The sequence below is a fragment of the Halichoerus grypus genome, chromosome 8, assembly GCF_964656455.1.
Source record: "Halichoerus grypus chromosome 8, mHalGry1.hap1.1, whole genome shotgun sequence".
Classification (NCBI taxonomy): Eukaryota; Metazoa; Chordata; class Mammalia; order Carnivora; family Phocidae; genus Halichoerus; species Halichoerus grypus.
This window is the reverse complement of record NC_135719.1, coordinates 125,860,167-125,931,042: the sequence shown is the minus strand read 5'-3', so window position 1 is coordinate 125,931,042 and position 70,876 is coordinate 125,860,167. Positions and strand designations below refer to the sequence as shown.

General features: G+C 50.0%; 1 protein-coding gene across 3 annotated transcripts; it reads right to left on the bottom strand.

The window, feature by feature from the left end:
* Positions 1–32,195: 32,195 nt before the first annotated feature.
* JDP2 (Jun dimerization protein 2) lies at positions 32,196–70,311 on the bottom strand. Of its 3 annotated transcripts, none has more exons than XM_078053978.1 (4): positions 70,170–70,311; positions 60,523–60,746; positions 40,331–40,435; positions 32,196–33,379 (listed from the first exon to the last, which is right to left on the bottom strand). In XM_078053978.1, exons 2-4 carry the CDS (start codon positions 60,721–60,723, stop codon positions 33,194–33,196), a joined length of 492 nt encoding a protein of 163 aa, XP_077910104.1. In that variant the 5' UTR covers positions 60,724–60,746; positions 70,170–70,311; the 3' UTR covers positions 32,196–33,193. The 3 variants fall into 3 exon arrangements, with proteins under 3 accessions (XP_077910104.1, XP_077910102.1, XP_077910103.1); XM_078053976.1 differs by lacking the exon at positions 70,170–70,311 and adding an exon at positions 69,822–69,965; XM_078053977.1 differs by lacking the exons at positions 60,523–60,746; positions 70,170–70,311 and adding an exon at positions 60,010–60,204.
* Between the last annotated feature and the right edge of the window lie 565 nt (positions 70,312–70,876).

Genomic DNA, 70,876 nt, shown 5'->3' with positions numbered 1-70,876 from the left:
CTGATTCTATTATATTCACCCTATTTCTGTATCTGAATCTAGTGTGTTTCTTATAGATAACATGTGATTGATTCTATATGTTTTAAATCCATTTTGCCAATCACTGCCTTTTGATTGGAGCGTTTAATGCATTCAAATTTCATGTAATTGCCAATAAGGTAAGATTGATGTCTGCCATTTTGCTTCTTGTTTTCTAAGTGCCTTATGCCTTTTTTGTGCCTCTATTTCTTCATTACTTCCTGCTTTTGTGTTAAGTAGATATTTTCTAGTGCACAATTTTAATGTCCTTATTTTCTTTTTACAATACCTTTTGAGTTATTTTCTTAGTGGCTCCCCTGGGGATTACAATTAACATCTTATAGCAATCTAGTTTGGGTTAATACAGATTTAATTGCAATAATATACAAATAAAAATTCTCCTATAAACTCCATTCCTCCTTACTTTGTGCTAATATTGTCATACAAATTACTACTTTATACATTCTATGCTTATCAACCCAGATTTATAATTATTGTTTTATGCAGTTATCTTTCAAATAAGATAGGAGACAGAAGTGTTATAAACAAAATATACATTTATATTGTCTTTTAATCACTATAGTTATCATTGCCAGTGCTCTTTATTTCTTCATACAGATTCAAGTTGCTGTCTATCATTCTTTCATTTCAACCTGAAGAACTCCCTTTAGTATTTCTTGTGGGGTAGGTCTGCTCGTAATAAATTTTCCCAGTTTTTGTTTACCTGGAAATATATTAAATTCCCCTTAATTTTTTAACAGCTTTTTAAGAAAAAAGTCAATGTCTCTTGTAGGTATGTAGTATGTAATAGTTTCGGTTCTCCAGAGAAACAGAATCAATAGATGTGTGTGTGTGTGTGTGTGTGTGTGTGTGTGTGTGTGTGTGTGTGGAGAGAGAGTGTGTGTTTGGTGAGAGAGGGAGAAAGAGGGGGAAATTTATTATAAAGAATTGGCTCAACAAGTTCCAAGATCTGCAGTCAGCTAGCTGGAGACCTAGGAGAGCTGATGTGTAGATCCAACCTAAGTTGGAAGGTCTGAGAAACAGGAGCAACAATAGTGTCATTCCAGTCCAAAGGCCAGTAGGCTTGAGATCCAGGAAGAATTGATATTTCAATTTGAGTCTGAAGGCAGGAAAAAACAATGTCCTAGCTTCTAGGTAGGAGGAATTCCCTCACATCTGGAGAGACTATTGGCCTTTTTGTTTTATTCAGGACTCCAACCGATTAGATGAAGCCTACCATATTAAGGAGGTGTTAGGACTTTGTAAAATTAACCTTTGTTAACTGAAACTTGGGGTTTGGAATGGTGAGCCTTAGTTCAACAAAAGGCCATAAGAGAAATTGAGAGGGAAACGTTTATTATTCACAGGTCCTGGAGGAAATACACAGTACACCTCAAGGAGTCACATTGGGAAGTCAGGGCACGGTATAAGCCGAGAGAGTGATAGGGCCTGTGGCATAGGCCTTTATTAGAGTCTGTGGGTAAAGTGCTTTGGGGTTCCCAGGAAGAAGCCAGATAGGTCAATTTAAACCAAGAAGGGCCGGGTTTTGGTAAGATCCATGGGGTTTTATCTAAGGGGTGCACAAGCGGAAGACCCTGGGAAGTAATTACGGGCCATTGTTGATCACAGCACTGTTGGGGGAGTCACATCAGGCTCTTACATTTGCTTGTGACTCTGTGGGCTGTCATCTAGGGCATGTGCTTGCATGAGGGGCTAGTGTTGGCTTTAAATCCCTACAGGCCACCTGGCCAAACAAAATGGATGCCAAGGCAGCAATACCATGAAGTAATTTAACTAAACTGTCAACGGGAGGGAATCTGCTTTATTAAATCTATCAATTTAAATGTTAAACTCATCCAGAAACACCCTCACAAAAACCCTCAGAATAATGTTTGACCAAATATCTGGGCTGCTCATGGCCTAATCAAGTTGATACACAAAATTAACCATCATAGCAACATGCAATAGAATAGTAAATAACTGAATAAAAAGACTATTCAAAGAGGCAAGGCCGCTGAGATTGAACTGCTGTCTGGCTGGGAGAACCACCAAATATCCCCGTCTTCCCCAGTCCCTATTGAAATGACAGCAAAGAAGTACAGTAAGGAGTAGACTCAGAGCAAAACCGATCATGGAAGGAGAGGACATTGGAGACCAGAGGCTCTGTTGTATTTCTAGAAGACTGAAAAAAATGTTGGAAATGTGCATTCTTTAGCAGATAAGCAAAAATCCAATTTAGCACATGAAAGGAGACTGACCAGAGAGACAATGTGTGTAAGACAGAACGCTGTGCCCCCGTGACAAATAATGTTACAGAAGAATATTTAATAAAAAAATTAATGATATACAAAGATGTTCAACATATTAAAATAAAAAGTGGGTTAAAAAAACACTATCTTTAACATGGTCCTGTTTTTCTTAAGAAAATACATTTATATATTTAATCAGGAGACTATACACTATCTGTTTACAATGTTAACAATGACCATCTCACTATTTTCTCTAGCAAATACATATCCCGTGATGATAATAAAAGTGACTTTCAACTATTACATACCTCCAAGAGACTGAAATTTTAGAACATCTCCATACATTTCTAAGACTGTGGCTGTTGTGGGAGCAAAGGTAATATATAGACAGGTGGGTGGTTTGTATAGTTCAATAAAATAGATGAACTCACACCCGATTGGCCACCCTCCTCTTTGTGAGTCTCGGGTATGCAGGTGTCAGGTTTCCCAATTCGAGTCACACAAAACTCTGTTGTCTCTCTGGTTCCTCAGCAACCAAAGTGTGGTTTGTCTTAACTTACAGAGTCTCCATGTTTGGATATACATGTTCCCATATTGCCCATGTTCCCTGTGATCTTCCAACTTTCTTTTAATCTAGTCTCTCCCACGGTAGAGGTAATCATCCTCAGAAACCTAGGTGACAAGACTAATGGCTAGGCCCATGTAACTTCTTACTAAGTGCCACATAGGGAAGGAAGGACTCGTTTTCCCTGCAAGCCATTCTTTTAAATAGAGAGGAATTCACATAAATGAGAAAACTCTCATGAATTTATTGTAAAGAAAATCTGAATTAACTGTGGAATTAATTTAGGAGATATTTGATTTATATTACCTCTCTGGAAGTAGGTGGGATAGAGTATATAACAGCCCCTGATTGCCCATTATCACCCTCAAGGTATGTCTAAGAAGATACAAAATTCTTATTCCTCTCTTTCTACTGGTCAGTGTAGCTTCCTTGGATCCATGAAGACATATGGTAAGATTAGGGTTAAGGGCTAGAAAACAGATGTACCAGTGGGTTTTCTAATTTTGTTATTATCTGAAGATTACTATTAAACTTTTTTTTTTTCTGGAGAGAGAGAGTGTGAGCAGGGGTGGGAGGAGCAGAGGGGGAGGGAGAGAATCTTAAGCAGACTCCATACTGAGGACAGAGCCCAACGCAGGGCTCAGTCTCAGAACCCTGAGATCATGACCTGAGCTGAAATCAAGAGTTGGACACTTAACCCACTGAGCCACCCAGGCACCCTAAGATTACTTTTATTTTATTTTATTTAAGATTTTATTTATTTATTTGAGAGAGAGAGAGAGAGACAGCATGAGCAGAGGGAGGTGCAGAAGGAGAGGGAGAAGCAGGCTCCCCGCCCAGCTTAAACAACCGAGCCACCCCTCAAGATTACTTTTAAAACTACATCAGACCTCTGGGTCAGGATGGACTGAGCCCGTGTGCCTGACAGGAAAATCCCATTGAGATGACTTGCAAATGACTTACACAGTGTGAGCAAGAGATACAGTGAAAAGGACTCTGCAGAAGGTGACAGACCAAGAAATACAGATTTCAGTAAAATGTCCAAAGTGATAAAGACTACTACTAATAGACCCAAAATTAAAATACAAGTAAAAACCTGGAGGTTGGGGGGGGCACCTGGGTGGCTCAGTCAGTTGGGCGTCTACCTTCAGCTCAGGTCATGATCCTGGGGTCCTGGGATTGAGTCCGCATCAGGCTGTCCGCTCAGCAGGGAGCCTGCTTCTCCCTCTGCCTGCCGCTCCCCCTGCTTGTGCGCTCTCTCTGTCAAATGAATGAATAAAATCTTTAAAAATAAAATTGGGAGGTGGGGAAAATGAGGTGAAATACAACCGAATTAAATTCCTCAGTATTCAGAGTAGGAGGGGGGGTCTTTAAATAATACCTAGAGGGGATAAGTTGGGGAAGAGAAGTACAAACATATTTTAGAATTCTGGATACAACCACCAGAAGCACAAAACCCAAATACGATTTTAAACATTGACTTCCAGAGAGTAGGTCTAGGAGTAAAGGCCTGGAGATGCAGAAAACTTTCACATTTTCTTTATCTTTTTTATAATTGTTTGAAATGTTATTACCACATCCATGAGTCATTTTTATAGTAGTTCAAACCAATAGCAACAGCAACAAGACTCCACTCTAGTGATCTTGTGGACAAAGTTTCTCCTTTTACCTCCATGCAACAGACGAACCGATCCTACGGCTTCTCCCCGTTCATTCCTGGGTGGAACGCACGCCAGGGAAGCACACCGTGACCAGGCTTACAAGGTGCCCTACGGTTTCATTTGTTAAAAATCTTAGATTTAACTTTTTTTATTTATTTAAGCAGAAAAGAGAATGGTGGTTGACAGGGAGTGGGAGGAGGGGAAAGAGGAGCCGGTTGTTCAGTGGGTATAAAGTTAACGGTTGTACAAGATGAATAAGTTCTAGAGATATGCTGTACCACATAGTGCCTATAATTAACGATATGGTGTTGTGCACTTAAAAACCTGTTGAGGAGCGGCTGGCTGGCTCAGTCAGTGGAGCGTGCGACTCTTGATCTCAGGGGTTGTGGGTTCGAGCCTCACACTGGATGTAGAGATTACTTAAAAATAAAATCTTAGGGTGCCTGGGTGGCGCAGATGGTTAAGCGTCTGCCTTCGGTTCAGGTCATGATCTCAGGGTCCTGGGATCGAGTCCCGCATCGGGTTCCCTGCTCAGTGCAGAGCCTGCTTCTCCCTCTCCCTCTGCCACTCCCTCTGCTTGTGCTCTTCTGTCTATCTCTCTGTCAAATAAATAAATAAAATCTTAAAAAAAAATAAAAAATAAAAAATAAAACAAAATCTTAAAAAAAAAGTTGTTGAGAGGCTATAGCTCCTGTTAACTGTTCTTAACACACACACACACACACACACACACACACACACACAGAGCAAAAGGACGCAAGGAGTCCTTTGGAGGTGCTAGATTTGTTTATTACCTTGATCGTGGTGATGATATCACGGGTAAATACATATGTGCAAACTCATCCAAATGTATACGTGAATTATGTGCATTTTTGTGTATCAATTATACCTCAACAAAGCAATGATTTTTAAAATTTTTTACCATTTAAAATATTTATTTATGTAACCATTTTATGCCCTACAGTTCTGAGTAAATACCATCAGGCCACCCTCTTTTCACTTGACTTGCTTTAGTCCTGGCTTGGTGAGCAGAACCTAAGAGGATAGCAGCTTGCAAAGGCACGGCGACAGAAGTTGGGGATCCAAAGTCCAGTCTTTGGAGCTATCTACTGTGGGGAGAGCTGCTGGGGCCTGGGATTGGGAATCCTGACTATCGGGGGTCTGCACTGCCTGGCTCCTAAGTGAGTAAGGCTCTCCCAGGCTCATTTCCTGTCTGGGGAGTGGGGATCCTCAGAGCAACACACCCCGCCCCCGTTGGGTTGCTGGGGGAGTTAGAGGAGAAAAGGACTATAAAGAATTTAGCACAGTGAGCCATTCCACTCATGTTGGTTGTGTTGGTGTCATTGTGCCATTGTTTAAAGCTTGGGGGTTGTCCTCTGCGAGCCCTCGTTAAGCATTTCATCTGGGAGGAGCTCAGCCCCAAGGACAAGAGGAGGCTCCAGTGCCTCAGAAAGTCCTGACTCGGGGCGCCTGGGTGGCTCGGTCATTAAGCGTCTTCCTTCAGCTCAGGTCATGATCCCAGAGTCCTGGGATCGAACCCCGCGTCAGCTCCTTCCTCAGTGGGGAGCCTGCTTCTCCCTCTCCCTCTGCCTGCCGCTCCCCCTGCTTGTGCTCTCTCTGTGTCAAATCAATCAATCAATCAATCAATCAATCTTAAAAAAAAAAAAAAGGAAAGAAAGTCCTGACTCTCAGGCCAGAGGCAAAGAAAAGGGAAGGTCGACAGGAAGAGAGCAGGCTTGGTGAATTCTACACTTTTCTGTTGACCGCCCTCAAGCCAAATTTCAGTTACCTTCTCAGAAAAAGAAAAAGCCCTGTCACAGGGGTATGCACATCCAGGAATTCAGACTGGGAATCACCAGGCACAGGGGTTTCTAGAAGTCTAGGCTGTTGCTCCTGATCTGAATCACCCAGCCCAGGGCCTATCAGCTGTTGCTGTGACTCAGGCCACAGCTACACATCTGGCTGATTCTGAGGAGGAGATGGTGCCCAGACTCTGCGGGGGCTCGGATCTCGTCTGCGGAGCAGTTCTCCACAGGGCACTGGGGGGCGGGGAGAATATTTTAGAATTTCTGTGTGTATTTTTATAAAAAAAAAAAGATAAGAAGGAAATGAAGAAGCTACAATCATATTTAACATATTAGTATAAGAACTGATATCTATTTTGTAAATAAATATACACATACTGCTTCGTAAACGCGTATGTTGCATATCTATGTTAATATACATAGACAATTTTTGCATGCTCAGGAAAATTGGATAGAGCGCACAAAGTGTTTGGAGACTCAGCTCTGCAGGTCTTCTGTCTGGCAAGCTTTCTGGCCAAAGCCTGGAGATGTCACGCTTCAGCAGCTTCGGTCACTCGTCCTTCTCGGAAGCCACCATTGGGTTTCTCGACACTGCTCTTCTATACTCACTGTTTCCTCTGGATTGTCCCTTACCCTCTCTGGTCTGGCCAACTCCTGCCTACCCCTTAGGCCTCCGCTCAGTCGTCATCCCCGCTAGGAAAGTGTCTGACCTACCAGGTTGGATGTTCTTCAGGGACCACCCTTACTTGTGCATTGCTTTATTGTGGCCTTTACATCTCATGGCTATGGAATTGTATCCCCATGTCCGTCTCGCTCACTAACTGGGAGCCAGGAAGGTCTTACTTCATCTTTGTTCTCCAGTACGTAACACAACGGCTCAAGTGACCACTGGGGCCCCTCCTCTCCCATTCATGGGGCTGTGAAGACCGCTGACTAAAAATCTTTGCCAAAAAAAAAAAAGGATTAACATCTTCTCTGAAGTCCCATTCCTTCTGGAGTCTGGGTCAAATTGCCATCACCAGGCCTAGGGCTCCCTTTCAGAAAGAGCAGAAAGTTCCCCCTCAACAACATGTCCCGTTTCCGGACTGTGGTTCCTCTAGCACAAAGTATAACCAAGGACTTCCCCTCGTGGCTCTGTCAAAGACCTGGCTGAGTGAGCTCCTTCTGCAGAAACTCGATAACATCAGACTATGGTAAGGGTTCCAGGCAACAGACTGTCCTTCTTGTGTGGCTGGAGGGGGTGCCTCCAAAAGAGGTAAAGGCCTCCTCTGGGCAGGGGCCTCTCCAGGGACAGGGCAGTTGGCTTCTCGGGGTTCCTCTCTGGGGTCTTGGGGTTTCTCCTTGCTACTTCCCCCTCCGCATCTGTTTCACCTCCCTCCTCTGCCCCGGCCTCCTCCATATGCCTGAAGATGGATGGTTCCCTGTACCTGAAAGAACCCCACCTCAAGTCATCAGAAATGGCTAAGGAGTCCCTCAAGTCACAGTTCCAAGTTGAGAGAGGGGCTCTCATGGGTCCAGTCTGAGTCAGGAGCCCACTCCTGGGCCACTCAGCCACTCATGGCGGGTCTGGGATTGGTCTTACAAGCATGGCTGCCAGCAGCTAGATCATTCCAGAGATTGTAGCTAAGCATACACTCTCAAAAGTACCAGCCACGGGAAGTAAAGAAGGAAGCAGAAAGGAAATAGGCTGATTTTCTGTTCGGTGCCAAGTGCGTCAGCAAATATCTTAAAACAAGGAGTCAGATCTGAGAGGCTGTGAGGAATCGAGTCTCGTCCAGTTCCCCAACTGTCCCTTTGTGCAAGCCCCATACCAGGAACTCTGAAATGGAGCAGAAAGTGGATTGTCCATTGAGGAGTTAATCACAAAGAAGCCTAAACTGGCCTCAGGAAGCCCGGCCCCCCTTCTAAGGCCACTCACAGCACCTCCATCCCTTCAGGCTCTGGTGACATTCCTCCTCCTCAGGGAGGCCTTCCCTCACCACACCTGCTTGGGTAACGTGGTCTGGCAGAGAGAGCCAAGAACTTTGAATCAGTCACCAGGGACCTGGTTCTGCCTCTGCCTGCCACCGACCACCTCTGTGACCTTGAGGGCACCATTCGTCCAGCCTCAGTTGCTTCATCTACGGGCTGAGGAAGCTTGAGTAAAATATAAAGTCTGTGTGACACAGCTGTTTCTCCCATTGTCTCGTTGTGAATTGTTTCAAGCTGAAAAATGTAATATGTACGTTGGTTAAGAGCATGGGCTCTGAGGCTGCAACTTGTCCATGCTCTGAGGTCTCTTCCCATTGCAGAATGATCCAGAATGGACTGACTGGCTGTTTCCTGTGGCATCACAGGCTTTGCAAAAGGAGAAGGCCTCCCACCCCCAGGGCTTTCTCACACCTGGGAACATATCAGCTCTGGATGATCCAAGTGACGTCTGTGTTTCCGAGCTACGCCTGGACCTCGACTGGCATTATAGCGCAAGCCCCTACAGTTCTGGAAGACGTAAGCCAGCACCCTCTACCAGGATGGTTGCCAAACTCGGAATTATAATGCTAAATAAATCCCATCAATGATATCGCATGTCTGTTTGGACCATAGTGGGACTGGAAATCTGCCAACTTCCATTACTTTAATGTATGAAGAAAGATGAGAACAGAGGCCCTAAGTATTTTCCAATGTCTTGATACTTCATACAAGAAGAGAAAGAGGAGGAATAGGGGAAGAGGTAAGTGAAGAAGGGGAAGAGGCAGGAGAAGGAGGAGATGAAACAGGCGAACAGGGAGATGGGGGCAGGTAACAAAGAAGAAAATGGCGTTGAAATGAGAGACAAAGAAGGAAAGCAATCACTAACGCCCCGGGCCGGGGCAGTGACTCTAATCCAGCCCCAAGACAACCTCCTGCACCTGGGTCTGTGAATACTGATGATGCCACTGCTTTCTGTGCCCCTAGATAAAATCTCAAGGTGTCAAATGTCACATGTCAGCAAACTGGAGGAGCCTTGAAAGTCTACTCAGAGGGGTACCACGAAAGGAAACCCTGCTACCTTGAGAGTTGAGCTATCTCATGTCCATCTATGCACAGACTTAATTTGAAATTGTGTTAAATGAAATCAAGAAAGTTTTACTATAACCCCCCCCCAAAAAAAGTTTGTGGGGGAGGATCTAGAGTCAGACGACTGAATGGAATCACAGCTGCACCACCTGCCAGCTCCGTGACTTGGCGCAAATGAGTTCATGCTTCAGCACCTTTGTCGTCCTCACCTGAAACATAAGGAGATTCCCAGTGGAGACATCAGGCAGCCGTTGGGAGGGTTCTGTGAGATTTTGCGTTCGGTGCACGCAGGGGACAGCTGCTACTGCCATCGTGAATACGACCACAGGCAGCATCCTGTCTCTCCTCTGGAGTTGACTGTGTGGCCCCAAGGGCAGGGCCCCATCATGGTCACTGAGGCGTTCAGGACACTGCCCAGGGCAGCCAGGCACAGAGCACCCATCTGGTGAACTGCACTGATGTGGCCCTGGAGGGGCCAAACTGCCCGCCCCTCGGAAGGCCTTCGCTGTAGAGTCCGAGGGGGTGAAGAGCTGTTACGACGTGGGACCAGTCCCAGGAGCACATGTCCAGTGAGCTCCCAGTTCCCTCCCCAGAGCCAAGAATAATTTACCTCCACGACTGGTCAGTTTTGCAGGCTGCATGGCACGGATGAGAGACAGGAGACCGGCTTTGTCTGGGTTGATCATCTTGAGCCTTAAATGCTATATCTATATGTGGTTTCCTTTTTTTCCATCAGCCTCCTGGATATGCCTATTACCCTATTCGCCTAGATAGCCGGGAAATGCAGCACAAACTCCTGGTGAGATTCTGGCTCACCAAAGCCACACTTGAAATCAGAAAGAGCCTCCAGCAGCCTGTGTTCCGACTGAGCCTCCCACCTACGCAGAGATGCACCCACTAGCACTTTCCCAACACCGTTCTCTGCAGTGTCAGAGGCAAGGCCCAGCCCTTGGATTTCCCTGCACCAACGACTAAAGATCACTTCTCCAAGAGCGCATAGGGACTGGGCAGCTGCCCTCAGATTCCCAGGAGCCTTTAATTGTCATTCCCAGATTATCCCAGGAACATGGAGAGGGGGTGGTAGAATCTGCATCTGAAGAAAGACAACCTCAGCATGCCCTGCTACCGTCCACTCATCCCCTCGGGCCGAAAAGGACTCAGTATAATGAGGCTCCCCCACCCCCAGCAAAATCTTCTCAGGTCAAAATGAGCATGAGCGCCCACTGGGTCCCCCAGGTGCAGAAGAGTGGGTACATGTCAATCTTTAAAGGCTAATCATAAAAGATATTTCACTGTGACCAGACTTCTTTGAAAATAAGTAGTTCCAATTTTCTTTATCACATACATATAAAAAGTTGAAAAATTCTAATAGTGCAGAAGTACTAGTATTAGTATTAGTATAATGAAGACGAAAGAGATGCTTCCAGAAATAATAATCTCAGCTACCGTTTGCTGAGCATGTACTATGTGCCATGCACTTTACGGTCGTGATCTCCTTCCAGGCTCACAGCCGTCTGTGCGGTGGGGGCTCTGAGAATCCTGTTGCACAGGTGAGGAAATTGGAGCTTGCCCAACATCACACAATGTTGAAGGAAGAAAAAGACAGTTAAGATCGTAAGTGCAGGAGAGCCGTGATCAAACACGAAGACTGGGATGGAAGAAGCCCAGAAAAAATGAAAACCATTGATTTGATGGGATGATAAGGTCACGGGGATTTTTTCTCTCCTTCGCCGACATCTCTGTTGTTTTCGTGCAGTGCCGTGCCATACCAGGGATGGAGAAGTCAATGTCAGCCGTCTCAGGGGTGACACAGGGAAGCCTGTGGGACGGGGTCGTGGACTGTCAGCCTGACGATGAAGGCCTCGGCTGCCCATTCCCCCCAGGCCACCTCCCCACACTTTCTCAGCATCTTTGTCGATAGCTGAGTGTGTGGAGGGACAGTTTAGGGGAAACCCCTTCTCCAGCTCAGATTGGCTTTGGTTCTTTTTTTAAACTTACTGCAAATTTGTTCCCTTGGAACCTGGAACCTAGGGGGGGTTTTCCCTTCCCTTTTATGAATCAGCACAGAATTGGCCTATGTGGGCCGGAGAAGTTTCTGGAATACAAATCTTGCTGAGGTCCTAGTGCTCCTCGGCCTACAGACTCTCCCTCTTGCCTTAGATTCACTGGCTGGGCTTCAGCCCAGGCTCCCAGCTGCCTCCTGTCCCCAGAATCCTGGGCCCAGAGACAAACTTCCAGTCCCCTGATCCCAGAAGCGACCTGTAGGGTCCCTGTAATCCACATGCCTTCTGAAGGGAGAAGGCCGCAGGGAAACTGTGGTCCCCCTCTCCCCAAAACTCAGCTTTCCCTGTGGTATCGTGAGACATACCCTGGCCTTCCCTCCAAGAAGAGCCCTGAGCCACACGACACCAAAATCCACCCCCTTCCCCCCCGCTCCCCCAGGCTCCGGTTTCCCCCCCACCAGTTGGTACTGAGAGCAGTAGCCTGATCCACTTGGCCTTGTCCACGTGTCTGATATAGCACGTTGTCCCTCTGAGGGCACTTTGTGTCATTGAACTCTCATACCCACCCGGGGTATCTGCTTTCAATGATCCCATTTCATAGATGAGCTGATGGAGGCTCGGAACCATAAAGTAACTTGTCAAGGCCACCAGCCAGAGGTGCCAGGCCGGGGTTCTTGCCCCATCACCGTGCTGGACCATCCCCCTCTGTCTTGTTAACTTGGGTTTTTTATATAAGGGCAGTTCTACTGGGACTGTGGTTTTTGTTCATGGATATTACCTTCTTTTTTTTTTTTAAGATTTTATTTATCTATTTGAGAGAGAGAGTGAGCACGAGCAGGGGGATGTGGGGGAGGGCCAGAGAGAGAGGGAGAAGCAGGCTCCCCACTGAGCAGGGAGCCGATGGGGACTCGATCCCAGGACCCTGGAGGCTTAACCCACTGAGCCACCCAGGTGCCCTGAAACTAACCTTCTTCTTAACATCAGGCTGTGGAAGGGGATTTGTAGCACAGGAAGATGAGCAGGGATGAGCCTGAGGTGTTGGAGCTGAAAAGGGTCTTGGAACCCCGGAAAGAGGGGCCATGAGTTAATCACAGTCCCTCCTCAATCCCAACCTCAGCTACGGGCCAGATGCCCAGGGACAGTGAGGGGGGAAAAGACACACACACAAAAAGACCAATGTAAAAAAACACTAAATATTGTCCCAAAATAAAGACTCGGCTTATAAGGAAAAAAACCCTTATCTTGTTATTTCCAGAGTCACCTGATTTTCAGGGATCTATTATCACCTGGACTGGTTTTTCTCTATGATTCAAGTTTTCTATGTATTCATTGTGTAAGCTACTGTGAAGTTTCTGGGGAAGTGGATAGGATATAAATCGTAAACAAATAAATGTGATGTATCATTTTTATTGTGATGGCCGTGGTTTGTTTCCTAAGTTCAAAACCAGGCCCCGTAGGGTACTTGTACAGGAACCAGCTGAGGGAAGAGACGTCTGTGCGGGGCCGTCCTCAGGGGCAGGTGCAGAGACACAGACAACCTGTGACCACACGCGGTGTCTCGGTTCCACTCTTAAAGAACAGACGCCCCAACCTCAACCTCAGAGGGCTTTCCAGCCCTGTTCCCATCCATGGTTCTGAAACTTACTGGTGACCACTCCCACCCACATCCTCTGCCTCCTCAGCCACTTGCCCCAGACGTCATCCATTCAACAACTATTGAGCGCCGGCTTTGTGCGAGGCTCCGTGTAAATGCTGGGAATTCAGCTCTGGCGGAGGCTGGCCTAACCCCTGCCCTAATGCAGCCCCCAGAAGAACGGAAGGATAGACGAGTAAATACTTAATAATTCCATGCAGTGAATGCCACAAGAAAGGAAGTCCAGAGGAGGGGCACCCAATCCGGATCTGAGGGGTCAAGATTTCTTACAAGAGGAATTCAAATTTAAATGCAGGTCTCAAGGCTGTTTGACATAAGTCAGGCGTGGCAGAGGCTGGCCGGCAGGTCCGGGTTCCGTTGCCTTTAGACGCAGTCAGGCTGCATTTCCCAGCCTCCCCTGTGACCGAGCTTTATGTTGATGGACTACAGATGGGGTCGATTAGAACCACTCTAAGGCGGGTTCCATGTTCTTCGCTCACTCACCAGCTGAATGCAGAGGACTCCAAAGCCCTCGAGGGAAGAACAGGACCACTAGACAGGAGGAGCCTGGGTCTCTGAGTCACCATGTGGAGGGCCTTCCCACCAAACGGGAATGCCTTCATGAGAGTTACTGCACACATGAGAAATAAAGTTCTATTGTGTAAAGCCATGGGCTTTGGGGTTTGTGTGACAGCAACTGGTACCACCCTAACTTATAATCAAGTAGGAGTGGGGGATAAAGTGTCCTAGAAAAAAATATTAATAGAAACAACCTACCCTTAGGAGGTCGCAGTCAACCAAACAGGAAAGAACAGAGAGGCTCCAGAGCCAAACCAATGGGATCAAACTCATGTTCTGTATTTCCTAGCTGTGTGATCTTGGGTGAATTACTTAACCTCTTTGAACATCAACTTCCTCGATTGTAAAATGAAGATAACACCTTCCTTGAAGGATTGCAGTGAAGATTAAATAGTACCTAGAATGGTTCCTAATACATGAAAGGCTTCCCAAATAATAAATCCCTTCCTCCTAACTATATGCATTCTTAGAATGACATTGAATTAATAATATGCTTTGGTAACTGGTAATGGTAATAATAATAATAAAACATTTATTGAGAACTAATTATGTTCCAGGAACTCATCTAATCACTCCCACATGTTAATTAATTCCACCCTCACAGCCCTGTGAATTAGGCACTACTTTCCCCCAATTTTACAAATGAGGAAACTGAGGCACAGAGATGTTAAGTAACGTGTTCAAGGTTAACAGCTGCGAAGTGGTAGAGCCTGGTAAATCCAGGCAGGCGTGGTTACAATTCCCATGACACAGCCGAACGAACCGTGCGGTGACACAATTTGCTTAAAGCCACAGGATCTCAAAACGTCCCAGGTTAGGGGCCCTAACTACTTGTGATTCTGGCGGAGAACAGAGCCGCCTCCTCAGACCGTGAGAAGCACCATCCCTTTGCAGGCATGCGGGTGGCTTCGGGAGTAATGATGCTGACCAAAACCAAAGGCTACTTTCGGCAACCGTGAGAACGTCGCAGGTGAGCGCGCTCCGGGGCTGTCCAATGATGGCACTCAAGCCCTCTGGCTGTGAAATAAAGGCCCAGCGGCTTTGGGTTTTACAAAAATGACATTTCTACAGGAGCTTTAAAGCTTACGCAGGAGCAAACCTCACTGACTTTAAAAGGATGTTCAACCTTAGGGGGGAAAAACAGTTCTAAGAAATGGAACTTCAGGGGCGCCTGGGTGGCTCAGTCGTTGAGCATCTGCCTTCAGCTCAGGTCATGGTCCCAGGGTCCTGGGATCAAGCTCCGCATCGGGCTCCCTGCTCCGCGGGAAGCCTGCTTCTCCCTCTCCACTCCCCCTGCTTGTGTTCCCTCTCTCGCTGTGTCTCTCTCTGTCAAATAAATAAATACTATTTAAAAAAAAAAAGAAAGAAAGAAATGGAACTTCAGAGGGCAAATCTGGAAGTAGAAGTAACGGCCCACCAAGGGTGAGGTGGTGGTAGGGTAGTCGTTGGACTTGCTGAGGTCCCAAATGACCACCAGAGGGCAGCAAAGGTATTGGTCAGAGAAGGCAGAGGCTCGCTTGAGGTTCTTCCGACCATGGAAGGGTGGAAGGTGAACAGGAAAAATGAGAAATGTCCTCCTCCATCACTCAAGGAGCATTTCCTAGGCTCAGGATCCTAGCCATCTAAGAGAGAATTGGCTTTGAACTTGCTATTCAGATCATTTTAATTAATGAATGGTAATTGTAGAAAAATTGGAAAATGCAGAAATAATGTCAAGCAAACCACTGTAATGCCACCACCCAGAGAAAACCGCTGTTAGTTAACATTGTTTAATCTTTTTTAAAATTTAAATTCAATTAATTAACATATAATGTATTATTGGTTTCAGAGGTAGAGGTCAGTGATTCATCAGTCTTATATAATACCCAGTGCTCATTATAACACATACCCTCCCCAGTGTCCATCACCCAGTTACCCCATCCTTCCATGCCCCTCCCCTCCAGCAACGCTCAGTTTGTTTCCTATGATTAAGAGTCTCTTATGGTTTGTCTCCCTCTCTGATTTAGCCTTGTTTTATTTCTTTCCTCTCTTCCCCTATGCTCCTCTGTTTTGTTTCTTAAATTCCACGTATGACTTAGATCATAGGATAATTGTCTTTCTCTGATTGACTTATTTCGCTTAGCATAATACGCTCTAGTTCCATCTACGTTGTTGTTTTAATGAATATCCTTCTGGATAGATGTAGAAATCGATATAGATTTAGATGCAGAAACACATAGAGATTTACATATTTTTTTGGCTTCATGAAGTTGATATCAGTCAGTATATACACATTGGTTGTCCTTTTCTAAAAATTCAACAGCAGCAACAAAAATGTGCATAGCTATATATATATATATATATATATATATATATATATGGCATTCTCTTGCCCAAGTGTCTCTCCCTTGCTCACCTGTGAGCCCCTGGAAAGCCAATCCCCCTGTATCCAGACAGGGGTCGGGGCACAGGCAGGTGAGGGCTGGCTGGGCAGGCGCAGTGTCCTCTGAGGTCTACTGGCCCCTCTGCTGGGTCTAAGTTCCTGCAATCTTGGGGGAGGGGGGTTGTGGAGTTTTCTAGCTAAAAAAGACTCCACTTAGTGAGCAGGTGCTCAGAGTTCGTTGAATTTCAACAAAATGAGTCACACTGAAGGTGTGAAGGACTGAGAAGTTTTAAGGAGTTACCACTTCCTGCTTCTACACAAGCCCTTCATCCTTTACCCCAGCCAGAAGCCCTGTAGTGCCAGGAGTCCAGGCAGCGGCCACGGGCATGCCTGTTCTTTCCAGATGCAAAGCCTCCTCGCCATTTCTTCATCTTCAGGTGTGACATCTCTCCCCAAAGAAAATCATCGCATCCTGATTCTGCCACCACCTTGATCATTATTAAATGAGCTTCAAACCTGAAAAACCCACTGAAAGTGTAGCAGTGACTGAATTGAGTCGTAGATTAGACACAAGTGTTCCCCAGGTGAAGGGATGGGCGGGGGGGGGGGGCACTGCACCAGCTGGATTTATGAGCCACTTACCTAATTCACATGACTAGATGGGACACCACTGACCCCTAAGGGAATTCTCTTTGGCATGTGCTTTGGAGTGAGACAAATCTAGTTCTGAATCAGCTTCATCGCTTCCTAATTGTGTGTCCTCGGGCAAGTCACATAACCCGGGTTATTCTAGGGTAGGGTTCAAGGTGACAAGGTTGGAATAGTTTTGGAAGGACGCATCCGCTGTTCAGCCCCGCTGGAAGGTAGGATGAGGAGCCAGAGCAGCAGGGAGCCAGGAGGATGGCCTTGAATGCCACACCGGGGAAGGCCAGCAGGAGCTTTGGCAGGATTTTAAGGAAGGGTTAAGTCACGCGATAATATGCAATATGGTCTGTTTTTACCAATCTCACAAGGGTTCTGGTTAGAAGCAACAAAATGTGTTTGAGAAAAGTCTTTTTAACTAGAAACATACATCACTGGCATCGTCCTCTTGTATGTGGGTGATGATGATCGGCTCCCAGGTGCAGGCGAGAGGGTTTCCCACACGCCTCTTCATTCCATGAAACACTCCCGGTGTGTGTGGTTCACCCCCTCTCAGATCTACTGTGCCCACACTCACAGCTCAAAGGGTGCTTCTTAACCTCTTCCTGGCCGGCTTCGGACTAGCCACATTGGGGTGAGGTGCAGAGGGTAAGCCAGTGGGAGGAAAGGAAAGAGGCCTCCATCCTGGTGGTTGGGGACATCTGGGTGCTGAGTAGAGAGACAATGGTCAGAGGCCAAGTGTCCCCTGACCTCAGTGTGCCCAGACACTGACCCTGCTCTGTCAGCATGCACCACTGAGTCTGAGCGCCTTGCTCATGCCTCGATGCGGCGGGTATTCCATCTGCCTTCGGCACTATGGCTGGGAGGCAGCACGACAGGGAAGAATCCAGACGTGGTTTGCAGACTGAATCCTACCCCTGTCCCCGAAAAGTGCATCACTGTGGGCAAGCAATGGCAACATTCTGGGTCTCAGTGTCCTTGCCTGCCAAGTGAAACTAACATTAGTTATGAATTCTTAGTTTATTAAGAGACTTAAATGAGATGAACAAGCACTTAATACATCTAAACTAAAATCACTGTTATGAATATTAATTGTTTTCTTTTTATGTCTCTTCCACTGGACTCCTTAGGGAACCAGATATTATCCTATTCACCTTCCTATGACTGTGCCTGGGGCCCATGATACTTTTAGGAGGCCATGAAAATGTTGTAATTTCTTTTAAGATCAGAAGGAAAAAAATGAAAACCCAGCTGGGGTTATAGTTGTCTTTATATCAATACAGTTGTAAAAATATAATTTTTAATATATTTTTTAACGGAGGAAGAGACCCACAAAGGCAAAGTGCATAGGACTCTGGAGAGTCACCGTGCAGCCCTGAGCACAGGCGCTGGAGATGAGGATATCGGGTCTGTGTCCCAGCTGCACCACTTGGCTAAGAGTGTGAGCTAGAGAAATGTACTGAATTTCCCTGAGCCGGAGTTTCTCCATCTGAAAAAAAGGGCTATCTGATAAATCCTACCTCCTATGTCATTCCACCCCCCCATTTTTTTAATCACTCACTACATCTCTAATTATGTATTCAATGTCTATCTTTTCCCACTAAGCTGTAAGCTCCACAAGGGCAGGAATTTTGTCTAACTTCACAGTTCCCACACATAACCTTTAAAACACTCTTACTATGTGCCCTGCATTGTCCTAAATGCTTTCAGTGTGTGACATCAGTTATGAAGGGTTTTAGCCCCATTTCACAGATGAAGAAACTAAGGCTAAGCAGTTAACAGACTTGCCCCATATCACATAGTAGGAAGTGTGTCTGTGTGTGTGAGAGTGGGTGGGTGTGTGTGAGTGGGTGGGTGTTAGGGTTTGAACCCCACGCCCAGGGGAAGCCACCCCTCAATGTGACTCTGATAAACTGAAATGAAGATTTGTTTCTGAGTAGGTGGCTGTGAAATCGGGGAGGCAGAGGTCATTAGGGAGAAGTCTTCCTAGCAGACAAATGTTTTCCACTCTTGAAGGGGGAAGAGTTCAGGTAGAGAAAATGATCTGACCACATCAAGCACAAGAGTGATTCTCCTCAGGATGGATCAGTCACCCTGGGAAGTTGGTCAGTTCTGTTCTTTCTGAGGTGGGAGAACTGACAAGCCCAGAGGGGGCTCCCCAGAGCTCAAGGTCATCCAGTTGTTCAGCCTCAAGCTGAATGAAACAGATGCTTCTCAGTTGGCCCCGCCTCCCCGCTTGCTTCTCACAGCTGTCAAACGTACAGAGGAATCGGTTTTTTATAATAACATTTCTATTATTTTCATAATGATTTTTATTTTTATAATAATTATCTTTTCTGATTACAAAATAGCAAACATATCTTCATCTTAGAAAAATTGGAAAAATACTAATCCATATGCATACAAACTAAGTGAACGTCACTGATCACCTCACCACGCAGGAATAATCTTGTTTAACATTTCGGTATATTTCTTCCCAGTCTTTTTTCATTGCATATGAATGCGTATTTCCCCCTGCAATATTGATCTCATATATCATGCATATTTTGTAAACAAGGTGGTAGAAGATTTAAGAAAAATAATAAAATAATTAGAAGTATTGTTACTATGGTTAAAATATATGAAATAAAATGTAAATTTGGGGTTAGCGTTCCTTACTTCCTTCTAGATATCCGAGGCTGTTGTAGAGTCAGAAGTGAGACCTTTGGCTCTTACTGTGTCTCAGGAATTGATGGAATTGACCTTTGTTTCTGCCAAGTGAGAGAAGAATCCCGGAAGTTCTGTGGTATAGCAGACACAAGTTAGCTGCTCAGGAAACCCTTTTCCCTTTCCTTCTGGGGACACGATCAGACTATTTCCCAGCCTCTCCACAGTGAGGTGTGACCATGGGACTGAATTCCGGCCGATGAAATGCAGGTGGAAAGGTGTATTAGTTGTCCACTGCTGTGCAACAAATTATCCCCGAAGTTAACAGTTTAAAACCACAAATAGGGGCACCTGGGTGGCTCAGTCGTTAAGCGTCTGTCTTCGGCTCGGGTCATGGTCCCAGGGTCCTGGGATCAAGCCCCGCATCAGGCTCCCAGCTCGGCAGGAAGCCTGCTTCTCCCTCTCCCACTCCCCCCTGCTTATGTTCCCTCCCTTGCTGTGTCTCTCTCTGTCAAATAAATAAAATCTTTAAAAAAATAAAATAAAATAAATAAAACCACAAATAATGATTATCTCACACAGTTTCTGAGAGTCAGGAAGCTGGGCGCGGCTTCCCTGGCTGGTTCTGGCTCAGACTCCCTCAGAAGGTGGCAGTGTATTCGCTGGGGCTTGCAGTCTCCACTTTCTGCACAGGACTGTGTAAGACATGGCTTCCCTCCGAGTGAGGGATGAGAGACAGACAGACAGAGACAGAGACAGAGAGACGGCACCTAAGATGGAAGCTGCCGTCTTTTTATAACCAAATCTTGAATTTGCCCATCACTCCTGACTTCTGTTTGTTAGAAGTGAGTCACTCAGTCAGTCCAGCCCACACTCAAAGGGGAGAGAATTCACCTCTAGCTCTTGAAGGAAAGAATATCATGGAATCTGTGGAGATATCTTAAAACCACCACAATCTGCTACACTTTCAGTTGTGGCCATGAAATCCCCCGTGCGGTCCTCATCTCTCTCTCTTTCCCCATGTGCTGGCTGAATGGAAAGGACTCTAAAGTCCTAGAGGACGGAAGGGACCTGGATCCCTGAGTGAGAACACAGAGCAGAGCTCCCGACTCTGTGACCACTGGGGCTTTAGAAGAGCAGAATTGAATTCTTCTTAAATTAAGCCATTGAGATACGGAGATCATCTGTTTCAGCACCTAATGAACACCTAACGTAGATTTGTTTTGTTTCCTTAAGCTTTGCCTGTGGGTTTATGTTCTATTAGGTAACAGTCTTCTTTCAAAAAAATAGAATCCCCCTAGAGAAATGAGCACTTTCACCGTGCAGAGAGCCCTGATCCCAGAGAGAAATGATCACATTCCTCGTGTCTTGGAGGGAGAGGGTAAGAGAATCAAGGCACAGAAAGCCAGGGCGCAGCGGGGTACTGGAGCAGGTACGGAGAGATGAAGAGAAAGACACCTCAGCAAAACCCTAACAGGAGTGTGAGCATCTGAGCACAGCAATACCACGCAGTGAGTCCCTATCCTCCTAAAATACAGAGGAAAGAAGACACGAAAGACAGATCAAGAAAAGCAAAGGAAAGTGATTTGTCCAATCACTTGAGGGACGGATGCTACAGAAATCAACATATGGATACGCAAAAGAACGTATGTATGAAGATGTTCACTGTGGCCAGGTTTATAAGAGCAGCGAGGGATGGCGGGGAGATAACTCAAATGGGAATGGTTGAATGGCGTATGTTTCATACATAGCATGGTGTGCTGTGTGGGTTCATTCTAGACCTGAAATTGGCATGAGCTGATTTACTCAAATGAAAGGCGTTCATAATAGTGCAGACCGCTGGTCCAGGCATTAACGGCACTGATTAATGATGTTGTTTTGTAACCGTGGGTCTGAGGCGTCTCAAGGTGGCTTTTACCAGCTTGTCAGCAGTGCTTGTTTGTTTTTTTTTTTTTACTTTTTCGGCATTATTTCTTGATAACAATGAAATTAATGATTTGAACCTGGTTTTGGTGAGACCCCTGAAGGTCTCTGCTGCTGGGGCTGGTTACACAGAAAGCAATATGCCTGGATGGGCAGCAGGGAAGAAGAAGTCTTTGTGGCAACTCCATTTGGGACGTCCTAGTTCTGAGGTGTTCTGGGACACATCTGCGACCCAAGACAGAAAGCGCATCTGTATGGCTCTTGCAGGCGAGGCCGACTGAAGCTTACACCTGGCCTCTCTGGAACCCTCGCTGTCTTGCTTCAGTGTTTGTAATGCTTTACCTGCAATAAACTATAGATTTGCCAGCATTGTCCGTTTGGTTCTTGGGAATCTTCTTTAGCAATCAAACCGTCAGTGCCCATTGGACGGGACAGTTTCCAAAAAAGTTACATCCACATGTACAACCTGGAAAGAGATCCGTAACATAAGTGAAATAAGCACATTGCAGACTAATATAGTATGGAAATCATGATTTCATTTTTATTTTTTTAATATGTGATGCTATAGATAGCTAGATACAAATATAGATATATAGATATATTTATGGACACTTAGGGGAAAAAATCAGGAAGCATGCACACCAAATTATAAACAGTGGTTACCTTACTGGGGAGGTGTAGAGCGGGGGAATGAAATGGGTTGGAATGGCTACTTCTTACTTAATGTGATTTTTTTTAAAAAAGGCGGAATTACAGATTTTTAAAAAATTAATAGATTTTTTAAAAAGCACTTTTAAGTTAACAGAAAAGTTGAGCAGAAAGTACAAAGTGTTCCCATATACTCCCTCTTCCCTCCATACCACTCCCCCTCCTGGACAGTTTCTACATTATTAATATCTTGTATTAGTTTGGTACATTTATTACAATTGATAAACCAATATTAATACATTGCTATTAAGTAAAGTCTATAGTTTACATAAGAGTTCACTCTGTGTTGTACAGAACTATGGGTTTTACAAAGGTATAATGTCATAGATGCACCATTATCCCCCATTTCAGTATCATGCCGAATAGTTCCCCACCCTAATAATTCCCTGTGCACAACCCGTCCAGCTCTCCCTTCCCCCTGAGCCCCTGGCAGCCACTAACTTTTTACTCCTACTATACTTTGCCTTTTCCAGAACGAAATATAACTGAAACAATATACCATGTAGCCCTTTCCCGCTGGCTTCTTTCACTTAGTAACATGCATTTAAATTTCCTCCACGTCTTTTCACGGATTGACAGCTCATCTCTTTTTGCTGCTAAATAATGTCCCGTCATCTGGATGCACCACAGTTTGTTTATCCATTCACCCACTGAAGGACATCTTGTATTGCTTTCAATTTCTGGCAATTGTGAATAAAGCTGCTTTAAACTTTTGGGCGGACATAAGTTTTCAGCTCGTTTGGGTAAATATTAAGGAGCACGATTGCTGGGTTGTATAATACATCTAGCTTTGTGAGAAACCACCAAACTGTCTTCCAGAGAGACTCACCAGTTCGCTTTGCCACCAGCATCGAATGACACCAACAAATCTTGTTGCTCTGTATGTGCGTCAGGATTTGGTGTGACCAGTGTTTTGGATCTTGGCCATTCTAATGGACGTGTAGCAGTATTTCCTTGTTGTTTTAATTTGTGATTCCTTAGTGACATCCGACACTGGCATCTTTTCCTATGTTTGTTGGCTCTCTGTGTATCTTCTTCGATGAGGTGTCAGTTCGTATCTTTTGCCCATTTTTTAATAGTTTTTTTTTCTTATGGTTGAGTTTTGAGAGTTCTTTGTATATTTTGGATGCAAGTCCTTTTTCGGATATGTGTTTTGCAAATACTTTCTCCCAGTCTGTGGCTTGTCTTTTCATTCTCTTAGTTATAGGTCATTCAAACACTTTTTGTGTGTTTTTCAAGTAAGTGTTCAAGTAAAGAAGATGAAGGTGACCAGGAATGACTTACTTTAGCCCCCTTGCCTGGCTGGACTACTAGTACTAATTCCTAGTGAAAAGGAATTGGCAGCAAAATGAAATCCACGCCTATGTATTATGCTTGTAAACAGTTTTTGTATTTCTGTAACAAATTTAGTAAATCCCATTAATTACCCCCCTTTTTTTTTTGCAAAGGCCTAGAGAAAGAACAGCAGTCTAGTATGTGGGAGGGGTAGAAATTGTGGACTCCAGGGGACCCATGTGGGTCATCTGCTCCTTGGTGGGGAGCCCGGGCAGGGATGGAGGCCAAGCGCAGGGGGCTGCCCGTACCTCCACCTACCTGACGCAGAGTGGGGCCCCGCAAATCTGTGCCCAAGAAAGCGAACATTTTACTGGAGCTCATTTCATGAGACCCACAAGCGGTGACCTTGGACTCACCCCCTCCCCCCCTTTTCTGATGAGGGAAGGGAAGTCCCTAGAGCCTGGGCTACAAAGTTGCTTTAGAAAATGCAAAGGTTCAGCTACTTAAAGGGAACGTATTTGAGGGAAGTCTCTCCTGGCTTCCCCTGCACCTTCAAAGAGGAATGGAGCTTTCTCAGAAACCCTGTATAGAGAGAGAGTTCAGAGCCTCTGGTCCCTGGGCCCTGAGGAGGTTTCTTCCCAGGCGGTGTTATGCAAATCTGGCTCAATAGAAGAGTGGACTGAGTCTTCATTTCTAGCAAAGAAAGGCAGAGGAAGGAGAATAATAATACCCTTCACATTTGGGCTATAAATACCACAGTGATAGGGCTGGAAGGGAAGGCTCTGGGGCCTTCAGAGAGCTTGAATCAGCTGTGAGGCCCGTGGCTGGTTTGTCAGGGTTTCTTCTCACAAGAGGACAGTAGAAGCTGGGATTGAGTGACTGTAACCGGCACCAATTAGAGAAGCCTCTCTGAGGACACAGTGGATTTCATTTTGCTGCCACCGCCACCAAGGTGACCCTTGGCCACCGAAGAGGGGCCTGGGCAGCCGTCAAAGATTAAACACTGATGTGAAAGCTACTTTAGGGGAGTAAAATGGTAAGATGGTCACCAAACTGTGGTGTATGCCCAGCCAAAACGGGGTTTTATTTTCCCTCAGGAGGAAAGGGCACAGCTCGAGGGTCGCCTGACCCCAGGTAGAATCTCCCTACCTGTTGCTCTGTCTCCCCAAGGGACTGTTCTCCTCAAAGGCAGGGATTCTCAAAGGTCCCTATTTGTCTTCCAGTCTGGCTCAGTAAGTGTTACTTGGATCCAATCCAGGGGTACTGCCTCAGTTTCCTCCTCAATAACATGAGACTTAAAGCTGTAACACCCACCTCACAAGAGCATATGGTGGATACTCAATGAAAATGAGGATCTGTCCGGGGCGCCTGGGTGGCTCAGTCGTTAAGCGTCTGCCTTCAGCTCAGGTCATGATCCCAGGGTCCTGGGATCAAGCCCCGCATCGGGCTCCCTGCTTGGCGGGAAGCCTGCTTCTCCCTCTGCCACTCCCCCTGCTTGTGTTCCCTCTCTCGCTGTGTCTCTATCTTCAAAATAAATTAATAAAATCTTTAAAAAAAAAAAAAAAAAAGAAAATGAGGATCTGTCCTTTAGTTCCTTGGTGAACCATGGTGTCTGCTCAAGGGTGCCCTTTAACTCAGGAAACAGTGTGCCCAGGATATTAAAATTTAAGTTTCAACTGAAACACCAAAGCACAATAGATGTGAAGCCCTATGCAAATGCAGGCTTTCTAAATTTTAAGGGAAGAGTTCCAGAATGATTGGACCCTTCTCCAGTTTGAGGGCATGAAAAGGGCTCCAGGGCCGCCTGGGTGGCTCAGTCGGTTAAGCGTCTGCCTTCAGCTCAGGTCGTGATCCCGGTGATGGGGTTTTGGAATATAGGTGAGGTTCAGTGGTGTGGGATCCGGAGCTGACGGCCAAGAAAGAATTCTTGAGATGTCATTGGTGCAAAAAGGTGGTTTTATTAAAGCACGGGGACAGGACCCGTGGGCAGAAAGAGCTGCTGCCCCGGGGTTGTGAGGGGTGGCTGATTATATACTATGGGGTTGGGGGAGGTAAGGAAAAGGGAGGTTTCAAAAGGATTTTCATCCAGTAAAGAAGACACAGATTACTGGGAGGCCTTGCCATTGTCAAATTAAGGTTGTTTTTCCCTCTAGCAAGACATTACCATGAAGACAGTTGGGAGCTTCCAGGAGGAATGTCACACATATCCCGTGGGGTGAGGGGGCGGGCTGCGGGGTGTCAGCTTGTGCTTGGTCCTCAGCTTGCCTTGTGCTTCCTCATCACCCGGTGAGTCCTGGGATCCAGCCCCAGGTCTGGCTCAGCGGGGAGTCTGCTTCTCCCTCTCCCTCTGCCCCCTCCGCCCCACTCATGCTCCCTCTCTCTCAAATAAATAAATAAAAATCTTTAAAAAAAGAAAAAGGGGGCTCCAGATGTAGAGAGATGAGAAAAAACATCTGTAGAACCATTCCTTTGGAGAGAAGTGTGGGGCTGCAGAGTCCTTGCCCTCTGCCAGGTGGGAGGAAGGGGCTGGTGCCCCCTTTCCCTAGAGGCAAGTGAGGGGGAGCTGCCCTGGGACCCCTTGAAGAAGTGGTTGTGCTGGACTAGGTCTATATGCCCTAAGTGTCTCTGGGCAGGGTATGACCAAGAGCTTCCTGAGGCCAGTATGGGCTGGTGTAGCTGGCCTGGGTCTGTCCAATAAGGCCGTCTAGAACATGCTAGGATGTACCAGAAAGAAGCTGGAGGTGAAACAGTCTCCTAGGCCTGAGTAGAGCACTTCCTAAGATACATCTGCTCAGGTGGACGGTCATGCAGGAGAGAGGTCCCTGGAGACAGAAACCTCAGAAGGACCCAGAAAAGTACTCGTGAAAGAATCGGCTTTAAACATTTGCTAAGACTCGAATGCCCAAAGCCAGCTTAGAACTCTAACAGCTCAAGGTCATTAGGCCATTCCTACCCCTTCACCACTGCTCCCACCTTCTTCGAGCAGTTGGATTCTGCAGAGTGACAGAAAGATCAAAACTCTGGAAGATCATATTCCGATGGGGAGCTGGAGAATTAATACAGCCCCCCCCACCCCCCCACCCCCCCGCCCCGGCCAGACAGTGAATGCTATCTCGGCCTTCCTTGTGGTAAAAGTGAGCTGTTTTTGATTCTCCTTAGTGATGGGAATTAAGAAGAAGGCATCTACCAATTAATAGCTGCTTACCAAATGCCAGAGGCTGGACCATCTGTTGTAACAATGCTAAGGCATCAAATACGGCAGTGGTGACACGGAGTACCAGTAGCCCACCGCTGCCCGGCACAATCCACCGGGTCTTCACAGGGACCCCCCCCCCACCTGCTGCAATAAGTGAGTCCACCCCCATCTCCTTTCATCCCGTGACTGTTGGATGGTGGCGCTGTTCTCCGCAGCTGCTCTGAGCATGGAGCACGTACCATCACTTCAGATTCACTCACGTGGATGACGGGGGGCAGTTTCAAGCACTTTGGCTCAGGTTCTCCTATCAAAACCCTCTTACCGGTCAGGCGCTGGGTAAAGAGCTACAGGGAGGGTCTGTGGGCCCGCTGAACCCACTGACAGGCAGACTCTGGCTGGAATACCCTCGCTCTCCCGGGGGACTAAACCCATCTCTAGCCGGAGGAGCATCTCGAGTTTCAGATACTCCCGCATCACTGTTATCTCATACCTGGAGTTTTCATGGGGATGTTGGATGCAATGGTGCTCAAAAGATGTGAGAATTCCACTTTCCTCGCTGTCTAGTTACCCTTTAGGAAGGTTCCTGAATGTTTTATTGAGTATATGTAATGGTAATGCAGGGTCTTCCTCAAGGGGACGCAGCCTACACTGCAGTCAGTGGGTTCTGGCTCTGAGAACTGACTTAGAGCTAGAAAGTGGATGAGGGCCTTGCTGTCCGTGATGCCAGTTAATTGCCTTCTCCTGGCTTCTACCATTCTGGAACTCCGTAATCCCTACTGATGTTAGGGAGCCCCATCTCCTCGCATCAACCCAGACCCATTCAGAGCTCCTCTGGGAGGCTAGTGGCCCCTCTCCAGCAGCTTGTCATTCCTCTGGTCCTCCTGAGGAGCACGGTCAGGTGATGGGGCCTCCGGTCTCATATAACAAACCCATGTGAACATGGCCTCCTCCCTGGACATTCTGACCCCTTCCTTGATTCTCTGCCAAGGCTGTTTCAGTATCTCCACTTCACTGACTGTGGGTTCATGCCATGAGTAAGCTTCGAGGCGCTGTCCTGGCAATGTACTAGGGTACGTTCCCGGTGTCAGGGCCATGGCTTTGCGCCCGGAGTCACAGGTGAGAGCTCTCATGCACAATCGTCCCCTTCCCCGACTGATATCCAGGCCCTGTTGGTCCAACACCCTCGAGGCACAATCCTTCCCGTACGCCTCCCTTGGTGCCTGTGAATCCACATCAGCCAGGTTCTATAGGTCCTTCAACAAATAAGCGATTTCCTTATGGAGCAGCGACTGTATTTCTCCTACTCGGACTATCCTGACACGTGATCCTGTCTGTCTGCCTGGAGGTCATGAGTGTGGCAGAGGCGGATCTCGAGGATGAACATTGTGCTGCAGGGTACCTGCTTCGAGTGCAATCTTTGTAGGGTCTCCAAACACAGGGAAGCTGCTCCCCTCTAGTAAGGGGCAAGGGGCTGCTTCTGCCAGTCCAGAGGGTTCAAGGGATTCTAGGGTTTCAAGAGTCATGTTTACCCAAATGGCCCCGTTTTTCCCTTTAGCACACTGACTTCGATATGGAAACCTGTTTAAGGGTAAACATTCATTCTCTTTAACGAGTCTGCCACCTTGGCAATTAGATTCGGGGCCTGATTCTCAGCATAGTGTCCTAGGACTGGAAGAACCATGCATCTCCTTAAATACTGCCAAAGATGTCTTCTGGGTTTGTGCATGTCTTGAGTTTAAGGTTGGCCAAACTAAGTTTTGCCTTTTTTCCCCCAAGACTTCCAACACAGTTGACAAAAGGCAACCCACTTGAACTTCATACCCTAGCCTCATACCATACAGGTGCCACAGATAACCACTTCCCCTCCCACCTGTATCATATCACAATCCACACAGGAGCCATCCGAGTAACTGTGATGCTTCCAGAGGTCAGGGACTCTCGCCATCCCACTTACACATCTGGCTGGCAAGTGAATCCCTCCACATAGCCCATCCCGAGGGTCGTTCTAGGGCTACTTCTGACACCAACTCTTCTCACCTGGGTTCCCCCAGAGACCAATGCTTGTGCTCAGGTGCTTTATTTGGGAAGTGATCCCAGGGAGCAGAGGAGTGAAACAGGGCAGGAGAGAAAACCAATACAAGACGCACTATTGAGTTGGGCCAACTCTGCAGGTCACTTCTACAGGTCTTGCTTAATCCTGCAAGACCTTTTGAGGAAGCTTAGGAAACACATCCCAGAACTCTCCACCTGGACACTCTCCACCTGGTGGATGAAAGGGAAAAGCATTTATCCCTTGTTCCCTCCCCCGAGCTAGTCAATGGAGACCCTAAAGGAATCAACTCCCCCAAATTTCCAGGTTGTGTATGTGTAAATGCCAAGGGGATTACCATGGATGTCCCCCAGGACAGGAAGTGGGAGATCCAGGGCATGCCTGGCGGGGCGGGGGGGAGGAGGCACCAGCAGCTTGCACCTGTGTGAGGTTGTTCACACCGGCTCAGACCCGGTCATGCAATAGAACTGGAGTGTGAGGATTTTAAATGGGGCGCAACAGGTGCCCAGGACTGTCCACCCAGGTGAGGACTGTCCTGCAGAGCAATGGAGGCTGATGCTTCAATGTTAATGTCACTGCAGGTGGCCCAAAGCGTTAGGACTCGACTTGTTTCTTCAGGAATTGCCCACAGAGCAGCAGAGAAACCAAACAAGAAACTCAGTGTCTGACATATTTCCACTTGTAAGCCAAAGCCGTATGCCCAGCTTAATTAACATTGTCATTAACCATAATTTAGCTCTTCCCAAAGAAAAATGATTTGCCAGTATGGAGAAGAAGTTCATTCCAAAATTGTAGAAATGTAATATAAAGGAGTAAGACTGGCATCAATCTCATTACTTTATGCTCAGTCGCACCTGACATGAATAAATGTGTGTCTGTGTATGTGTGTGTTGTGTATAGCTGTATTTGTCCGTGTCTACACTGTATCACACACATCTGGGAGTATATCCGCGAGTGCGTGTGTGTCGTGTGTCTGTGCGTGTGGCTGTTGTGTGTTGACCATCAGCTCCGTGCCAAGTACAGTGCCAGGCACTAGGGACGCCCCGTGTAGAGACTATTCTCACAGCACTTACATGGAAAACAGCCTAACTTGCCAGGGAGTGAGGAGAGCTGTAAGAACCTCCAACTCTTAAATTCCTATTACAGGAGGTGAAGTAATGGCCTCCCAAGGATGGAACCTGTGAATATGTTATGTTACGTGGCAAGGGGGAGTTAAGGTTGCATATAGAATTGAAGTTGCTCATCAGTTGACCTTAAAATAAGATTATCCTCATTATCCAGGTGGGCCCAATATAATCACAAGGGCCCTTAAAAGATGGAAGAGGGGGGCTCCTGGGTGGCTCAGTTGTTAAGTGTCTGCCTTCGGCTCAGGTCATGATCTCAGGGTGCTGGGATCGAGCCCCGCATCGGGCTCCCTGCTCAGCGGGAAGCCTGCTTCTCCCTCTCCCACCCCCCCTGCTTGTGTTCCCTCTCTCGCTGTGACTCTCTCTGTCAAATAAATAAATAAAATCTTTAAAAAAAAAAAAAAAGATGGAAGAGGGAAGCCAGAAGAGTCGGTGTCAGAGTGATGTGACGTGAGAGAGACTCAACCAGCCATTGCTGGCTTTAAAGATGGAAGGGGCCACGAGCCAAGGAATGTGGGCAGCCTCCATAAACTGGAAAGGGCAAGAAAACAGATTTTCCCTCACCAGAGCCTGCAAATGAAACTCAGGCCAGCTGACCCCTTGATTTTAACCCAGTGAGACCCATTTTGGACTTCTGATCTCTAGAACTTTAAGATATTAAAATTTGTGTTGCTGGGGCTCCTGGGTGGCTCAGTTGTTAAGCGTCTGCCTTCGGCTCAGGTCATGATCCCAGGGTCCTGGGATCGAGTGCCGCATCAGGCTCCCTGCAGAGCTCCCTCTCCCTCTGCCTCTCCCCCTGCTTATGCGTTCGTGCTCTCTCTCTGTCAAACAAATCAATAAAATCTTTTAAAAATAATAATAAAATTTGTGTTGCTTTAAGCCATTCAATCTGTGGTAATTTGTTAGGGCAACAACAAGAAATGAATATGTCTGTGAAAACTGCATTCAGGTCTTTAAAATGCCTCCCTTTTGCTTTGCTTCAAACCTTAACTTAAAGGTGCAGTGGATTGCATTTTACATAGGGGTTGGGATGAAAAAGTCAGCATTTAAGGAGAAATGTTTGCAGAAAGCAGGGACCAGGACCCACTGAAAGAAGCAGATCAACACTACCCAAGGTGCCCTCACCCCTGGACACCCTCACCCCTGGGCTTGGGCTTACTAATTATAAGGGCCAGCTAAACAAATCACACCCTTTGAATTGTCTCTCTCTCCCTCTAGGCATTTAATTAAACTTGCATCAATTCAAAGAGCATATGCTGGAACTCCATTGTAATTTTAGATTTTGTTTTTATTTCCTGAGTTTGCTAAGGAAAGAATAGAAAAACAAAATCTATTTGTGCTGTGGCTTGTTCTCTTTTATTATGAAACATACCAAGCATACAGAAGAATGTGAAGAATATCACTCACCTCTGACAAATTCTAACATTATTCTACATTTGATTCAGATTTTTTAAAATAAATGAAATATTACACGTACAGTTGAAGCCCAGTGTCCTTAGCCTTGCAGATCCTGCCCTCGACCCCCTCTCTCCCCTCCCCCAGGAGCATTCCCCATTACTTATTTTGATATTTGGTTTTGATAGGAGTCCTATGCATGCTTTTATACCTCCACTATCCAGTTCTGTGTGTACCCGTAAACAGTAAAATATTAGTTTACATGTTCAGAAAGATTACATACATGGTACACTGCATATATCCTTCTGCAACTTGCTGTCCTCTCCAGCTCAACACTGTGTTCCTGAGATTTATCCACACCGATACATGGAGCTCTGGTTCATTCTTTTTAACTGCTGAATAATATTTGATTTTATAAAAATACAATTTATCTGCTCTTCTGTTCATAGGTATTTAGGTTGTTTCCAGTTTCTCTTTATTACAAACAGAGCTTCAGTGAAATTCTTGTCGTTTTCCTTGGGCCCCTGTGCTAGAGTTCCTCCAAGGTAGGAGGGAAATTGCCGGGTCAAAGGACGTGTTTAGCTTCAGCATCTCCGGTTATTGCCAAATTGCTTTACACCGGACTCACACCGATTTCCCACTAGTGGCCTGTGTAAGTTCCCCGTAATTCGTATCCTGACCAACACATACTGGTTTCTGCCCATCTGATTGCTAATGGGTCTTGTCCTTCTTATAGATTGCACGGTCGATTCTCATAGCAACTCTGGGCACAGGCCTTTTTTATGACCACCTGGCAGGAAGGCATAGCGAGGCCCAGGGAGGGGATGATAAGCCCAACACAGATGACTGTGGCCATGCAGGAGCCGAATGAACCTAGGAATCTTGGATCCCAGCATTTATCACTAGAGGAACTGGATACATGGCCAGAACACAAACTCTGCAGCCACCTTTAGAGAATAGAAGCCATTAAATCATTTGCACTATGTGGTAAACAGCAACTATCCACACTGGCAGAGAACAAGGTAATTATCATTTTATGGTGACTACTCGGCCCCTTGTAGATTGCCTGGCACACACAGGGCAGGCACTCGGTATACTCGTGGAGGGAAGAGACAAAGGAAGTACTGCAGATTTCTTAAACTTCTCCGAGCCTCAACTTCCCCATCTGTAAAATGGGCATATAGACACTTACCTGGGAGGGCTGTTGTGAAAACCAAGGGCCTATAGCAGATGCTCCAAACATCCTCTGACACCGCACACCGGGAGGCCCACGGAGCGTGCCTTGCACCCCATTCCCTAGGCAGACACCACAAGAGGCAGCCGAGTAAGTAAGAGTAACTTTTACTGAGTGATACAGGACTGAGTACTATGAAGGGTTTACCAGGATGGAAATGCACCCCCTGCCCGCCCCGGCCACCCCCAACACCCAGAGACTACTACAGTACTTAGGAGTTACACACAATGGCCATAACTGCTGGGTATCTGTTCGTAACAAACAAACCATAGCATATTTATACTATATCACATCGAGTGATTATAGAAATCCATATATATATTGCTTGTATAAAATCTTTTTTTTTTGTAAAAAATATTAAAAAAAAAAAAGAAAGTATAAAAAAACATGTGCAGTTGAAAGCCCTGCCAGGACAGCCAGTCTGTAAACATTCGGTGAGTATGTGCTTTGGAAGGGCGCCCGCGCCTCGTGCCCGCAGCAAACTCCAGCAGGGCCGGTGAGGGTGTGCCCCGGCTGCCGCTCCGGCAGGGCCCGCGCTGGACCCCGGGGCGGGGGGGGGGGGGGGGGGAGGCGGAGACAGCAGGCCCCCCCCCCCCCGCCCCTCCTGCCTCGCAGCAGGGTCAGGAGGCAGGGCTGGGGGCAGGCGGGTTGCAGTCTGACTCGGAGTTCCATCCCCAGCCGCATTTCGCTTGCAACCCCATGGCTTCTCCTGGCTGCTCCGAGGTCCCTCCGTGGGTGCCCTGGTGCAGAGGCCGGAGCGGTGCCCCAGGCCATTCGGTGCGGGTGTCTCTCTGGCCAGGGGTCTCTGTCCTGCCTCCTTCGAGCTGGGCCCCAGGCAGGGCAGCCCCACCCGAGCGTCTACTTTGGTCTCAGCGCTTGGTCCTTCTGGTTTCGTCAGCCAGTTCTTCCCCTTGTGTGGCTGATCGGAGTTTCACAAAAAAAGCCCGGCCAGAGCTGGCTGGGCTGCGCCTCGTTGTAAAGTTTGTCATGCAGCAAGGAAGGGCCCTCTGGGAGCCCTCGTGCTCTCCCCTCTTCCCAAATCCTCCTCCTCGTCCTCCTCGTCCTCCTCGTCCTGCTCCCGGCCCATGGTCACTTCTTCTCTAGCTGCTCCAACAGCGGGTTGCCTTCCGACTCGGGGGTCTTGACGCTGTCCGTCCGGACAATGCAGGTGGGACGATGTCGGTTCAGCATCAGGATGAGCTGCTGTCGCTCCTGCTTCAGCTCCTCGATCTGGGTCTTCAGCTCCGCGTTCATGAGTTCCAGCCGCTCGGATTCCTGGAGCACAGAAACAGAGACGGGGCTGTAAGCTTTCGCTGGGGACCAGCTCTGCCTCTGGGGAGGTCCCAGGCATCCCCAGCTGGCCCCTGCCTGTTTTCTGCCTGCCACGTTCCCACTGGAGTAAGTGACTTCCTGCAGCAGTGCCCATCACACCGGTGACCCGGGCCAGGGTCAAAGGGGGATGAACCCAGGTTATATTCTGGGGGCGGCCCCTCTCGGGTCCCACCTCCCTCCCCTCACTCAATCCACTCCAGCCACAGTGACTTCTTTGTAATCGCGCAAATATGCCAACGCTCTCCTGCCTCCTGGCCCTTGCCCCAGAAACAAAGGGTGGGAGAAGAATCGAGGCCCACAGGCACCAGAGCAGGTGCATGAAGGGTCCAGAGGGGATGTGGCCCACAGTTGGCAGTGGGTGGCAAAGTGCTTGGATGTGTGATGTGTAAATGTATGTTGGGGATATTTTGGCCTGTGGGATCTCGAGCCCAGTGTGGTCATGTCAGTCCTCCTAAAACGTGGGCTTCCTGATTATTAGCCCCCAATTATTTAAACAGCCTCTTCTTTATCCCCTGTTATCTAGAAGCTTTGCTCATGGGGAGGCAATCAACTGTCATCCTTCTGGATCCAAAATAAAGTTTTACATCTCAAGTGAGATTCCCAGTGAACTTCCAGCTCAGTTGGAGAGACTCCAAGGAAAAGAAGCAATGCTGGCGATTTGATTTTGGGGGGAGCTCACCTGTTCAGAGGGCAGATAGGTGATGAGCATACCAATTCAAGTCTTGGGGGGGGGCGGTCAAAACAGTTAAGACAGGAAAGCTCCTGAATGATGTTTATTGGGCTGTGTCTGAAAACGGGCAACCAGTTCGAGAGTTGGAATTGCCTCAAGGGCCAGCAAAGTTTTAGCCCAGTGGTTCTCAACTAGGAGCGATTCTGCCTACCGGGAGCCATTTTTGGTTGTCACAAGTGGGGAGGGGGTTGCTGCTGGCATTTGGTGGGTGGAGGCTGGGGATGCTCCTAAACATCCTGCACAGGACGGCCCCACAACAAGAACTATGTAGACAAAATGTCAACAGCTGAGGTTGTGCAACCTGCACCAGGCAAAGAACAAGCTGTGGTTGCCGCCGCGTGTGTGACAACTGAGCGGGGTGATGCTGGCTGGGGTCTAGGGGCCGGCCCCTCCGGCAGGCAGGGCAGGGCTCAGCTCAGCCCCCTTTGGGGGGTCTTCGGGGCCCTCGGTGGGGCCCACACACATCCCAGGGCTGCTGTCTGTCTCTCACCCGCTGGCCTGCCTGAACTGTCCTTGTGCTGGTCTCTGAGGTCACAGCACGAGAGCCCGGGCAGCTCAGACTGCTGAGACGTGCAGTCCTCGTGACCAGACACTGAAGGAGAACAGCCTCAAAAAAAAGGAAAAAAATGTTCAAGGGGAAAATATTAAAAATCAGCTATGGCGGTTTTTGGTTCAACAGGATGAAGCGCGACGGGGAGGCTGGCCCTGTCCCCTGTTCTCAGAATTCCAAGGGACTGCCATCTCTGGAAGCCAGGAGAGAGATGCCATGTGAAACCATGAGTCTATGACCCATCAGCTGGGGGCAGTTAAGTGCTAATCTTAGCTGCCTGCTCACTGGATCTGATGAGCTCGTGACGTTGGGGACTTCTTGCAAACCCTCTGACCATCTGGTTCCCCTGAGCCAAGGTTTTAGCTCCAAGTTTGAATCCTCTGAGCCTCTGTCTCTAGGAGTCTCTGTTCAATCCACCCATCCGCATTTGCTGAGGACTTGCAGGTACAATGAATGTCTGGGGGAATCAGGGTCCATACAGCAGGGAAGAGCTTACTATGTGCTCATCAGTACTGCAGGGGCTAGAAGGCCTTCCAGGAGGCTACATGGCTAGGTCTGGCCTCGGGTTTAAAAAATGGTTGGGTTGAGAAGGTCAGTTGGTGTGGAGGAGGTGGGACATCAGGAAGGGAACCCTGAGTGGACATGGACACAGACATGGGAAATAAGCTTAAGATGTGTTTAGGAGATGAAATCTTCCACTGTGACCATAGGTCACTTTAGGACAGAAGGGTAGAGAGCCTTCTGGAAGGTGGATTTAGAGCCACATCAGGCAAAGCTTTAGGGTCTGGAATCAGAGTCTAGAGCAAGTTTCCTAACTATCCTGAGTCTCAGTTATCTTAAATGTAAAAAGATGATGCTCATGGGGATTAAATGAACTCACACAGGAAAAGCCCCTTGTCACCTGAAAGGTTAGGGAGGCTTAAGGAATTTTTATTTTAGCGTTGAGCAAAGACCTACGAAGAAAGAGAAGGAGAAGCACAGGAGGAGGATGGTTCAAAGAAGCCTGGCCGGTCCAGGTGACTGGCTGGATCTGGAGAATGAGAGAGGCTGCCTGTGGACCTTGTGGGGGGTGGGGGTGGGGGTGGGGCTGCAGTGGGGGAAGGGGCTGCCATTTGGGGGATGGCAAGGAAGCAGTCGGGTTGCAGGTGAGTGGACGTTAAAAGCGGACGTGCAAGGGCCAGGGTCAGACCCGAAGCATTCAGTACTAGGCGCCAATCTACCTCCTTAAATGATGCATGTTGAACCAACTTTATGGGTGAACATCTGTGTCACACAAAAACCCAAATAGGCGTGTGGCTTCACGCACACATTCATCATTGGAATGACACGGCGTTCTCTTGGTTTTAAAATGTTAGAGTATATCATGGAATATCCTAAACTCTGACCGGCCGGCTGTCGGAAAGTAACTGACTGCTTTGTAGTTTTATTGGGTGGTGCTACGTCTTTATTTATTGTGTAAGTAGAAGATGAGTTCAGAAGAATCTTTTTTTTAACCATGATTGTAGAAGGCGTCTGTGGTTTTATAACAGCAATCACCTGATCTGTTTTCCTAATTAATTAAGAAATGTGGGCTAGGATCTTCACATGTTAATTACGAAGCAAATAACTCTGCTTGCATTTTTGTTTATCGTTTTGCCTTCTGGTAGATATTTATTGCCCTAGAGAAAACGAAACCATTTGTTGTTTTAGAATAGAATTAGTGCAAGTGAAAGAACATTGTCTCTACTATCGTGCTTAGCAAAGGCGGGAGAAAAAATACAGCTAAGGGGCTGGGTGTTCTGGCTTTTCATCCTGGCTGTGGGACCTTGGCCAAGTCAATTCCCTTCTCGGGGCTTCCGTCTCCTCCCAGAAAATATAATGATTGGCCCAGGGGACTTTAAGCATTAAGGTTCTCTGATTTTATCTTTTAAAAAATAGTTACCCTAATGCACTTAAAATAGAGTTCTACTTCCCAACTTTTTGGGTAAGTATTGGGAAGAAGGCTGGTGTGGCCACTTCTGAGCCCCACAGACTGGTCTGAATTAAAATCCTGACTCTGCCACCTGAGCTATGTCACTGTGAACCAGATCCCCAATTTCCCGGAGCCCGGGCAACTCGAACAGCGTGCGGAGCAGGAGAGGAAGCCCTGGGCTCTAGTCCTGCCTCAGCTGCTGTGGGGCTTTGAGCAAACTTCCATCTCTCTGAGTCTCAGAATCCTCGTCAGGGGAGTGGGGGCTGCCTCACCTCCTCCCAGAGTCACTGTCTTCTTGTGACCATCAAGGTTTGGAGAATGGCCATGAAGAGCGCAGAGCACCATGGGAGTGTGAGCTGGGGTTCCTGCTACCGAAGCCCAGGGAATGAAGGTGCGATAGGCGCAGCAGTTCCCGGAGGGTGAAGCGGAGGGGCTCTTGCCCCTCACTGCAGACGGAGGAGGTACCGAGGTCGCCCCGGCTGCCTCAAGGACTCGGCTGGTCCAGGCGGGTGAACTCGGAGAGGCTCTAAGAGTCTCCCAGGGCAGCTCTAGGTGTCTGGGGGTCAAGGATGGGAAGGTGACCTTTTACATTATACATACGTGGGGGGGGGAGGTACACACACATATCCATTTGTACCTCTGAGCCTTATAAATATTTTACCTGTTAAAAAATAGATTACAAGGGGTCCCTGGGTGGCTCAGTCAGTTAAGCATCCGACTCTTGATTTTGGCTCAGTGGGGATTTTGGCTCAGTCATGATCCCGGGGTCGTGAGTTGGAGGCCCACGTCGGGCTCCGCGCTCAGTGGGGAGTCTGTTTGGGATTCACTCCCTCTGCTCCTTCTCTCTCTCTCTCTCAAATAATAAATAAATCTTTAAAAAATAATAAATAAATAAATTACAAGAGAATTCCTCAGGTCTGTGGGAACTGGCTATCAACACAGCCATCGGCATCCATGTCCTAAACCTCACACCCAACTCTGTTCCCAAGGCCAGAGGGAAAGAGGGGAGCATGGGAGGAGAGGGGGACTGGGATGGGCCCAGACAGGCCTGCCCAAACCTCCCTCCTAGACCCTGAGGCCACCAGGGACAGCACCACAGCCACATAACTGGTCTTCCCACTGCCCCAGTCCTTGCCCCACACTGCAGCCAGAGGGATCTTTCCAAGGTGTGTCTCTCTCCCACTGAAACCTTCCATTGCTCGCCATGGCTACATAATCCATCATCATAATGGGGACACTTGTGAGAGTAAAAGCAGGTGCTATTAATAAATAGGCCAGGACCAGAGGCATAAAGGGGGATTGCCCCAGAGAGCGAAGCACAGAGGATCACCCTACATAGCAAGGGGGGGGCGGTTGCCTGCTCCTCCATTCTCCTCCTTGTACTCTAAGTTCCAGCTATACTGACATTCTTTTCCATTCCTTAATCACATCCTTAAGCACCTCTTGCCTCTGGCCTTCGCTTGCACTGTCCCTGCTGACCCCTCCATCCCTGTCCTTCATCTTGTTAGCTCCTACGTCTCGTCTATGTCTCAATAGCAGTCTTTCCTCAGCCGAGGCTAGGATAGGGCCTCATGGTGTGTTCTCACGGCGCACCGGGCTTGCCCAACACGAGGTGCAGCACACATTAACCATTGCCCACTTCTACCTGCTGTCCGAGGCAGACATCGCCTGCTTGTCCGCTCTGCAGCAGGTACTCACTACACACTGATTGGATGGATGGATGGATGGATGGATGGACGGATGGATAAGCAAAGGGATAAATGAATCCCAGCTCTAACTCTTGCTAGCAGTGTGACTCTGGTGTGACCTCTTCTGAGTGTGACCTCTTCTGAGCTATAGGTCAATCTCTACAATGGGGATAACCAATGTTTATCTCACTGGAATGTTATAAGATTAAATGAGGCATGTGAAATATCTGCATACAGTAAGTGCTCAACAAATGTTCCTGGAATGTGCAGAACAGCTAGCACCATTCATTTGGCACCATTCACCGCACCAGTGTGTGGTCACTTGGCGTATCTTGCCTGCTAACTGGCTGACAAGCCCTGGAAGGCAGAGATCTGGTGTGAGACTTCTCTGCTCCCTGCTGTGCCTCACCCAGCTCTGCAGGCACTCAGGGCTGGAAATGAGGTGCGGGACTCTCCATCCATCTACAAGGCCCGTGTGAGACCTGTGCCTTGGAAACTTCTTGAAAACTTCCAGCCCAGGGCTGGTCCACCTTCTCTTCCAAGAAGGCTCCCAGCTCTCAGAGTCTAACTTCCACCTGTAATGGCCATTCACCTACCCCAGATACTCAGAGCCCACTGGTGTACCCATGGCCCCATGCTGTCTACACCTGTGACCTTGGATTTTCTCTCTGCTGGTTGCAAGCATGAGAAGAGACCCATATATTCCCCAGCATCAGGGAAAACCCAGGCCATGTCAGCCTTGTGTCTCCAGCTCCCACGGGAGAGACCATGTCTGCTCCTTCCTGTGTGTCCCCAGTGCACCTGACACAGTGCTAGGCACTGAGTATATGGATAAAAATGCTTGTCAGCGAATCAACGACTGAGTGAAAGAATGAACAAACACACGGACGAATGAACGAATGAATTAGAGCTAGTATAGCAGAGTGTTAAGAATAAATGCTTTGAAGTAGCCTCAGGTTTGAATCTCAGTTCTACCACTCCGTTGCTGAGGGACCTGGGCAAGTAACTTAACCCCAGCATGCCTCAGTTTCCCCATCTGTAGAAAGACAATAATGAAGGCACTGACCTCATACAGTTAATATGCCAACGAAGAGATAATATACTTACAGTACTTGGCACTCTGCCCAGCTTTACAAATGTTAGCAACCTCTGTTACTTGTTGCATCCTATAGAATAGAGCCGGACCCATGGATTATTATTGCGACTATCATTACTTAGTAATGAACGAGTGATCCAGAGTGGGGAGGCTGGAAACTACCAGCCTGGACTGATGAGCTTTCCTGGTCATGTCCCTTCACTGCCATCCATCATTTTTGAGACGCAGCGAAGGCCTAAGAGCTAGAACTCCAGAGGGGAAAAGAACAAACACCCTGCTTGGCACAGTCCAGGTGTAAGGGCGGGGACCCGCTCTGAGGCCTGGGGAGGGAGGTGACCCCCTCTGCCGGCCTTCGAGTGCAGAGCTGACCTCTGGTCCCCGGGGGCAGAGGCTTGGGGGCCACCCTCAGGGGGGCTGAGGGCGGCCAGAAGGGATGCAGGGCTGGAAGAGCCCCCTGCAGCTAAGGGAGGAACTTCTTTCTCTCCAGGTGCTTCATCCACCGCTCACAAGCTGGGCGGTTATCACCTATGTCATTAGCATCCACCCTAGACAACTTTGGCAGCCACCAGGGTTTCGAAATGAGCAGTAGCAGTCCTAGGCCATGTGGGTCAATTGGCACCAGGGTCTGACCTCATAGAGGGGACTTGGCTCCTCCCACCTTCTCTGGCCTTCTGGGATCTGGCTGGGCCGGACCTGAGGCCAGAGGCCCTGGGTTGTCTTGGGTCAGGGAAAGGGCACTGGATGGGAGGCAGGGAAGAACAGAGGGGTGGCGGCCCCGTGGCAGATGCGGGCCGGTCCACCTCGATTCCACAGGCTTTGCTGCCGAGCCCGCTCTGAAGACCGAGACAGGCGCCCCGCCCCGGCCCCTGCCCTGCTCACCCGCTGCAGAAACTCCGTCCGCTCCTTCTTCTTGTTCCGGCATCGGGCCGCCGCGACTTTGTTCTTCTCCCGGCGCCTTTTCCTTCGCTCCTCTTCTTCATCTAGCTGTGAGGGGCACAGAGCCACCAATGAGACACGGAGGCAGGCCTGGAGGACAGCGTCCCTCCCGACACATGCAGACAGATGGGCAATCCCCCTCCTAACCCACATCTCGGTGGTGGGCGAGCCAGCCCTGCCTGCCAGCCTGCCGGCTTCCCGGCTGGTGGGATGGCAGCGTCTCCCAGCCGGCCCACGGGTCCTCCTGGAGCGGGTGGGCAAACCTGGGAGGGCTCGGTGGCCCGGGAGGGCAGGGCTGCCTGGGTTCTGCCAGAGTTCAGCAGGCTCCGAGCCTGGCAAGTCTCCTCACACAGAGGTGACACCCAGCGGGCAGTGACAGTCTGTTCTCTTGCCCAGCCCGAGCCTTCTGGGTACTATTTTCCAGGCCAGCGGTCCCCAGACACTTCCTTTAAGAAATGCCTTGGGCATGAACACAGATTTCACGTTCTACCCCCACGTTCTTCCACCTCCCCAGGGTACCCTCCCTCCTGGTCCTTCCAGAGGCTCCGATCCACCTCCTGGTGCTCCTAACCAGTCTCCCCAGTCTCCTCACCCGGCTTTGATCCTTTTCCCAGCTTCTGCATGCTCTTCCCCCATGACACCCACCTGTATCCCAGGATCCCAGGGTGCCCCAGAGTGCCCTGAGCGGGACACAAGCAGACAGGCTTCCTGAGTCTCCAGCTTTGCTTGCTTCTTCCCCGGGACACATTAGAAAGTTCACCATGCATAAGACCGGGCCCATTAAATGGGAAGGAAGAAACTCACTGCCCACCAACCCTGACTTTCAATGAAAGTTGCAGGTTCTCTTATTTCCTTAATAATAACAACAACTGCTCTTCGATGCCTATTTGTTAAATGCTTTCCACACAGGTCATGTTATCCTCACGGTCAATGAGGAAGGTCCTATTACTGTCCCATTTTATAGTTGGTGGGACCGAAGCTGCAGGGTTCCATTTGCCCAAGGCCATCCAACTAAGAAATGGCAGAGTCGGGATTCCAACTCGGATTTCTCGGACTTCAACCTTCCTGCTCTTGACTGACCACAGGCCGACACAGCCCCGACCCATCAGGATCACTCTGATGCGGTGCCTCTCGCTGTCCGTTAGCTACAGGAGGATCTGGAGGACACACGGGACCAGCTGGGCTGAGGACAGCTTAGAGTCAGAGGCCACTAGAGAAGTCGTTGGATTGCTCTGGGCTTGCCAACTCTCTCACTTCTTGAGCCAGTGGGGGTGAATCTGGCAGCCTGAGGCCTGGAACAAGGTCTCAGCTGAAAGGGCCCCAGGCCAGGAAAATAAACAGCCTCTCTCCGTGCACTCCCGGCATGCTCTAGGAGCTTAGGACCAAGAGCCTGGCCGGAGATCAGCACCCATGGCCATCAGCACAGGCCCTGGTGAGGCGACCCTTTCTCCTTCGCGGCCACCTCTGAGCTTCTCCCTGACCCACTCCCACCCCTCCTGGGAGGCCGGCTGGAGAGGCACCTTGTCAACCGCGCCACACCCAAGCACCTCCCAGCCCCTTGGCCTCCCTTGAAACAGAACCAGAAGTGACAGCTCCTCTGGCTGACCTGCATCTGGGAAAATAGAAACCGGGACAGAACTGATTCCGCCCAACCTCAACCTCACCCCCAACACGGCCGAGGTAACCGTGACGACAGGCAGAGGGAAGGAACGGGAGGAAGTGGCTGGCGGTGCAATCTCCCCTCGGCCAAGAGGGTTTGCCCACAAACTGCCGAGCTGATGTGTGCAACCGGGCAGTGCGGGGCTCACGGGGCCGGAGCAAGCCCGGGTTCTGACAGAGCAGCCGCTTCCTGGGGGACACAGGCTCCATCCTCCAAGACCCTGTGCCCCACCCCAGCCCTGCACAAAGCCAGGGGCAAACGGAAGCTGCTCCAGCTGCAGATTCGAAGAGGCTCAATGCTGGGCGTTTAAGAGCTCAATTGGGCCAGGCTGATGCCCCCATCGGGGGCTGCTCCAGCCTCCCTGTCCAGCCTCATCCATCCCCTCCAGCCATCACCCTCCCTGTGAGCACCTGGCTGTGAGAATCTCTCTCACATCCCATCAGAGTTCTCCGTTTATGTGGGTATCTGTCCTCCCTGCTAGGCTGAAGGATGGGGGACCTGAGCATCCCCAACGCCTGGATAGAACATGGCACTTCATGCGGGCTCAGCAAGTGTTAGTTGAATGAATGAAATAAAAGATTCCAGGGAAAGATGGCACAGGCTTGGATTCTATAATTATAAAAACGACTTACTGCCTCTGTTTGCCTCTGATAAGCTTTCCCCTGGTGCCAGTAAGCAGACTTTTCCACCAGGATGGGCCTCTTCTGTCTGCGCAGGAGGCCAGCAAAGCTTGGCGGTTCGCTCCTGTCTTCCCCAGAAGCACACTGACCAAAGACGGAGCCTCGACCCGGAGCAGGCCCCTGAAGGCTACAGCAGGTCTGCACAAATCCTGAATAGGTCGGGTCACAGTCTGGGCTGGGCAACCCCCTGCTAAAGCTCCACGGGCCCCCAGCAGCCTCCAAGCCCGTCCCCAGGCCTCTGGGCACCCCTGCTCCACCTCAGCTGACATCTCCCAATAAGGCAAGAAATGGCCCCAAAGCCCCATTACCACACCTTCCCCATTAACACTGTGCAGCATCTTCCCCAAATCCTCCTGCCGCTATGTAAGAGCCGCTGAGGAAATTTGGAAAACAGCAGCTGAAGTCCTGCCAGAAACCAGAGGGGAGCTGGGCAGTGCCCTCAGCCTTCTCATCCCCACAGGCTGACCGTGGCCCAAGCCCCACGGGAGCGCTGTGCCCGCCCCGGACTGCCGCCGCCGCCAGCCTCCTCCCGGCCATTGCCCCTGCTCCCTGATGTTCCCCAGAGTCTCTAAAGCATTTGGCCGGGAGGGGGTGAGACAGCAGAGAGTGTTTTTGCCACACACAGTTTAGCCATCTAAAACTGGAACCCCAAAATGGGGCATGACGATTTTTTTCTACAGATACAGCTGGAAGAACGAGAATATTTAAGAGGGAGGCGGCTTGATGCTCAATACACTGAAAGCCCCATGAGATGGGGGCCCGTTCTCAAACTTAGCTCTGGCTCTGTTTTTCCCAAATTCCCAGGAAGGCCTGGGGCAAAGCTGTCTGCGTTCTGGAGGGAGAAGCGAGGGGTACCCTGTACCACACTTCACGTTGGAGGGACAGGCTAGGGGACCCACGGCCGAGAGGGTCCTCATGTTGAGCAGTCCCTCCTCAGAGAGCCTGTTTTCAGGGCTCTGCTGGTGGGCTGGGGGACCCCTAACCACAGCTGACTGGACGAGGTGTGAACAGCTGACCAAGCTGGGCTGTAGTCACCTCCTGAAATCTGAAATCAGACTGCTGGACCAGGGGGCAGCCAGCTTCAGCCCTGTGCCCGGAGAAGCAGAAAGATCAGGCTGCTGATGTTTGGAGACGAGCAGAAACCAAACACCATGTGTCAGGAGAGAAACCAACACTCAGCCATAGAGGCGCGTCGGGGAGACAAAAAGAGGGAGTGGGTGACAGAGAGGAAAGCAGGGCCTGCACCAGGGTGAGGTGTCCACACTCACTCTCAAGCTCACGCAAGGGCAGGGCCGGCACCCAAGACTGATTGCCTCCCTAAATGCCATCTTGCAGGGCATCCTGTTTGCCTCACCCTGTCCAGGCCCTGAGAGAGAGAGGGAGCTCCAGACAGAGAAGGTGAAGACAGAGACCGAGAGGAAAGAGAGGAACACAGAGAGACAAAGGGGCAGAGCCATTAGAAAGAGAAAACAGAGGCATGAACAGAGGTCAGTGGTTCGGGCGGGCCGAGAGGACAGACAGAAAGCACACATAGAGAATCCTCTGGATTCCACCCCTGGAGGGGCCTGCATTTCCTGCCCCTTGGGTCCATGGTGCATACCCCTGGATCTATCCTGAAACATTCCTCCTCTGGCCTGAGGGAGTTTGAGAAGGTTTCTGCCTCTGGGACACCAGGGTCCCGTCCTTGTAAAGTCAGGGGATGCCAGGTGATAATGAAGGAGCAGAAGGTGTCCTCCAGGGATGCAGGAGGGGAATCACTACCACCAAGGAGCCATGCTTCTAGAACAGCTGGGGAAATGGCAGAGCCTGGATGCAGAAGGGCTTGAGCAACCAGAGGTGGGTCACCTCAGCAAGCATCAAATCCTCAGGCCTAGAAGTCCCAGCAGGCTAAACGGTCTCAGTAAACCAACTAGGACAGTCCTGTTACCCTCCCCACTTTTACAGATGAGAAAACGAAAGATATCAAGGCTGCCTGGAGGGTCAGGGATGGCTTCGAATCCAGGCCTTTTGGCCCAGGGCCCAAGCGCCTCCTGCTCTTTGAAGGGCTAGTGATCTATGTCACAGGCCCCCTGTCCTTTCTGCTCCATCCTGCTGACAGGACTGTAAAGCTTCTGGCTCTGAGGGCAATGACTATGTTGTTCTTTTTCTGATTTGGGTCTTTTAAAATAAAAACAATTCATTGCACAAGGAACACTGGATGTGTCACGTTCAAGCTGACTGGTTTTCAGGAGGGGCCCCCCCCACTCCCCTCTCGTAAGCCATGTGGCTTTCACATGGTGGCAACCTTCGCCCAGACTTGATTTTGCATTCTGATATTTCATAAGCATTTCCAAAAATACATCTGGCAGGGCCCACAAACAGATAGGATGAGAAAGAGCGATGACGCTTTGTAACCCGAGGCACTGAGCATATGGCCGCTCTCACACGGACGGAGCCATAAAGGTAAGAGCAATCAAGCTGGCGACAAGCAGGAACCGAGGGGGGAAGAACCCAGAACAAGCCCCCCGCCCTCGCCAGAGTGCTGAAGGCCTGAAAGGCCGTATCGTGCGCTAGAACCGCAGCATGGACAGAGAGAAGCAGGCTGAGCGGAGACTCATGGCATCAGGGGTTGTCAGCCTGGCCTTTAAGGTCTCCGAGGCCTGGGTGCTCCTGGGCAAGTCAGTGGCCTCTCTGAGCCTCTGTGTCTCACCTGCACAAGGAAAGCACTGAGCACAGCTGCCAAGCTTGTACCAAGGACTGAGTTCCAGTGCAGGGCCTGGGACACAGGAAGCGTTCGCTAAGGGCCCGACTGCGGGCCTGCCTTCCCAGGTGAGGTGGGAAGGCAGCGCTAGTGTGGCCCGGGACACCCAAGCCCCACGCAGCAGAATCTGGCATAGGAGACCTGGGGGGGCGGGTGGGGGGAGGTAGGAGGGGGGCTGCTTCAAGGCACACAAGCTGTCCATGAGTAGCCCCGGAGTAACAGCCCGGCAGCCTCCACATCTAGCCCCGGCCAGGCCCACTAGGGTCCCCCCAACAAGGAGGAGCCACATTTCAACACCAGGGACCCATGAGCACCCTGGGAAGTAAACACCCAAATACCAAACATACCAGACATTCCCCCACATAAACACGGCTGCGCTGAGCCAGGGGCTTCGGTTCCTCGCCACTCCCCTGTCCAGCCACGCATCCTCACACAAAGTAGGGCAGTTCAGGTGCAAGACCTCTGCAAGCCAGCACGGCCGGGCCCACAACACCCCTGCAGGGAGGAATGAGGAAAGCCCGGGGCGGGGGGCGGGGGGCCTCTCTCCAACACCCTGGCTGACCCCCCGACCCCGACCCCACAGGGGCCAGGCCCTCCCTCTCAGCATCTCCCCCGGGGCCAAGCTGCTGGAACCTTCTGCTCTCCTCTCCTGTCTTCTCCCAAGCCTCCCCCTCTCTCAACAGCCACGGTCTGGACCTCAGCTGTGAAATACTGCAGTTTCAGTGAACACTGGGCAGGGCTGTAAGAGAAAATTCAAGCCAAATGGTCAGTCTAAGGCTCGAGCTGCAAACTCAGATCACCTCCAGGGCCCAAGCAAGTAACTGTTAGTGAGGGAGGAGGGCTGGATGGGGCTGTGGTCTGCAGACAGGACACCCCAGCTGGCCCCACCACAGCAGCATGGGCTCAGGGGTGACAAATCTTCTAAGTTTTCAAGCCTTGCTGAAAATACAAGTTTCTAAGTAAAACCTTCCAGTTTTTAATGTTGGCAACAAATTCCATCTTGAAAAGAATGCTTTGTGGGCCGAACATCCGTGGGCTGCTGATTTAGGACTCCCAGCAGGTGACAGACCCCGGCGAGGTTGGTCATCAGACACCTGGTTCTAGTCACTGAGATGTCCCCCTCTGTGACCGTGGGCCAATCAACTCATCTCTCCTGACCTGTGGCTCATCTTTGATAACCACAATAGCTCCTATTTCTCACTAACCTTCAAAGACCTTTCTTTGCAAGGTGGGTTTTAGGGGCCTCATCTCAGAGGTGAAGAAACAAGGTGAAGTGTCTGCCCGAGGTCGCCAAGCCGGGAGCAGACAGGGGTTCGAATCCATTACGTCATGCTGCCTTCCCACAGTGGGCTGGAGTAAAAGCTCCCCCAAGTCCTGGCTAGCTCTGATGTCCCTGGGTTTTTACTCACCCAAACTTCAAGGGCAGTGTTGGCTTGACTGAGGGGAGAGGGAGGAGGATGTGGGAAGGATACCTTTTCGCTTTTACGAAGTTTCAGAAATAGTTACTTTACAGACTCTTAGAGCCAGAAAGGAGAAGCCCCTAAGCCAACCCCTGCATTTTATAGATGAGGAAACTGAGTCCCAGGGAAGGAAGTTGATTGCTCCAAGACTCACACTCAATGGTAGGGCCTGGGTCCTTGTGGACAAGTCCAAAGGATGCTGCTTGGTCAGCCCCCCGGGGCCTTCTGGCTCCACCTGACTCCCTCTTTCTAGAATTCTCTATGCTCTGGATGCACAACACTGACTTCGTCTGTCCCCATCCTACTTCTCTGGCCTCTCCTTTTCTGTCCCTTGCCCAGGACCCTCTTCCCATCCCTTTCAGGCTGTCTCCTGGGGCCCTACCCCTGGCCTCACTCCATGTGCACCACCTATGGATCATCATTTTCATCTCCTTGTGTGGTTTCGACCACCATCTATATGTGAACGCCAACCAGATCTTTATGATCAGGCCAAAACATACAACTGCCAATCTGGACATTCAATCTGGATGTCCCTCGGCACCTCCAAGTCTTTATCCTCAATTGGCTACTTCTTGTCTACTCTCTACCCTAGGCTAGCACAACTGCCTACCCGCTCACTGGACCTAGACATTCAGCCCTCCCCACTTGCTCACCTGTCCTTCTCTTTATGTCCAATTTTGGCTACCCAGGCCATCCCATTCTACATCCTGAACCCTCCTCTTCCCCACTGCCACTTTCCAGCCTTCCTTCTCCCTCTCTCTCCTGGACCACCTCCTAGGAGGCCTCCTGACCCTGCATGGCTATCCTCCATCCCAGCCACTGGAGGGTATCTTTCTAAAATGCAAATCTGATCCAGTTATTTGTTTTTGGTCCTCATGACCCTCAGGATAGAGCTCAAGCTCCTTAATGTGTCAAGTAAGGGTACCTGTGACTTGCCCTCACGAGCTCTGGTCTCAGCTCCCATCTATCCTCCCCTACCCTCCATGTTGCTGCAGCCCTGGGCCTGTCTATGCCCCACCACAAGCCTTTGCCCCTGCTGTCTCCCTGGCTTCCTCTCACCCTGTACATTCAGCTCAAGCATCACCACCTACAAGAAGCCCTCCTTAGTTCTCATCCCTTCCAGGCTGGGGAGGTGTCCCTTTGTTCTGGGCTCCCATAGAACTCTGAGCTTATGCTGGCCCCTACCGTGCTGTATTCTGACCTTAGTTTCTGCCCCCTCCACGAACCTGGGAGTTCTTTGAGAGCAGAACCTGTGTCTTGTTGACTTTTTGTGTGCCCTGCACCTTGCTGAGGTTGTGGCCACATGGAGTGCTCAATAAATGTTTGCTAAAAGGAAGCCTGATCCACAGAGCTGGTGACCTGGGCGAGACTCCTGACTCCCAGTCTGTGCCCTTTCCACTTCACCCCGGATGTCCCCCTGGCAAGGCTATAATCAAACACCTCCACCTATGAAAAAACCCACGTGGTGGACGCCGTGCTCACTCAAAGCATCAAACCAGCCCAGCCAACCACCAGGTGAAGGCTGTGAACAAGGGCTGCTAGAAGCAATGGCTCCACCTGCCAAGATGCTTCACTCGGCTCCGCGGGCTGGGAGCGCAGGTGGGTAGGCCATGGCTCAGCGCCCTCGGCGTCTACAGGAAACGGCGGGGAGTGGTGGAGCTAGAAAGTGAGCCCTGTCCTGAGGTTCTGGAACTGAGAAGACCTAGAGATCCTAGCTAGCAGCACCCTGCGTCACCCACAGGCCAGGAAGCTCAAGTTCAAAGAAGGGGAGGAAGTCTGCCTCGGTCCCCGGTCGGATGGTGGCAGAACCAACCTGAACACCGCCGCTTCCTGGAACACCTTCTAGAAGCAGGAAACACTTTCTGTACTGAAAGCCTGACGTTGCTGCCATCGTGGGGCATCAGAGCCCCAGGGGGGATGGGGGGAATATATCCAAACTGAACTGACTTATCTGTCTCCTCACATCTCAGCAAGACAAAGTGTCCCTCTGACCCTGGCCCTCCCAGCCCCCTGTCCTCAGTAAGAACCTTCTCCTGGGTTAAGAGAACCTGTAAAACAATAGGCTGCTGAGGCTTGGGGCTGGTTTATATGAGCAGAATAGGGAAGGGCCATTCTCTCAGAAAGCAGTGGAGAACAGCCCATTTCCACTGCTAAGAAAAGACAGCATTGTGTTTGGAACAAAGCCTGAACAAGCCAGCTGGGCAGGGTGACATCCATTTGTGGTCCTGCAGAGGGAACAGCAAACGCTGTTCCTGCAAAAGGGAGCTAGAGGCCAGGAGACACAGGAAAAATCATCTTGGCCGGGACAGAAAGCCTAGCATTGAACAGAAAGGAGCTGATGATTGCCGGGAAACCCTTTTGCTGGAGAAGAGCTATTTGAAGAATGATGGCTTTTGTTGAAATATGTCTATCTATTTCAGGCCTGCTTCATATTTATGGTTTGGAGGTTTGGTTTCCCACTAGGCAATCAGTCAATTTTCTTGCCCAATTGACATTCGATTCAAAAGATGAGAAAGGGAGAGAAATAGTGGCCCCCACAAGACTTCCCCCCCCACCCACCCCCAAAAGACTGGTAAAAAGCAGAATATATCTGGCAGGGAAAATCAATTTTCTCAAAAAGAGTTAATACAGTTGAAACCGATTTTTAACAACAGCAGTGTAACATGCCTTGATTATACTAAGGCAAAAAAAAAACAACAGACAAGAGCTCCTGCAAAATGACTACCTACAATTAAATGAAAATGTTGTTGCAAAGAATATTCATGAACAGGGCTGTTCTGAAAGTCCCGAGTTGGCCATAGTAGAACATTTCAAGTGCCATCATCCTATTTAAGCCTTGGAAGTCATTTGTCTTTCATCGTGAAGGTGAAAAACAAGGTCCTTGGCTTAATTATTCTCCACCAATGCAGTTCTGTTTAATCTGTATGCAGGGTGTGCAGCTAAAACACAGATTCCAGCCAATTTCTTTCAGGCATAAGGCACAGATTACAGACAAATCACTGAGCAGAACAGGTGACCTCTATTTTGTGAGTACTGAACTCTGGCTAATAAAAATCCCACCCAGGTGACACAGCCAGATGAATTCACAACCAGGGATACCTGGCCTGGAGGATGGAAGGGTTTCACCATGAGTGATATATGTAATGAAATGGATGCAATGAAAGTTGAGAGATGGGGAAGGAAGGGCTTTGCAGCACCCAGGCAGGTGGAGGGGTGGAGGGGGAGGTGGGGGAGGTGGGGGAGGTGGGGGGTGGAGGCGGAGAGCTCCTGCAGCCCCAAGTTCTCAGACCAGAGCAGCTGAGAACTCCCGCCAGCTACAGTGATGGATGAACAGCTTATCTGATCCTCCCTTCTAAAACTATAAAAGAGCCAGCCTATTGACAAGCTTGGCAGCTTCATTAATTGGGAAATCCCTTAGGGTGCGAGTGCTGGTGCAGTGAGGTTCTCAATACCTGGAAATAACTGGTTTGGAAATGTCTGCAGACTCAGATGGCAACCCTGCCTTACACAAATTCAGGTACCACACACATTAATGGACAGCTGATGGCGTGTGGGTCCCTCTAGAAAGTTTGAGATCGCTTTGGAGAAAAACGTGGTCTTAGACCCTCGTAGGCATTCTCAGCATCATTGCCGGTCAGAGCTGGAAGGGACTTTAGGGTTATCTAAACCTGCAGCGAGGGCTCCTGGGTGGTTCAGTCGGTTACGCGTCTGCCTTCAGCTCAGATCGTGATCCCGGGATCCTGGGATCGAGCCCCGCATCCGGCTCCCTGCTCTTCAGGGAGTCTGCTTCTCCCTCTGCCCCTTCCCCCACTCGCTCTCTCAATCTCTCTCTCTCTCTCTCAAATAAATAAAATCTTTAAAAAAAAAAAACCAACCCTGCAGAAAGCATCAGAATGACCCGGAGGGCTCGTTTCATCCCAGATTTCTGGACTCCACCCTCTAAAGCAGCTGCTTCAGTAGTCTCGGGGTGAGACCCAAGAACTTTTAACGTGCTCCCCAATTCTGGTCCACTGCTCTGCAGACCCCACTTCGAGTAGCGCCAATGTAAGCCAGTAGATTTCAGAGTGGTTTCGGCAGAAGTCTCTTGCTCAGATGATACCACTCTATGCTAAATAGATACAGGTGGTATTTAAGGGGCTCACATTGTATCATAGTCATTCAGTGAGAACAATAAGGTGTGTTGTGATTGATGTAAAGCCTCTCGCTCAGGTTATGGGGAACAGCTGTGGGTTTCTGACAGCCTCGCGATCCAAATTATTCCCATCTCATGTTTCCCTTGCACACACAGATCAGTAATTACAAGTGGTGTGTGTGTAAATATGGACATAGGTAAATAACATTTTATCAGCTTGCCCTGCACTCTCATCAGTTAAAGAGGAGGAGCAGAAAAAGCTCTGTTCTGAAGTCTACACACAATAGATTAACCTGGCACCAGGCATCGACCTGGCGGTGCTCCCCAAGGTGTTAGATTTGATAACTAATAAGTATGAGCATGTGTGTGGATCTTGCTTTAAAAAAATAAAATTATGCTTTAAAAATGACTTAACCTCTCGAAATCTCAGTTCTCTCACAACAAATGGCACTAATAACACCTACCTGCTGTATGGTTGTTAAACAGATCAAAAGAGATAATGGTTACAAAAGCAGTTTACAAACTATAAAGTGCATTGCTCATGTGAGCCTTCTATCCTGAACCCAGATGTCCTCACTCCTTCAAAGACCTGGGCCGGTTTATATTGTACCAGAGGTTTCAACCAACGGCCACAGGCTAGAACCACCTGCCGGCCCCACCCAGACCAATTGAATCAGAATCTCTGGGCTCCACGTCAGTATTTTTTTAAACACTCTCCAGGGGACTCTAATGAGTAGCCAGGATTACTCCATATTTCCTCCCAAGTTCCATACAAAATGCTGCCAGATTGCTCTCATTGCTTCTGGATGGCCACTAGCAATAAAAAGGAAAGAGGAGAAAATGCCCCGAACCAGATCCTGGCTTTTTCACTGCTCTTGGCTTAACAGGGGGTTTTAATCACTATAGCTACTAATTCTGGAGCCCCGATACATGCCAGGTGATTTACATGATTATGTCTTTGAATCCTCCCCACACCTGTGCGGCATTGATATTATTCTTCCTCATTTTAAAAACAGCTTTACTGAGATAAAATTCACCAATTTGCACTCTTAAAGTACACAACTCAATGGCTTTTAGTATACTCACAAAGCTGTGCGACTATCACCACAATAAATTTTAGAGCATTTTCATTAACTCCAAAAGAAACCCCATGCCCCTTAGCTGTCACCCCCCACCTCTACCATCTCCCCCAGCCCCAGGCACCAGGGAAGTGGTTCTCCTTCCTGTCTCTATGGATTTGCCTACTCTGGACATGTCCTATCAATGGAATCCTGCAGTATGTGGTTCTTTGTGACTGGCTTCTTTCACTAAACATAATTGTTTTCAAGGCTCATCCATTTTGTAGCAAATATCAGTACTTTATTCCTTTTTATGAACAAGTAATATTCCACTGTACAGATATATTTTCTCTATCTGTTCATCAATTTATGGACATTTGGGTTATTCCCAGTTTTGAGATATTATGAATAATACTGCTATGAACACTCATGTACAAGTTTTTGTGTGGACATGTGCTTCTTTCTGTTGGGTGTCTATCTAGGAGTGGAATTAGTCTTCTGAGGGCTGTTTTCTGGAGTGGTTGCACCATTTTACATTCCCACCAGCAGTGTATGAGGATTACAACTTCTCCACATCGTCACTAACATTTGTTACAAATTTTCTTTTTTATTATAGTCATCCTAGCGGATGTGAAGTGGTATTTCAGTGGTTTTGATTTGTATTTCTTTGATGGCCAGTGATGTTGAGCATCTTTCCATGTGCTTATTAGCCATTCATATATCTTCCCTGGAGAAATGTGCATTGGCCCATTTTTATTATTGAGTTGGAATAGCTCTTTACATATTCTATATATGAGTCCCTTATCAGATCTATAATGTGCAAAAATTTGCTCTCATTCTGTGGGCTATCTTTTTACTTTGTGTCCCTTGAAGCACAAAAGTTTTTAATTTTGATGATGTCAAATGTATCTATTTTTTATTTTGTTGCTTGTGGTTTGGTGTCCTAGCTAAGAAATCATTGCCTAATCCAAGCTCACAAAGATTAACGGCTGTTTCCTTCTAAGAGTTTTATAGTTTTAGCTCTTATATTAAGTCTTGGGATCCACTTTGAGTTAATTTTTGTATATGGTGTGACATAGAGGTCTGTCTCCCCCATTTTTACAAGGGCGGAAACTGAAGCTCAGATGCCTAGTAACCTCTCCAGAGCCAAACTGTTCCAATGCAGCAGTCCTGCTTTGCTACAATGCCCCCAAAGAGCCAAGTTTTTTTATTGGTGGTGGCAGGGGGAGGGGCAGGAAGAAGAGCTCCGGAGGCAAACTGTGCAGGAGCTTGCCATCCAGAACACGCACAGACACCGTGCTCAGTAGAGGGGAACCCTGCAGTCACAGCCACAGAGCAGAGCACAATGAGCCCCAGCACAGGGCAGGATGTGCACAGCCTCAAGGGGACGTTAAACCCAGAGGACGCCGGTGACCTGATTCCCAGCATCTCCGCAGCCTGCCCAAATCTGCCTGTACGTCCCAAGTCTCAGAGCTCCAACCTCAGGCCAAGTGGTCTTGTGCCTTGGGGCACGGTAGAAGGGAAGGCGGCTTGGCTGGCTCCAGAGCTGTTCGTCCAGCGGAGCTCACCAGTGAGATGACCCAGTTTCCCAACTCTGAGTCCATGCTGCCAGTGGACCCGGGGACACCAGAGAAGGATGGCCAGCATTGACAGAAGAGGCCACTTTGTACGGCTGCTAAGAAACTGATGGTTCACGGGAATCCAGCAGAGACCTTAACACCACAGGAAACAAGGTAAGGGGTCACACAAAGCAGCTTAGGGGAAAACAGAGGGTTGAAGGGCCCTCTCATTTACAGTTTGCGATGGTAACTAAAATTGGTTGCATCAAACCTGCACGAGCAACCAGAAACAGGAAGGTCTACTTGCTTCCCTGAAATCCAGGTCAAAGGTGCAACACATTGGAAAGGCCGATGCTGTCACAGTGTGTGGTGTGATTCACTGCACATGGGCCACAGCCCCTGAAGAGGCAATTTACAATCAAATTGTGCTGGAGTCAAGGTCATCTTTTTACACAGTGCCTCAATTAATCTTCGTGATGCAACTCGGTGAGTATGAGTTTCCTCCTTTTATAGATGAAGAAACAGCAAGACGGCTGACCTGTCCAAGGTTGTACCGGGAGTGAGTGAAGGAGCCAGACTTCAAACCCAGAAGCTTGAGTCAGAGTCCGGAGCTCTTCCCAGGCCCCAGAAGCAGCCCCTCTGGTTAGGAAGCCAGCATGGTGCCCTGCATCCATGACACCTGTGACCTCCACACATTCAGGCCACTCACCACGTCCAAGGGCAAAATACCCTCAAGGAAAGGAAAGCCCAAGGAACAGTGTTTGAATCAATAATAAAAACTAACTTGGGGCGCCTGCGTGGCTCAGTCATTAAGTGTCTGCCTTCGGCTCAGGTCATGATCCCAGGTCCTGGGATGGAGCCCCACATCGGGCTCCGTGCTCCGCAGGAAGCCTGCTTCTCCCTCTCCCACTCCCCCTGCTTGTGTTCCCTCTCTCGCTATCTCTCTCTCTGTCAAATAAATAAATAAAATCTTTTTAAAAATAAAATAAAATAAAAACTAACTTGCATAATTAACACATTGGAAAAGTGAAGCACATTCCTATCTTATATTTGTTGTGTAGCTTACTGAGTGCCAGGCATGACGTGAGACCTTTGACCTGCATTCGTTCGTTTGATCATCAGAGCAGCACTAAGGGGTGGGTACTAATATTATCCCCATCTTAAGGTAGAGAATCTAAGAAGGCAGCACAGGACTCCCTGAACTTCGCAGAGGAAGTCTGATTTCTAAGGACACACATATCCAGCCATGTCCCCACCACCATCTTTCCAAGGGACCCTGTCCTCAAACGATAGCGGGTGTGACCAACCTAGGAGGTGAACAGAGAGCGTCAGAACGCTTGTGAAGCCTCGGGGTCCGGCATCAAACAGGACTCAGTAACACAGGGACCCACGTTAAATATATCCAGAGCGGCCTTTAGCGATCACTCGCTCTCCCTCAAATGAAACTATTAAAGGAAATAAAAAAGCTAATGGCTTTTGACAATGCGCTAACAAAGTGATGGAACTAAAGTGGAAACTCAGGATTTCAAAGATGAGCTGGGAGATTCCTGTTCCAAGAAGGGACAGATTGGATCTCTCTGCCAAAGAAGTATGAGACAGAAAAAGTGTGTGAGTCAGGGGGGAAGAAGGCCAATGCTATTTCAAAGAGCCACAAATTAAAAACCAATTATGCAAGCTTGCTAAAAAATGTCAGTGGGCTTTATGTTTTAAATCACTAAAAACACAAGTGTGCTTACGCCAACATTTACCCAGCACATCAGATGATTTGGGGCAACTCTGTATGCTCAGGCTAAACATGGGCGAACATTTTGGTGAACAAACTCTGGGACGACCACCTGTGGCTGAGAATGAGCACACCTTCCAAGACCGCCCTGTAATCCATGGACTCAAATTCACACTTCATCAAAGGTGAAAACCCCCTAAGTGTTCTTTGGGGCCCAGCAGAAGTTGGGAAATGACCAGTGTGAAATTCACAAACGGCGAAATCTCTCCTGCTCTGAAGATGACAAGGACGTGGACCCAGTCACCATGTGGAATGTGTGCTGGAAAGGCAGCCCATGTTGAAATGTGCACACGGATTCCTCAAGGTGAAGGCCTCGGAACGCTCCCTGCCAAGGATCAGAAGAGCCCGAGGAGAGGTATAAACAGTGAAAGTCAGGTACCCAGAGGTAGCTGAGGAACCTCTGAATATACAGATTCCCTGGACTCTGCTCTCATAGTTTCTGAGTCCATGGACCTAGGGTCGGGTCTGGAAATATGTATTTATAAAGTTTTCCAAGCGGTTTTGACGATTAGCTAAGTTTTAGAAATAGTTGGTTTGATTTTCATGGTGGGTTTTTTTTTTTTTCTGCCTAAAGTCACGTTAAGTCCAGGAATAGAAAAACAAATGGACAATGCTTGGAGATAAGAACTGAGAGATAGAGAAACCAAGGGACAGAGAGTTTAAGTGACTTGCTAAGTTGACATAGCTAATTAACGTTAAACCAACAAGCACGTATCAAACATGAAATCTATGCAAGGCACTGCACGCAATCTGTTGGAAATACAAAGAAATGTAAGATGTCATCCCTGTCTTTGGGGCCTACACACAGGACGCACACTCAAAAGCTGGCTTTGTGGAAGGCAACAGGGAGTAGTGGGGACTGTGGCAAGCCAAAGGCTGTGTGCTAATACAGTGAGCATTTGCTACTCAGCTCCAGCTTCTTGGTGCTTATAAGGGTGTGGGCCTAGACTGGCCAGATATTCTGGGGTTTTTTTTAAAGGAGCCAGAAAGTCCACATTTCCCAGCTTTTAAATATAATAACTCATTCAATTAAAAAAAAAAAAAGCAAGAAAGCAAACCACACTGTCAGGGCCAAATGAGATTCATCCATAGGCTGACTCCTGCCCATGGAATGACAGTTTGCAGCCTCTTTCCTAAAAGGTCATCCAGTCCAAACTCCCTTGAACTCAAATGTCCTCTAGAGCCCTGCAGAGTGGCACAGAGGGTGAGGGGTCCCATCTAGCAGGTTAAGTGAGTGCCTGGGGTGTGTGTCTGTGTCTATGTGTGTGTGTGCCCTCACGTGTGCAAGGGTGGGGCTTCTGGCCGCCCTGCTGTCCCTACTGGAAATGTATTCCAGGCTCGGAGGCAGGGTGTGGCCCCAGCAGCCCACTTGGAGATGCCCTGGGGAGGGCCAAGGTCTTCAGGCCAATAGCGGCTGGTTGGTTGAGGAGTCCGGCTGGAAGGGGCTACAGAATGAAAAGTGAAGGAAGGAAAAGTCTAGAGAAAGCTAGAGAGCACAACTGTCTTGAAAAGGACTATTGGAAAGGCAAGAACAAAGAGGCTAGGAAGAAGCATCAGTTCTAGAAATCCCATCCCCCAGAATATGACTTCCCCAGACTCCCCAGCCAGCCAGCCAGCCAAATGAGCCCTCTGGCCACTCTCCATCTGCTTGCTCAACTGAATTTGTCTTCACAATACTGACCACTACCTGACCTTTTACATCATACACTACTTTGCGTATTTGTCTTTCTGGATGCCCCCAACTCTGACATACAGCTCCAAGAGAAGGGGGCTTCGTCTACTTTGCTTATGGTTCGGTTCCCAGTGCCTGGCACAGGGCCAAGCACATAGCAGTTGTTTAGCCCTATCTGCCGGACCAGTGGACTGCAGCCAAGCTCTTGGCACCAAAACAGTTGAAGTGTCAACCACATAATAATAACATCAGCACAGGGCACTTTATCATTTACAAAACCTGTCGTTTAACTTAATTCCTCCAATGTTCTTTTACCAAACGGCTTCGTGTGTTTGGCCACGGCCCAAGAGACCGCTGGCCTCTGCAAGGTGGCCCGCCCACCAGCCAGCTCGGACAGGAGCTCCTGCACAGCAGCTCGGCCCGGCTTTCTCGCCGGGGCCCGGGAGACGACGAGGCTCCAGAAGTGCAGGGCTCAGCACTAACCGGGCCATGTCATCAAAATGATCGAGTGTTCTGGGGCCAGGTTCATCCGGCCTCCCCAGCCCGACAGCGGGCTGCTGAGAAGCGTGTAAGGATGTAGAGAGCCGTGGGGGGCGGGGGGTGCAGCGCAGTCTAAGCTCTGGCTCTATAAGGTCCGACCGCTGGGCTGATTTCCCAGCTGCACGACCTCGGACCTCTCTAAGCCTTGTTGACCTCATCCGTAACGTGGGCATAAACCACCGCCACGGTAACCATCACTTCAAAGGGTTCAGTGAGACACTTGACGAAGAGCGCCCAGCACTGTGCCCCGTGCGAGTCTCCACCCCAGACAGCCCCAGCTCTGCCCCTCTCCAGTGGTGTGATCCTGAGTGATTTGATCTCTTCCTCCCTGGACCTCAAATTCCTCTTCCCTACAACGCGGAGAACCCGATCACCAGGACAGGGTAATAAGGAATCAGCAAGATCGTACGTTCGGCACTTAGCACAGGGCCCGGTGCATCTTAAATGCTTAATAGTTGTGAGCCAGTATCTTATTATCCTTCAAGAAACTTCTACTAGGCTAAAATGCCAATGTGAAAATCCTCCAAAGGCAGTTCGCCATATGCAAAGAAATCTTCGGGACAGAAGGTTCTAGAGCTGCAAGTTTCTCCCCACCTCCTTTATTTTTCAGTTGCTCTCAGAATGACCCTCCCCCAATCTTAGGTCTGACCTAGGAAGCATTTGGAGGTCGGTTCCCAGTGCAGGGCTGACCTCACTCCAGGCCAGCACAGTCTGCCCTGCTCCATCTGCCTCTCCGCCCCCACGAAGCTGCAGTCTGACAGCTGGGGAGGGGACATGCAAATACGCCCTAAAAACGGCTTGTTATTTTCACGGCCTGGATGGTGCGTGTTTGTGGGGGCCTGTGAAGACAGTCACTGTCAGGTACAGGGCATATGCCACCAATCCGGGGGAGGCTGTGAAATGTAAAAATACCCAACCCAAATAAAGCCCTTTTCCAAAGAAAAAGAAAGCTCCTCCGCGCTCTTTGCAGAAAGGGAAGGGGTGGTAACTCAGCCCCCAGGGCAAATCCCTGCTGGGCCAACCCCGGACCAAGGTACCTGACTCTTCATTGGTCCCACAGCCTCCGTGCCCCAGTGAAACTGCTCAGCTGCTGGTTTTAAATGGCAATTATACTGTGGAACGACCCAGAAACGGATGCTTTCAAGTTATGAGCCTGGGAAAGGGAATAGCAAAAGACCAAAGACAAGGGCCCTCCGTAAAGAAAACAGAGCACTAAAAAAGCCAGGAAGTGCTATTAACAGCACGTTGATTTATCAACTCAGAAGAATATAATTACCGTCACCTTTCATCTCCTACTTAACAGTCTTTAATGGGCACCTACAATGCACCTCATCCAGGTGTCCCCAGTGCAAACATCTGCAGTGGGAGCCAGGCAGTTGAGGTAAATGGAGGCAGCTTGTGGTAACAAAAGCAAAACCAACAGTGTAAACAAAACCAAGGACAATAGGGAGGTGTGTGGGCCTGTGGCAAACTGGAGGGAGGAAACAGGTGAGGGGGGCTCTCAATCCCATGTGGCTGTGGCCAGGCCACAACAGGGTACAGTGTGACCAGATCGCCCAAGTTTTTAATCAAAGATTAAAATCCAAATTTTCAGGTGAAATGTTGGTTCAGGTTTCTTTTAAAACACTGTGCGGGCCAAACAAAACACATCTGAGAGCCAGATCCAGCCCACAAACGGCCAGTTTGTCACCCCTGACCAAGCCCCCAGCAGCCCCTCTTTGCAATTTGGTGGCACTCCTGGGGATTGGGGGTGGGGGGGGCAGAGCAGAAGCTGTATAATAAACCCAATGCAGTACCCAGACACCTTTCCCCACTCAAGAGTCCCTCTTGCCTGAATGTCCAGCCCTCTGAGCTCCATGCTGCAGGATGGACCCACATCCAGGCGCACCTTTGCCTATGAGCGAGCTCCTATGCTTCGCGTTGCCCCCGTCCTCCCCCCATCCCCACCGCTCTCGGCCTCCCACTGCTGTCCCCTTCTCCCTTCTAGGTCGGCAGCTATTCTGTCAGGCCTTGGAAAAAATGGCCCTGCTGGGCACCTCACTGGGGCAGGTCTTTGGACAAACTGCCACCCCTGGGGAAGTGGCTGGGGGAGTGCACAGCACTGAGGCTCACCCACGCTGAGGACTTCTGCTTCTCACCAGTCCCCAGGGAAATGCTACTCTTCTGCAAGGAAGGCTCATGGGAGCTGCAGCCTCCAGGGACCCAAGGAGGGAGTGCTTCACATGCAGGTCCTCTACAAACATCATCTAAAGCAGATGGTGCTGCGGGACCGCCTCCATGCCCGTCTCTGGCAGCTGCCGGGGCAGGGATGCCACACCACCCTTCCCCCAGTGCCTACCTTCAGCTCCAGCCTGGGGCCAAGAGGGGTAGAGGCAATGATGTGCCTCACAATAATAATTTTGAAAGGTAATCCATGATTGGCATTCTCTTGTATAGTTTCCAAAGCATGTGCATGTGTCCACAATCTCCCCTGATCCTCCCAACAGCCCAGAGAGACCACCAGTATATTATTATTCATTATTGTTATTATTAATCACTCTTCCTTTGCCCCTGGAAGAACCAGACACAGGTTCAGCATCCTGCCCTAGCCCAGAGCTTCTCAAACTTTAACATGTCCATGAACCCTCCGGGAGAGATTGTTAAAATGCAGATTCTGATGCAGAAGTTTCTGGAGCGGGGCCCGAGACGCTGCATCTCTAACGAGCTGTACGGTGACATAGATTCTACTGGTCCTCAGACCCCACGCAGAACAGCAATGCTGAGGTCACTTGGCGAATGTGGGGCTAGAGCTGGGGCTGTAACCCAGGCATCCTACCCTTGGAGTCCACTTAGAGGAACAAGGCTTGCTCACCTCACTTTTCACGGGTTGGGGCCTCTTGCCCAGTTTCACCTCCAGGAAGTGCAAGGGGGCGATCATGGCCCCAATGTTGCGGATGTCGGCGTATTTCAGCTCCTCTGCAGTCAGAGCTGAGCTGGGGAGTCCGGTCAGGGGGCCGAGCCCTGGCAGAGAGCCCGCAGTCACGGAAGGGTCTGGAATCTGCCCAGGCATCATAGCAGGAGGAGCGGCAGCCCAGCCTAGAGTGGGTGCGAGAAGATCGGGACACGGGCCGTCAGCCAGGTGAGGGGTTCCGTGAGGGGCTTAAGCCCCCATGCCTTGCTGGGGCCTCTTCCTTTCTTTCACTAATGTTCCCCTGAACCCCTTCCCCACCCAGTTGCTCCTCTTGCCCTTCCATCCATTCTGTTATAGAGAAGAACTCTGATCAATTAATGCCCAGCAGTTATTCTTGGCACTGAAGGCAAGGCTTAACCCAAGCACAGGCCACATTGATTCGGTATGTGCTATGTGCTCGGCGCTGCGGGAATCCTTCCAGTAGCCCCACGAGACGGAGTCAGACCCATTACACAGACGAGGAAGCCAAGGCTTAGAAAGAGAACTCGCTCAAGATTGTGCACGGTTAAAACTGGAGTAGCCGGGATTTAAACTGCACCATGCTGCCTCCGAAGAAAGCGGGTTACAACGGTGGCGTCTCAGGCCCCTTCGCACCTGATTGAGAGGGAGCTATTTCTGCTAGGGCACGGTGCCTCCCCTCAAATCACACATCCCGTTCTGCATACTTGTTAAGACACCCTGAATACGAAATGAAGCAAATCGAAGTTCAAGGTAAGCGTGTGTGTGAGTGTGTGCATCTGGCGTCTATGGGGAAGACAGAGAGGCAAAGATGAAATGCATTAGCTTGTGCTTTCCCAGCGGAGCAAGGGATCAGAAAAGTCCTCCCCATCTCTTCATTCTCAAAGCAAACACATATTCTGGCTCTGCCAGACCCAGAAGGTGTGCAAAGGAAGACAGATTCAGGCATGAAAGAAAGAGAAGTTAGACAGGTCAACACCAGAGAACTCATTCCTTCTCCCTACAGGGAGAAGCTGGTGGATAAGAAATGGTCACTTCGAGACACAGGTGGTAGTGAAGAAAGCATGTCTGCCAAGAAAGCCAGACTCATCTGGTCCCTTAGAGGACTCGTATCTATCCATCCATCCATTCACCCTTCCAATTGTTGACCACCTATGAGCCAGGAGTCACTGAGAATATGGAGATCAGATGTGTACAGCCTTGTAAGGCACATTTTAGTACAGAGCTGCTCCTGGATTCCAGTCCTGCAAAAGGGAACTTCTCTCCCTTCCTACCTCTCTGCATAGGGCCATAAAATCAAAACCTCGACTGTCCTGGAAATCCTGGGGGAGCTCTGTCCTACCCTTCTACCTCTATCAGTCTCTTCCATGGAGAAGGATGTATTTGGTGAGATAGGGGAGATGTGACATCCATTGGACCGCACTTCCCTGCTGGGCAGAATTCATGTTCTCCTATGGCCATGCTGTCTTGGGCTCATTGCCTCCCATAAGAGTGGCCCTGGGGGGTAATCCACAACTGTCTGTCCCCATCCAGGCTGCCAGGTCTAGAGTACAGGACAGGGGCCCACTAGGGAGGCCCTGTCGGCCACAAGCACACACCATGTTCTCCATCTCTGTTCTCTTTTAAAGGTGAAATTTCCTTCCCCATCCAACCCTATATCCCTTTCTCAACAGGTTCTGCACTCTGAGGGGAAAAGCATGTGAGGGATTTGCACCCTTGAACCACAAAGACTTCCCCTGGACATCACTTTCCTTGAAGAAAGGTGCATGTGAGTGGATGATGGACCTGCCATTTCGCCCTCAGCACCCCAGCGCACCTGCCTATGAAGCCGTTTGCAGAGAGCTCCTTGCCGGGCACCCAAGTTCACATTTGGTACCCCAGGCCCTATGTTTGTGCTCCACCTGCTCTGCCTCCCACACCCAGCCCCTCGCCCCTCCTTAGCACCTAGTGTCCCCCGGGCCATCTCAGAAAAGGATCTGAGACTCATTCACATCAAGTCATCGTCTTAGAGCTGGAGGAGGCCCTGTGCTTATCTAAACCACATCCTCATTTTGCACATGAGGAAATTAAAGCTCAGAGGGGTGAAATGACTTGCCCAAGGTCACACAGAGGAAAAGCCAGGGCTGGACTCCTGGTCCCTGGATTTTAGAACCAGAGCTTTCTCACCCTGCCCTTTTTGTTTCCCCTCCTGGGGTTCAAGAGATATATATGCAGATATTAATGACCTTTTAATGGTGGACTTTGAGACACCAGCCCCTAGTGGAGGATCACTCTCTTGCACCAAGGACCCTCTACTCTGCCTTCCACGCAGATCCAGGTTTAGGAAGTTCCCTGAACAACCCATGGTAGGCTGGGTGGGAGCCCAGACATGGACATGGCCCCTGAGACATCTTGTATGCAGTGGGTCAAGGTGTTGTGACCCTCCCTAAGCCTGAACTGGACTGAAGGCACCCCGCCACCCTCCAGAGCCAGGCCTGCGATGCAGAGAGGGCTGCAGGTTTCCACACCAGAAGGTGGCTCTGGGGCCGAGTGGATGAGCTGCATATATCCTGGGGCCTCCCCCAGGGAGAATGAGAAAGGGGCCAATGGAAGGATTCCTTCCTAGGTGGCAAAATAAATGATGCCTGGGCCCAGCTATAGGTACACCTGGCAGGCAGAGGGGAGTGATTTCAGGCTACCTGAGCCAAACTGACATCTCCTTTCCAGGAGAGGAGAAAAACTTACAAAATGCCCTCTGCCAGACCTGAACTCATGCCACGAGGAGTCAGTGACCCCCCGCGCCCCCCCACCAAAAGGATGCTTGAGCTAGTCAAAACAGATGGGTAATGGGAGGCGGGGAAACGCCCCGTGCCTGGTGTTTCAGCTGGACACAAACCCCTAACGGGATGGAGGCACCACACCCCTGCTATGCAGTCAAGCAAGAATACAGAGCAAAATCTCCTCCTTCGCCAGAAGCCCCCGAACCTTCTTGTACTGTAAGGGCCAATTCCTACGGGGCAAAATGTGCCATGTGGGCACTCAGCAAGCATATGGGTGATTTCAAGGGGGAAGCAGCAGTCATGGCTAGTTGCTGCCCCATGGAACCCCAGTGCCTAGCATCATTTCTGGCACAGAAAGGGTAATCAACAAATACTTGTTGAATTAATAAATAAAAATGAATGAATGAACAAGTGATAAAAAAAATTCATGGTGGAGCAAAAATCAGAGAGTGGGGTAAGGATCTGTCTCTGGGAGTTTAGATGCTCGTTATCCACCTTCAGATTATTTGTTCCCACAGTAGACCCCAAGAAAAATACTCCAGCGGCTTCTGTATGCTTCCCTGCCTAAGCCATCTCAGAAAGATGGAAGCCAGACCCTGCTCTATTCCGGGAATGATAGGCTCTGCTTGCAGCTTCTGTTTATTTTCATACAGACAGTATAAATGACACACTAACAAATGATCCCAAAATATAATGGATGCTTTGCTACTGTGGAACCCCCTCAGAGGGGTAACCGCCCCCTGGGAGCAGCAGCCCCATAAATTCTTGCCATTCCTGCTCCCCTGTGAACCCATCCCAATGGCAAGCCTCACTTGGAGGATCAGACACCAGGCTTTCCTCTGCAGAAGTAAAAATCCCCCTCTCTTTCCTGCCCCCCCGCACCCCCCCCCCCCCCCGGCAAGGGCACCCCTAACTGCTCAGATACAAACCACAAAGTCCTTAACACATGCCATTCCTAGGAGACAATCCCAACAGCTGACATTCACCAGTGCGAAGTCATCCTAAACGGCTCTGGGGGGGGAGGGGGGGCGGGGGGGCAGAAGATGGAGGGGCTAGAGCGGCTGCCTTTCATAACCGGGTCCTCATTAACTGGAAAGAGCTGGCTGACAAGCCAAGGTTGAAAGGCAACTTTGGTGATTTGAAAAATAAAACCATTTGATGTGATTTAGGGATCTATAAAAATGGGGGAGGGGGGCAGTGGCAGGGAACCTATAACAGCCAGGAGGAATTTACCCACTTCAAGGAAGACATAGGAAAGATGACAAGAGGTGAAATCATCTCCCAAACTGCTTCTTCCATACGGAAACAATTTAGGAGGAAAAGGAGAGCTATGCACTAAAAGCTTTAGGGGTAGAACCCAGAGATTTTTCCCTTCAGGGCCCAGGAGGTTGGAAAGGAAGATAAACACCCTCCATGTCTCCATTAGTAACTGGGATGCATAAATAAAGAGCAAGCTCTATATGTTGGCAGAAGACCAAAACTGGCAAATGGGGCTTGACCTCAAAAGACAGGCCCAGAATCCAAGAAGATTTGGGCAATTTGGGACATTGACCAGGAACAACTTGGAAACTAGCCAATGAAGAAAAACTGGGTAATGCACAGATCCGAGATGAGACTGACAAGTAAGGCACGAATAAGACAGAAAGCATTCGGGAGGTCACAGCGGACCCTAAGCTGCTCTGGAGCCTAAGATTTTGGGAGGCTTAATGCAGCTCCCTAAAAGCGGGCTTGGAGAAGATAGGGACCAGATGGGTCCAAGAGGCAAGAACCTAAAACAAAGATCCGACAGCTTGTATCTCCCTGTTCTGACTTCCTCGGGGGCTTGTGGGCACACAGTTTGGGGCACTGCCTTATACAAGCAGAAGAAAAGCCACAGTACACTTCAATTCCAGATATCGGGTCCCATTGGAAGATACTAAGATGAAGAATCATTTCAGCCCAAAGAAGGAAAGGTAGAGTTTCCCCCTCTTATTTTCTTCTCTTGTGTACTGTATGTAACTCTGTAAGATATAGTTTTTTAATGGAAATACCTACAAATAAATAACAGTCTTGCTGTGATAGGTCAAGCTTGTACAGGGCTATTCTTGTTAGAAAGTGCCCATTAATCGTCTTCTTCATCTAGAATGGCAAAGACAGATTAAAAGGGGGGGGGTAGGTTAAGAGAAAGTTAGGATCTGCATCATGAACTCTCTGTCCACAGAAATAAAAGTTTAAGGGAGGCTCTAAAGTCCCTGGGCCTCTTTGGGAAGGCCAGCCCCCCTCCAGGCAAACAGCTGGCCTGGGCTGGCACCGGGAACCAGGAATGGGTGTGTAAAGAGTGCAAAAGGCCTGAGGCCGCAAGGGTCAGCACTAAGAGAAAGTGGAGGTGAGTGGGGGCAGGTCAAGGAGCAAGGCTGCTCACGGTCAGGGCCCAGGAACACTAGTGGGATTACAGAGCAGGTAGCCAGCAACTGAGAATCAGCATGACGGGGTGGGAGGTCTTGGGAGCCACAGCCTGGAGGAAAATGGGAGGGGGGTGGGGGGACAGAAGTCCATGGGCAGGAAGGGGTGAAGGGTGGCAGACAGAAAGGTGCCAGGCCAGTGATCACAAAACAGAGTATTAACTACCGTGAATCTCAGTGACTTAACTACCAAACCTGTTCTTGGAGCTAAGGAATCATCTGGAATGATCTCACTCCTGGAATCTGAAATGAGGTGGGTAAAACAGCTTCCAAAAGATAAGACAATCCAGAAGGCAAGGGGCAAAGGAATGGAGAAATCTCGAAGACTGAGAACAGGGGCGTGGCCCCAGTGTGGTACAGAGTAGGAGCTTTGGAGCCCAATCATCTGAAGGTGAATCCAAGCTCTGCCCCTTCCTAGCTGTGTGACACTGGGCGAATTCCCTAACCTCTCCACAGCTCACTTTCCTCAGCTGTAAAGTGGGAATAATAATGTTATTTGCCCTGTAAGGCTGAGAAGAGGATTAAATTAGTTAATACTTGGAAAGTACCTGGAGCAGCGCCTGCACCCGGTGAGCGTGAAGTCAGTGCAGCCACGAAGACCTTCCTTCCTGGAGGGACACTAGTGCTGGATGACCCCTTGACCTCCCTTCCGCACGGTTCCCACCTAGCACTGATCTCCCTTTCCTAGGACTGTGAAGAGGATTCTTCCCCAGAGGGTTCTCTGCTGTCCCACTTTCCAGCTGTGAACCCTAAGGCGGCAAGACCATCCTGCATCCAGGCCGTTACTGCAGAAGAGAAACAAAGGATGCTAGATGAGGGGCGCCTGCGTGGCTCAGTGAGTTAAGCAGCTGCCTTCGGCTCAGGCCATGATCCCAGGGTCCTGGGATCGAGCCCCGTGTCGGGCTCCCTGCTCAGCGGGGAGCCTGCTTCTCTTTCTCCCTCTGCCACTCCCCCTACTTGTGCTCTCTCCTGGGCTCGCTCTCTCAAGTAAATAAATAAAATCTTTAAAAAAAAAAAAAAGGATGCCAGATCAGCGCTGGGTACAAAGGTGCAGAAATGAGGCCCAGCACCTGACCTTTGCCTTGGTTTCTCCGAAGGTTTCCTCCCTCTGCCAGAACACAGCTGCATAGATCACTGGCAACAAGACACCACCAGGATCTTCCACCCTGAAGCAGCGGGCCAGCATCTCCTATATCCCTGCACTGCTTAGAAGGGGTCAGTCCTTACCTCCTCCCAAGAAGAGAATGAGGGGTGGCAGGATCAGGAGAAGCCACCCGCGTGACACACTGGCATGCAAGATCCTTGCATGGCCATCCCAGCCACAGAAGAAACTGGAACCTCTCCCCCCACCCCAGAAAGATTCTTCCCCGGAGACCAGAGAAATGTTTTTGATAAGGGCCTGCCTGTAAACACAGCTTTCTCCCCTGCCTAACGTAGGTGCTCAATAAATACACATTAAGGCATTTCTGCCAAGGTCCTTATCCCAAACAGTGAAGAGCTGGGAAGGTGCTACCATTGGACAGCTTTCCCTCTTCTCTTCCCACCTCACCCTAGCTCCACTCATTGGTGTCTGTAGTTCATCGTATGGTACATAACACGGACATGCACATACTGTGTGGCAAATTCTTGGCCCTTTGAAAAAAATGCCATTGGCCAGCTCTAGCTTTGGAAATCGAGCTCCACAAATGGAATCCCACGGGCTGCAGCATGAAAACAGACTAAAAAATAATAATAATACAAAAAAAAAAAAAAAAAAACCCACCCCAGAACAGTAGGCTCTGGCCGGGCCTCCCACAGCCAGCAATGAGTGTAAAGAAACAGACTGAAAATTCCAACCTTGGGTCGCTAAGGCATTTGTCTCTGCTGAGCTTCGAGAGGCCAAACCACACACATGCACAAGAGTGCACACACGCGCGCGAGCGCGCGCACACACATACACACACACACACAGGCACACAGAGCTTGGCAGACCGTAAGTTCCAGAGCTGGTAACACAAGCCACGGAACCGACTGCCAAGACAAGCAACAGAACGAGCCAGGCCCAGTTTCATTGGCCACCATACGCTGCATATGGCCCGGGACGCAGCCAAAACAGTGTTCTCACCCTCCTCAAAGGCATAGGAGACCCTCTGTTTTCAAACACACCTCCACAGAGCCTTAATTAAAGGAAAATGGAAAAATAATGTGTCTGCTGCCCCCCCCCCCCGCCTATATAGGTCTGCGCACACACATACCCATACACACTCACTCTATTTTTCTCTTCCTCCCATTTCAGTTTCAAACATAATTCATTCACATGGAAAAAAAGCAAACTGCATCCTGCAGCAGAAAAGCAGAAAAGAATGTAGCTTGCCCTCAGCCCTGGCTCTGGTTGCTCAAGTTGGGCTGGGGCAGAATGAATACAGAGCAGGCCAACCTGGAATCGCACGGGCCCCCCTCTTCCAGAGCCGGGCTGGAAACAGAGACACGGGTGTGAGAGGCGGCCCACCGCAACACCAGCAGCCCCACGACAGACGGCCCGGAGAGCCTGGCCCTTCCCATCCTGCCAAGGATTCTGCAGGTTGGAAAAGATGCCCACAGGTCCTGCAAACAGGTGGGGGGGACAGCAGACCTGGTGGCTGCAAAAGCTAGGCACTAAGTGAGAAGAGAGATCCTCATCCAAATCCTTCCTTAGGGGACACTTAGCACTTACCAACACATCTCCTTGGAGGTTGCTGCAACCAACCTAGGAGGAAAGGCAGAGGCCTCAACGCCCATGCCTTCCAACAGCCCTTCAAATCTCACAGCACCCAGCTCTTCAGGAAGATTCTGGAGTGCTGGCAGCTCTGAACCAAAGCCAAAGAAGAAGAGGAACAGAAGAGTCTTTGAGAAATCTGTCCTCCCTATTCTGAACAAGGCAAAACCTTCACCAGCCAGAGGCACGAGAATAGATCTTGCTTCTCTTCTTTGGTCCTCAGGTTTATATAAAAATCAGAGCCATGCTCACACCTGATACCTGGTTAAACTCTCCCCTAGAAACCTGCAAAGGAAGATAAGGCATCCATTCAAGCTGCAGCCAGATTTGCTGGAAAGATGAAAGCAATGGGAGGTGTTTTTAAAAACCCTCAGGGGAGGGAGGTGGAGGGGGGGAAGGGAGATGATCTGGGAACACAGTTGGTAGCAAGGGCTTAAAGGACAAGCGGGCACCCCATCGTGGTTCAAAGCTTCAGATCAGATGCTCCTCAAAGTAAGACCCTGAGGGGAGTCCACCAAGATTTAGACCTGGGTACACACGCCCACACAGTCTGCAAGCCCTTTTTTTGAGAGACAGACCTGAGCACATCTGCCCTGAGCACATGTGGTCAGGTCATAGCCGGCCGGCCTGGACTTAGACTGTCGGGAGAGCCTTACACTGAGCAAGGGTCAGGCAACGTTGCAGCTGGACCTGAGCCAAGGGGTCAGTTGAGTTCCTCTTCCCAGCCGCTCCAGCCGCAAGGATGGCCCATCCATCCCTGCGGAAGAGCCAAGGCCTCCCATCTTCCCAGCTCCTCCCACTGACCCAGGCAAAGCCTGGGTCTGCCACCCCAGGGTCCGGCGATCCAGGCCCTGTGGCCCAATCCCTCAACCTCCTTTGAGGGGCGGGGCAGAAGAGAGTCTCCTAAACTGGGCTGGGCGGGAGAGGAGGAGCAGGTTACCTAGAGGAGCAGGCTTGCCTCCTTATGTAACCTGGCTTGGGAGCCAGGGGGAGCCCACAGGGGAGCCCACAGGGGACCCGGGCCGCCGCCTCCCCCCCGCCCCGCCCGTTCCCAGCCCAGTACCCCGGGGCAATGGCCCTGAGAGAAGCCCTCTCCATTGGATCGAGAGCCCCAGCGCTTCTTCAGGTCCTCTGAGAGCCGCGCTCCCTCCCAGCGAGGGGGGTGGGGGCCGGCACGACTTGCCAGCAGGTCCCTGTCATCCCTCCACCACCAGCACCCTGCACCTCCCTGGCCTTTCGGCCTCCATCCCCACCTCCACCGCCCGTCTTCCCCCACCCTCCCCCCGGGGCAGTTTTCTCCCCACTCACCCGCGTTCCCCGCCGCCCGAGGGGAGCACCTCCCTGCAAACGGACTGGGGAGGAGAGCGCGGGAGGGAGGCGGAGGGAGCGCCCCGGCTGCCCCGGGAGCGGACGGAGCCTACCGTCCCAGGGCGGGAACCAAAGGGCAAGCCACCGGCTCCCCGGCGTCCGGCCGGCGGGGCCCCGGGCTGCAGCGCCCCCCGCCGGGACAGGCTCGCTGGCCCCGGGGGCTGCGGGAGCCTCCCCGCCTCGGCCCGCGCGGGGGCGGCCGTCCCAGGTGCCCGCGGCCGGCGCGCCCCTCCCGCCCCTCCCGCCCCGCCCCGCCCGGCGCCCCCCGGCGCGCGCCCTCGCACCCACCGTGCACAAGCCGCGGGCGGAGGCGGCGCCCCCGGGGCCGGGGCCCGGCTGCGGGCGCCGTGCCCACGCAGCGCCGCTGCCGCCCGGCCGCCGAGCTCCGCCCGGTGCCCAGGCCCGTCCCGGCCCGGGAGCCGCCGCGGCGCCAGCCCCGCCGCCGCTGCAGCGTCCGCCGCCGCCAGCGCCCCCCGTCGCGGCCGCCGAGCGTCCCTCCCGCAGGCTGTGGCGGGCGGCGGGACGGGTTGCATCAGCCCCGGCTATATAGCGGCCCCTGGGCGGCGGGGAGGGGTCGGGAATGCGGAACCCGCCGAGCTGCCAGCTCCAGACGTCAGAGGGGGACGGGAGAGGAAGGGAAGGAGGGGACAGGGAGGAGGGGGTGTGGATCCGGCGCCTCACACCCACTGACCTTCACCTCCCCCCGCCGCCCCGGGCGCCCTCCTCCCGCCGCTCGTCGCGCTCCTCTCCCCGCAGGGGCAGCGGCGGCCCCGGCTCCCGCGCGTCCCCCGGCGCCCACCCCGCGGGGAAGCAGGACGCGGCGGGCGGTTATGTAAGGGCATCCCCGCGCACGGCCGCTTCCACCCCGAGACCCGGGCCGCCGCTCGGGAGCGGGAAGGGAGAAGGCGCGGCGGGACGAGCCCCAAAGCTCCCGGAGGCATCCGCAGCCTGCGTGGAACCATCTTCCTCAGGCCTTAGAGCTTCCCCCCAGACCG

Bases quoted from the DNA above. Each gene is read 5' to 3' on its own strand.
- JDP2 (XM_078053978.1), bottom strand. From the start codon at position 60,723: ATGATGCCTGGGCAGATTCCAGACCCTTCCGTGACTGCGGGCTCTCTG. The intron at 40,436-60,522 runs GTGAGCAAGCCT...TGCCCCTCACAG, and splicing joins CCCAACCCGTGAAAAGTGAG to CTAGATGAAGAAGAGGAGCG. The intron at 33,380-40,330 runs GTGAGCAGGGCA...TCTGTGCTCCAG, and splicing joins GGACGGAGTTTCTGCAGCGG to GAATCCGAGCGGCTGGAACT.